This window comes from Lygodium microphyllum, chromosome 6, assembly GCF_053477565.2.
Source record: "Lygodium microphyllum isolate KBCC chromosome 6, Lygodium_microphyllum_v1.1.10, whole genome shotgun sequence".
NCBI lineage: Eukaryota > Viridiplantae > Streptophyta > Polypodiopsida > Schizaeales > Lygodiaceae > Lygodium > Lygodium microphyllum.
The window spans coordinates 154,815,800-154,887,888 of record NC_141140.1 but is presented as its reverse complement, the minus strand read 5'-3'; positions in this window follow the sequence as shown (position 1 = coordinate 154,887,888).

Below are 72,089 nucleotides of genomic sequence, written 5' to 3'. Positions count from 1 at the left end.
AGTGGGTAGACTTGGTGGAAAAGAGGAAGAACTTGCGCTTTCTCCTGCACCTAACGGACTATGTGGAGTAGTTGGGTTACTAAAACCATTGCCTCTTATACGTATCGGGCTACTCCTTTGAGGAGAATAACGACTTACGATCTCTAACCGCCGTCTAGCCCTCTCAGCATGTTCTGCTTTTTATATTTCGGCTTGACGGTCCTTGTCAGTGGACATAAACCAACTTTCTTTTGGTCCCTAGAAACCCTAGATTCAAGAACCACCACTTATTGGCGGCTCCCGGAAGATGCACCATTGATGGGACCTGAAATGGGCCGGTACTGGCTATAGCACTAGCCGGACCTCATGCTCATGACACACAAACACCCTCACAGCCTCGCAGACCATGAGCATCAATCTAATGCTAGAGGACAAACTGCCCTAAAGCTTAATTCATGCGTTTATAGTTTATAGGCCAACGTTTCCCTTAAACTCCTCAGAGGGAGAACCCATACTTATTGGCAATATCACGATCACACACATATGGAGGCAACCTCACGGTAGAAACACCATGGCCCCACTGCAGCTCTCCTATATCGCAGGGATTGGCCTTTTGATGCGCTGCTGAACATATAACACAAACGAACACAAACTCCTCTCTTTTATATTTCTCGTATTTCCAGGAGATATACCATGCTTCCTCACTTAACAGTCCCTTAGGAAACCAACCCTCTATCCTACGGCAAGGGATAACCTCACACTCTCAATCGTGGGTCAAAGTCCTAAGAAAACAATTGCTATACAGTTTAGGAGATTTTCCTTTGATACCATGAACCATGCATAGTGCAAAATGTGAATGGTTTCGTACACAAACAAAAGAAAATCAGCATTGTGCATCGTGCGAAACTAATCTTTCCATGATTTTCATACTAGCGTTTATGTATTGAAACGAGGAGAGACACCGAGCCTTACGCTCATGCTGCCTTTTCCCTTATTTTAAAACAACATCCTATAACCATGATGCAACACATAAATCAGATTTGAGATTGTACTTTGACGCTCAAACTCTCCTCTCACCCTACCGTTTAGTGTTTTGCATTCATTGATAGGTGAAAGAGTCGTTTTATGTGTATTTCTTTATAAAGAAAGCAATAAACACGGACAAAAACATAGAAACAAGGGTAAACCAAGGCTAGCCTCATGCTTTGCCATCATTATACATTGCACAAACATAGATATAATTTTTCATAATTTTTCTCAGCCCGTTTCCTATTTTTTCCTAATTTTAAACCCATTTTTCCCATTTTTTTGGGCATTTTCCCTTATTTTTCTTTAATAAATAATGACTGAAAATGAAAGTTGATTGTGGACAGTGGCCCTTAGGTTCATTAACAGCAAAAACTCAAATTTAGTGGTGTGACATATCAGATTTCTCATTTATATAGCAAAACCCCAATTTTACCCTTAAAATGCGTGGTTTTTAATGTATTTTGACACTGATTCCGGCTATGTAGCCTTATATTTTCTAATTTTAAGGTTGCAAACAGTTGAAACTCATGGAAAACAATATCATAAGGAACTTTCATCCCATATGAACAAGGTTTCATAAAGCAAATAGCATAAAAAGAGCAAATTTCTTTGAAAAAATAGCATTATCGCTTATTTTCGGGTTACGGTTTTTTGTTCTTGGTTGCGGGACTGATTTCCAGCATGCATTCAATGCTCGGCATGACCCCAAGAATCATCATCAGCCTCAAGGTCTAGATGCCATCCGGTACATTGCTGGACAATGCATTCTCACCCGGGCTTCTTCTTTCTTTACACACAAGAACCGCCTCTTAGAGGAGAGAGAGGGAGGAGAGAGAAAGAATAAAATAAGAATTCTCCATCTAGGCCATCATTGCTCGAGCGAAGGGCGGCAAAATGATCAGCAGGCGGAAGGGAATCAAGGCCCATGATCACTTGGGTGGGTTGTATGCAACCCCCATGATTGATCCATCAACATAGGAGCGCAAATTTCGGCGCATCCTGTCACTTTCTCCCTCCACGATTCATGCTTCTTTTTTTCATGAAAGTTTCATATGACATTAAAAGTTGGGGTCCCAAAGGTCACTAGCCCATTTCGCCCAAGTTTTGTCCACCCCTTCGCATCTTGACCGGTTTCTTGGCCATTTCCCCGTCCGGGCTCCAAATCGAGGTCTGAAAAATCCTGGGCGTCCGGCTTGATATCCCGCATTGGCTAGCAACTCCTGGCAACTCGCACGGCAGTCTGAAAAATTATCAAAAATCAACAAGTGTCGCTCGGGTGCCTTTTAAGAGTCGTATTTCAATTGGTGCTTAAAATCGTCCTAGCTGGAGCCACCACCTTCGATGTTGAATATTTTTCCCCTAAATTCTGGATTTTTTGGCAAGTTTTAGGCACATCTTGAGCTCAAAACTCCACTCTCAATGCCAAAGATCCCCACCTATTGCCACCCCCAATATTGTATCACACATAGCACTTGTGGTACTCACCCTTGCCATCCCACAAGGGTCTCCACCAAGTGGTGGAAGGGAACTCCACTATTGTGATGGAGCTCCCTTACTGGTTGGTGACTCATGGGGGGTTCAAAGCACATGGAACTTGTGGTGCTCACCCTTGCTACCCACGAGGGTCACCACCAAGTGGTGGTGGGAGGGAACTCCACTACTATGACGGAGCTCCGTCGCTTGGTGGTGACCCATGGGGGTTCACAACATATGAAGATTACCACCAAGCAATAATAGGTCATGCTAACATGATGGTTATCTCCTCAACATAACTCTCCAAGATAACGTAGTCAATATTGACATTTTTAAAAGCCTAGAGATCACCACTTATCACCACACCTACAATATCAAGGGACCACATAATTACAACGTAATCATACGATCTAGTACCTATGTGGAGAATGAGGATTTTTACTTCTTTGACTATCTCATTTTATGTGATAGTTCTTGTAGTGCATATTACAATATTATAATCAACATTGACATTTAGAAAAGCCCAAAGATCACCACATATCACCACCGGTAATATTGCATCACCACAAGTTGCAAGAAGTTGAAGTTATGAGAAAAATGACTGAAATTAACTATGCCCATATTATAGATTGCATGGTTTGACCAGATAAGAAAAAGGTAAGGATGTGAGCTCATCAAACTCAAGCATACATTAAGGCAGCCTTCACGAGATTACAATACAATTGGGATGAGTCTGAATACTATAGTCCATCAAATGGAGGAGTGGGGCCCTTTTCAATTGCTTTAAGTTTGACTATAATATATCTTTATAGTTCTTCAAATGCATAGATAGGCATAGTGGTCGATGCTTGAGCTTTGTAGCCCACGCAAATGCTAGATACATTGACAAAATCCCATTTTAGGAGCTTTTTTAAGATGGGTTCCTTTTTCACAAAAAATGACTTCAACCCTCACAATTGGTGAAGGCATGCCAATATTTATCTTCATTTGTGAATCATGGTGATGGCTTCACTTCATTTTCTCTATAGAAATATGCTTCTCTTTTATTAGAGTTCATCAACTATTGTATCAACATTAGCTTCGAAATGCATTCCTTTGTTACCTATGAATTTAAATTAAGATAGCTCAATTTTTAGAAAAGGTTGTCACATAAGAATTCAAGCTCACCAATGTCATGCAAACTAAAAAAATACATTTTTGTGAATATTAAATAACAATGAGGTCAAAGTAAACCCTTACCTCACTACCCTAACCAAAACAAGAAGTTTCCAAACATTTGACAGTAATATAACTTCAAACAAACATACTATTGCACATAATTCCAAATCCAACCAAGTAAAGTCAATGTTTTTTCTAGCAAGTTCAAGTTAGCAAAAATAGAATGTTATTTCCACGAAGAAAATTCTTCTAACTTGAATAGATATACAAACATATATTAAGACAAGCTGTCAATAGCTCGATGGAAGTTCAACAAGAATATATACTCCATCCCTTTTAGTAATGGGGATATGTTGTATCTTTCCATCATGGCCTAAGCATATTGTCTAGAGTTTTCCTTATTGAGAAGCATGGATCTAGAGCATGGCTATGGAGGATGGAAGATAAAGCCAAGAATCACGAGGACATAGATATGACAAGTGATTGTTACACAAGTGAATTAGGTTCCGAGATTGAAGCTTGGACTCATAAACACAATCTTGTGTAAGTGGACAATAGCCCTTAAATGAAAGGACAAAAGTACTTATATGACATTGCATTCAAATGATAGGCAAGTACAATGCTTTATAGTCCTTATGATAGGTAGCACTTTCCACCACTGTGCTTATGGGATTCAATCCCTTCTCCTAGATTGCTTGCATTTCCCTTGCCCACTGGTTCATACAAAGAGGTTACACTGGGCGTGATTGCCTAAATTCTCAACACCCCTTCTCAATCACAACCAAAAAGGCACAAGGTGTGTAGAGGCTTTAGTGAGCAACCATCTGCAAAGTGTGGGCACACCACAAACATGGTAATCATCCAAAGGCTATCGCAAACAAAGCTAAGTGTGGGTACCAAAAACATGGTGGACATCTAGAGGCTATAATAGGGGCTTCATAAAGTATACACAAAGGCTGTAGTGCTAGGTTACATGAGGATTTTATAAGCTTATGAAAGGAACATTAGGGAAAGGTTATACAAGGTTTCAAAAACATTTATCAGAGTAGTGTAAATAGAAGGACTGGTGAGGCTTGTTCTTCTGATCTCGATAATCTTATTATTATTATTATTATTCTTCATCTACTTCTTCATGTCAATGGTATTCTTCTTTCTTCACAGTTGCAAGATAGGCATTTTGATGCCCCTTTTTGGCATGACACAAAAGTAAAAAGTACTAAATAGTACCAACAATATCTTAAAGATACCAAGGTATGGGGGGTCCTCCAAGCAATGGGGGATCTTGCAAAAAAGTTCATACGAGGGTCACCACCAAGAAGGGATAGGGGGGAGGTCCTCCACTACAGTGATGGGTCCCCATTCTTGGTGGTGGCCTATATGCACATGGGGGTCACCAAAAGCAATGCAAGTGACCCTCTATCATAGTGAGGGGCCTCCCTCACTTAGTTGGGACCCATAGGGAATTTGGTGCACATGAGGATCACCATCAAGTGACGTGGGCGTCCTTCACTGCAGTGAGGGTCCCACCTTGATTGATGGTGACCCATAATGCTTTTAGTATACATGAGGATCAACATTAAGCCTAATATACTAATATCTACCATTGGGTTTAAAAATGTGTAAAACTATTTCGGTGAAAGTGTGCAAAAAGGTTCAAAATGTTCTAAAACAATCTAGAATTTTCAAAAGGCTCCAAAAACAAATACAACACTAGGGCAATGGACTACAATAGCCACCAAAAGAAAAGGATAACATCAAAAGGTAAGGAAAAAGTACATGTTGAGCTTCCATCTCTTGGGCAAGAAGCTACGAATCCTTAGTCATTCCAAGTTGACAGAGCACGTGCTTTGACACATTCAGATCAGTGTCTAGTTCATTTTTCTCTTCAGCATCAGACATCCCTTGTTGATGTAGAAACTCTAGGTGTTGCTCAAACATGGAAATATAATCCTTACTTCTCTTAGCCAGCACATTGGAGCCCTCAACCCTCCGTAAGCTCTCCTTTTTTCATTGGAGAGATATCCTCATCTCATATAGCTTGCTCAACTTCTACGTGCAGCTTGTCGTCAGAATCCTCTTAGTAATGCCTTGCAAATGAAAGATGTAATCTACTTCAGAAGGTCTTGACTTGAAAACATTATCCTCTTCAATGCACATGTTGCTTGTATCCTATATGCAGTTGATCTTTATGTTCACTTGGCCACCTTGAAATATGCAGTTTGCCCTCCTCCAATTTTCCAACTTCTTTTCTAGCCCTCCAAACTTGCTTTTGCACATTTCTAGCATGGAAACCCCAAATTTTGCCCAAACAATATTATGCATGAAAGGGTCTTCTTTCACATCACTATACCTCTCAAATGCATATAGCACCTAGCAAACTTTGCCATGATCACCCCACACAATGGGGGGTCTAATATACCTTGTTCAAGAGCAGTCATTGTAGTTCTCGAGAAATTTAAGCTATAGATGGTTCAAGTATATCTTGGCATTCTTTTGATGTTGTAGCTTGAACACTAAGAGCCATTGTTTGTTGGGGAGATCTCAGTATCAATCAAGTCCCAAGCATCCCTTCTCTCAAGGGTCATGCCATACTCCTTGTGTAGTTTTTGTACTATAAAGAAAAATTTGCTGAGATGGGTACTCATCCCTTTTGTTTTTCCATGCAATTCACAACTATCTAATTAGTTGTTGCGTGGCGCCCGGAATTCATCATATAACTAACTATATGTGATCATGCAAGTGAGATATGACAGCTCACCCCTCATCCTTATTGTGCTGACATGTCTCACTAGTGAGAGGAGGTATTTTTGGTGGTATCACCAAACACATTTTTTGTCCTCTTTGGCATATCAGGGTAACAATTGTGGGACTTGCCTTTGGCAAGCGATTGCGTGTTGGCAGCCTCATAGAGACTGGGAAAAATGGAATCTTGGAAGCGCAAAGCTTCACATCTTCAGTTTGGCACAAAAGATGCTAGGAAGCAGAACCCTCCATGCAACAATCCTCACTAAGTAGGAAGAATAGATCACCGACAAGCAAGAAGAACAAACCTAAAAGAATAAGAACTATAGGAAGCCCAATCATCCCATGAACATTGATTAGTTTAATTGCATGTAATATTTCCACGCAATAAAAATTAGTTGGTTAGTTTGAAAGTTAGTCAGTCAATTAATAAGTTAGTAAGTAAACCAACTAAAACATCACTTGCCTTTACACCAGATTTCAAGTCTGTAGCCTTAACCTACTATGCATTATTTTATCTTGGTTTTATCTTCCTTTCTCCTAAGGCAAGGAGTCGCATGTCATTGATGTAAAGTCCACATAATCTCTCCCAGGTATGTATCATTTATGTGCATTTGCGAACTTTAAACAATATTGTCCTAGGTAAAGATTAATAAAAGACTCATCGATGCTCAATACTTTAAAGTCCCATATGCTGCTATGCTATATGCATGGATTCATTGCATAGCAACTAGGTGCAATTTAACTCCCTTGATACAAGCACTTCACAAACTCCATCTTTGAGTATTTGAGATGTGATTTATCCTTTTCAATGAACTATTCTAGCACAACAAAGTATGGAGCCTAACATATCTCATGTGAGAATCAAAGCAAGAATCTATCAATTTTAGAAATACATTACTTACGACTGGAACCGCAGTTGGATTGACAGTGATGCCTTACTCGCAAGATGCATTACTTCGAGCGAATCCAATCGTCCAAGAACTTAAATTGGGCAATTGTAGGCAAAGATGACATTCGAGATCAGGGTAAGAGATGCCATACGTGCGGAGAGATAGGGCACATCCATAGGAGATGTCCCTACCGTCAATGCTTCCATTGCAATGAGCTAGGACACATCCAAGCAGGCTGCCCTGATCTATGTCCAGAAGACATTGAGCCTCCAAGAAAACAAAGCTACACAAGTGTATTCTATGGATATATAGAGGAATCAGACGAAGACGAAGACCTAGAACTCACTACACCTTATTAGGATGACTAAAAAACCTAGAAGCTTAATCGACATGTAACACAATTGAGAATAAATCCTACTCTTGTACCTATGGTTAATTGGAATAATATGAGTGCACTACTTGAAACATTAAGAGTAGTGCAGTGGATGCATGGTGGGTCCTAACCCATAGGCCCTAAGCCCCATTAATGCTTGTCTTTCCTGGTTTCTCTTGAGATGAGGACATCTCGATTTCTCTAAGGGGAGGAGGATGCAATTTTTCCGTGCAATAAAATTTATTTGGTTAGTTTGAAATTTAGTTAGTCAATTAATAAGTTAGTAAGATTACTAACTAAAGACTAACTAAGGTAAAAACTAACTAACATTAATAACTAATAATTTTTATTTAATTAAAAATATATTAAAAAAATTGAGAGTCGTAAATTTGATATTTTTCTCGGATTGACAAGGACCGTAGCCACCCTTCATGAAAGTTACAATGTGAACAAGACTTATGAGCCATATTAATCAATAGTATTAATGTGTTTGGATGGTAAAAAAAAAGAGAGTATATTTTAGATATTATCCTAAAAAGATAGAACTGGATGTCATTTAAAAGAAAAGACAAGTGACATTTTAGTTAGTTTTGGATATTTTATAAATAAAATAAAATAAATAAAAGTGTTTGTCGAAATCGCGTGCGCCGCGATTGCAGTCTACATGCAGTAGACAACACTTCGAACAGAGAAAAGAAGGAGTGAACTGAGAGCTTTCCAATCAAGTGTCTTGGGGTTTTACTCCCCTTGTGGAGCCAATGGAACCATTAGATTCATGGTCTGAGCATCAGATCACTGATTCTTCAAAGAGACCCTCCACTCTTGTTCTCAACCACATCCCCTCCTCTCTAATTCATTATATATATGAGGCATGGGGAGGCATAAGGGGACATAAGGAGACCCAAGAGGTTGTGAGAGAGAGGTAGAGATAAGGATACCCCTCCAAGAGATTGTGAGAGAGAGCTTGAGAGAGAGAGAGAGAGAGAGAGAGAGAGAGAGAGAGAGAGAGAGAGAGAGAGAGAGAGAGAGAGAGAGAGAGAGAGAGAGAGAGAGAGAGAGAGAGAGAGAGGAGTTACCTCGAGAGGCTGCAAGGAAGAGAGTTAGCTCAATTTCCTCTATCTCGATTCTCAATTTAGCCATCTTCTCTTACACTCTCCCATCTTCAATCTATTCCGTCTCTTAATCTCTTGAGTCTACTTGCGGATGATGCTTCCAAGCGAAGAATGTCGCGTGTGGATGTCAATCCTTGAACCAGCAATGAAGCCTCAGGCGAAGGCATCACTGTCCATCTAACTGTGGTTTCGATCGTAAGTAATGTATTTTTAAATTGATAGATGCTTGCTTTGATTCTCGCATGAGATACGTTAGGCTCCATGCTATGATGCATGAGAATAGGTCATGTGAAGGGATAAGCCTCTTCTCACATATTTGAAAGATGGAGTTTGCAAAGTGCATGTATTAAGGAAAGTTAATTGCACTTAGTTACATATGGATTATTCATTGATAGAGAAATTGGTCAAGGGTTATGAATAGCATAATCGTAAAAAGAATAACATTAGTGGTCCATTGAGAAGAGAATCTAAGTGTCGCCACCCAGCACTCCCAGGGAATGTTTCGAGGTTTGTCGCCTAGGGTTTTCCGAGTCGACCTCGCAATGGAACGTTCACGGCCAAATCCACTAGGATTGACCTGAAATCTGGGTTCCTAGGGCCAAGGTCTCCTAACAGCATTCTAGCATCGGGTTTTGGACATCCTACTTTACGTAGAGATACCCAATCCGAAGCAGATCCATACCACTCTTGGTTCAAAGAGAATGGGAAACGAGAGGGATGCACCCTCAATCTCTCTACTTGTAGAGCATAGTCCCATTCCGGTCCCCTAAAACGGCATGAATCATGTTCTAACTTAACAATACCTAAATTTGAATGGCGATAAATCCTTATGAGAAGCCTCCCAGTACTCTGGGACCACCCTGCCACCGTAGGACGAACCTGTTGGGGATTCTGCTCACCTGCTTCCCTTGATAGCTTTAGTTTTCTAATTAGGTACCACATTTATGTGCGACATTTAAAATCAGCTTCATTAATTAAGCCTTTTAGGGCATAGGGTTTTTCACATAATTTACAGCACAGACACGAAAACAAAACAAGCAATCTTTTTGACAAACAAGTTCCTTAACTTATCTTTAAGTTAATCTTTGTCTCTTGCCCATACAGGAGGATTATGTATCCCTTTTGTCCAACAGAAATACCTCATCCAAATCACATGGCACCAAAATTTCCATCCTTTATTTAGAATAGGATCTTCCAACGCCCCAAACATTGGGCTCACGGGGATCTCCAACTCCGTTCTGGATAGGCAAGGGGTGTCCAGAGCTCCACCTGACCCACAAGCGGTCTAGGAGTGAGATGCTATTTCCGTGGTTGGCCTTTTCACCACTCGACCTTCAACCCATGAATGGAGCAATGCCCTCTCAAGGTAATTCCCGGTGTGATCTTGGAGATTATCCACCCGTGCAAATATACTTTCTTAATTAACCAATTAAGAGTCATGTATAATCAAGGCAATCAGCCCTAATATCATTTCTAGGAAAACAGTCCTTTATTCCCATGGCAACTTGTCATTACAAACCCCTATCATGCGTTTGCCATCAACACAAGTCTTGGAATATTTATCCAAATTAGAACGCAACAATAAATTGATTGAAAGAAAAAGATTTAGGGTGTTATCCAATCAACCAACAAATCTAATTGTAGTTTTCCCAAACAATACAAGAATAGATGCGATAATAATTCCATCACATGCACCATATCTCGAGCAACGATATCATCAGGGGAAGCTTATCTGGTGGAGCAAAGGATACAAAGTGATTGAGTAAGAAGACGAGACCTTTGTGTGGGAAATCAAAGTCTTCTGCCATCACTGTTTACAAATTTTGACAAGCATCCCTGTGGAGTTTAACGAAGAAGGTGGGATGGAGCTGTTAGTTCATCCTCTAAATAAGTTGAATTTTGACTATCATAATTACAAATAGAGGAGTTCGTGATGGCTGGCTGTGTAAACCCATGGTGGACGTACACATTATACTTTGATGGAGCGCCTAGGGGCCCGCATAAAAAAGGGCCGAGACCCATCTACCACTATTATCTTGGACCCATAGGTTGATCCAAGGACATGTTATGCATACGCCTCTTGCTATATATGAAGGAGGTATGGGTCACAACTTGATGCATTTAGTTTAGGGCTGAGAGCCCTATTTTTCCCCTTGGAATGGAGCATATTTTCGTATATTTGCCTTCTTTCAAGGAGGGATCTATATGAGCTGGTTTGTTTGCTTTCTTTAAATACCATATTGGGGAATATGGAAATTTTCCACATGGTCAAATCTTTGGATTTGTCATAACTTGAACACTATAACTCCAAATTGAGTGCTCTATAGCTCAATAGATTCTATTTTTCAAGCGCTTTCCAATGATAGATCAGATCATATGGTTTTGAGAAACTTATGGCCATGTTATCTGGGTGCCACCTTTTTAGTATTCAAAAAATGGAAATTGGGAGATTCCCAAACTCACTAATATTGTGTTTTTAGGCCAAGAGGGCCAGTTAGTTTGTAGTGAAATGTGCTATTTCGTTAGGCCAAGAGGACCCTATGTTTGTTTGGTGCAGGTAAGTTTAATGGTTTGGTGTTTTAGTGATTGCATCATATAGGTTGATCAAGTCGTTGGAAGGAGCCTTTGCTGTGGAGGAGCTTCTTGTGGCCATTCTAGGTGATTTCGTTCCCTTTTTTCAAGTCTTTTTTCCTTAAGCAATTAATGATATATGTGTCTGTGAGGGTTACTTTCTTTTGTTTGTTGGGGACCAGCAATCAAGGCATGGAGTCCCAGGTCTAGGTTCGGTATGTCTGTGGGAGGTCTGAGTAGTCATTGCCTCCTATAAAGGCATTATCAAGCACTGAAATACCTGTTTTAGATGGGCATTCTAGTGATCCTGTTCTGTTGACCTGTTAGGCGGCTGATCTAGGAGGTCATATTAGTGTGAGGTAGTTAAAGAAGCCTACTAAAAAAAATCCTACATGCAAAAGAAAATATATGAATATACGAAGGTGTGTAAAAAGGGATTCTAACCCCTCTCGCGAAGGCCTGGTAGGTTCCTGAGGACGAGTTAAACCTGGGGCCGATGCCTTGTCTTCCTAGGGGTGGCATCTAGTTGGAATCATAAGAATAAAAGACGGTTGGAGCGAAAATAAAAGTGAGCACTAGAAAAGTATTAAGTGTCGCCTTGTGAGGGCTCGGTAGGTTCTTGGGTACCGAGACAGGACCTGAGGCCGATCCCTTGTTCTCCTTGGGTCACTACGCTCACCTCCCTCCTTTTTACATGCTCGAGTATGGAAAATAGGAGGCTAAAGATCCAATGTGCTAAAAGATAATATTTGTTGATCAGGCTATAGGAGTCCTCACCTAGTAGGAGCTCCTAGTTGAGTTGTCCTTAGTTAGGTAGGTAGTTCAGACCACCACTTAGGATGACCTCTTTGCTTGTTCTTTTTAGCTTGGTTGTGTTGGAGCAGCTGGTTAGTGACTAGCATTGGGCTTTCTGTTAGATTATGATAGGCCTACTCGTCGTGGATTTCCTGCCTTGGTTTTGTCTAGGGATAGGGTGAGAGCTGTGATGTGTTTTGCTGTGTATCTATTTTGTATCAGCTTGATGCTTCCTTTGGTTGTTTTTGTGTAGATCTGTTTGTGGGATTCGATGGGCTGAGTCACCCTATGCCGTGGTCGCCAATGACGACATATGATTTTTGATGCCAAGAAGTACTTTAAAATAACAAAAAATTTTGAATTTCAGGGGAAAAACAAACTTCACCGAAGGTAGCAGCTGCAATCAGTACGATTTTAAGCGGTAAGTCCCTAAAGCGCTAGTGCTTATTTTCATGGAAAATCAAACGGTGGTGGATGGCCAAGTTGGAGTTTTCCTAGATGCAAAAAAATATCAGGAATCCAAAGCAAGTCTCGGATCTCCATTCCGAGGTCGTTTGATCCCCCATTTAATCCCTGCAAGGTTTGGGAATGTGAAGTGGCCACACGGCTAGACGGATCTCGATTCCGATGTCGTTTGCCCCCTCAAAACTAAAAAAACCACTTGCCAGAAGTGTGAAAGAAAAAGTCATGAACTAGATACTTTGGGTTGAAAAGCTTAAGCTTGCTTAAGCTTGGAAACAAACTCAAGAAATGAAACGCCATGGGGGGGTGTCAAGAATCACGTGGTCGGGGGACTTGCTTGAGGTGGTGCGCCAAACACACTGTGTATACACAAGAGGAAGCTCACTAAAGAACACAAGAAGAGAGATGGAGGCCAAAACGTTTTCTTGCTGGTTTTTTCTTCTTCTTCCACACACTATACAATGTACACAAAGTATAGATAAGATACAACATAAAGGAAAGTGGCCTACTAAGTCAAACAATGCATAACCAACTACACTAATCGATTGGCGCTATATCTTTGCCAACTGTAGGTAGGTGTAACAAACTAAATATAATAAGTGATAAGTCAATGGCCATGTGAGTATCATAATGACCACCAATGTGCTAAGTATAGACATGCGGATTCATCTAGCTAGACAGTCCATCATCAATGTTTGCACGTGTTGAGCTTGCCATCTCAACACTCCCCCTCAAGGTCAACTCCATCTCTGCACCCAATGCCTTTGTGAAAATGTCAGCTATTTGATCCTGTGTGCTGATATATACCAAGTCAATCTCTCCTGCAAGTACCTTCTCTCTCACAAAGTGGTAGTGTACCTCAATGTGTTTTTTCCTAGCATGAAACACTAGATTCCTAGCTAGCTGTATACTGCTCATGTTGTCACAATGAATGACAACCGGACCATCTCCTTGCATGTCCAAATCACCTAATAACTTTTGCAGCCATACCACCTCACATGCTGCCATATTAGCACCTCTATACTCAGCCTCTGTACTCGATAAAATAACTGTAGGTTACTTTTTGCTGCTCCATGTAACTGCTGCACTACCAAGGGAAAACATGAATCCACTTGTAGATCTTCTGTCTGACATGCTACCAGCCCAATCTGCATCTGTGTATCCAAGGACATGTACGTCCTCACCTGCCTCATAAAAAAGTCCATAATGTAAAGTGGACTTCACATACCTCAATATACGTCTAACTGCATCCAAATGAGGCTTTCTAGGCATCTGCATAAACTGGCAAACAAGGCCAACAACATAGCTTAAGTCTAGCCTTGTGATAGTCACGTAAATGAAACTCCCTACTATCCACTTGAACATAGTAGGGTCTTCTATCTCATCCCCAATATCAGCACTCAACTTCACATTTTGCTCCAATGGTACTGAAAGAGGCTTACATACTGTCATACCATACTTGGATAACATATCCAAGCCATATTGCCTTTGGGACAGCCATATACCATCATCGCATCTGATCACCTCAATACCAAGAAAGTATCTCAGCTCACCCAAATCTTTCATCTCAAACTTCTTTTTCAAGAAGTCCTTAACTTCAACAATCCCATTGTCACTGTCACCTATAATAATCAAGTCATCCACATAGATGACTATGATGACCAAACCTGCATCTCCCTTTCTCACATAAAGTGAGTGATCAACATCAAAAATACAAAATCCAATATTGACAATATACTCTCCAATCTTGTAAGACCATGCTTTAGGTGCTTGCTTCAGCCCATAGAGCGCCTTCTTGAACTTGTACACATATGTGGGATGCTCTAAATCCTCATAACCTACTGGATGCTCCATATACACTTCTTCTTGCAATTCACCATGCAAGAAGGAATTCTTAACATCCATTTGCTGTAAACTCCAACCTTTGGCTGTTGCCAAGGTAATCACACATCTAATAGTTGCCATCTTAGCAACTGGACTGAATGTCTCTTCATAATCTATGCTATATGTTTGAGCATAGCCTTTTGCAACCAGCCTAGCCTTATACCTGCTAACTGAACCGTCTGCATTATGCTTGACTTTGTAAACCCACTTACAGCCAATAGCTTTCTTACCCTTAGGTAAGGGTATCAAATCCCAAGTCTTATTGGCTTCTAATGCAGCCATCTCCTCATCCATTGCTGCATCCCAATGAGCATGACCAATAGCATCCTCAAAACAAGTGGGCTCAACATCCTCAACTAGTTTCACCATATAAGCATAATGGTAGCTGCATAACCTTCAAAACCAGATCTTTTAATAGGATATCTGACCCTGCTAGATCTGCGTATCACCAGATCACTCAGTGGAGCACTTCACTTTTAAGCTTGTTTCTGTTTCAACAGCTGCCTTAAAAGATTTGAAGTGCTCAAACACATCACTCTTTTCTTTCATGAAGTATACCCACAGCTTCCTTGAACAAACATCAATAAATGTGACAAAGTATTTGCTGCCACCAAGAGATACATTCTGTGTAGGCCCCCAAACATCTGTATGTACTACATCAAGTATATTTCTGCTCACTTCTCTATCATGCGAGAAGGGTTGTCTCACCTGCTTACCAAACTGGCATGCTTCACAGACTTTATGCAATTCTGCAACTCTAAAAGAAGGCAACCCTGTAACCAATCCTCTGGACTGCATTAATTTCAGCCTTTGCACATTTGCATGTGCAATATGTTTATGCCATATTTCAATATCTGCAACTACTCCTTTTCCTTTAGCATACATAGCAGCATCCATTGCAGGAATTCCAGCATCTAAAGTGAACATTCGGCCAACTCTACTTCCTTTTGCGACCAACCTGCACTTATCATTAAAGTCTTCTACAAAACAACCTTTTGCATTGAATCGGACCTGCAATCCCTGCTCTACCATTTGGCCAACAAACACTAGATTCTTTGTAATTGATGGCACATGTAATACATCTGTCAGACTCTTTGTCTGGCCACCATCATAAAGGACAAGGGAATCTTTCCAATGTGTGAAATTGGGTGGCATGAATCATCACTCATCTGTACATAACCTAGGTTTTGTAAGTCCTGCATCTCTCCAAACCATTCAACATGATTGGTCATATGATTAGATGCACCTGAATCGACATACCATACATCATCATGTGTTCCCTTTCCTGTAACTGCATTCATCATATGCTGCATAATAAACATATGCTCATTTTTGTCTTCATTCTGTCGTAAAGACGATGCATAGTTTCCTTGCTGCAATTAACCATTGCGAATATCATCCTTCTTTGCATAGCAATGGGCTACAATATGGCAGGTTTTGCCACAATAATGGCAAACAATAACAGAATTTCTAGAACCTCTATTCTGCCATCCACCTCTTTCTCTAGAGCTCCCCCTGCCTCTAAAGTTTCCTTTGTCTCCAGAAACCTGCATTTCACCAAACTGTTGATTGAACATGTTTTGCTGGTTACCACGTCCCCTTCCTGAACTCGAGTAAAATGCTTGGAATTGTTCACCATTTCTTTCAAATGAATCACCCTGCATATTGATCTCTTCAGTAATCATGAGAGAGATCAGCTCATCAAAATCTGGAAATGTCTTCCGTACATATACAGAAGTAACAAATGATTTCCATGCCTTCTCATTGTTAAGGCCACTCAGAGTGGATGAAACCAAATCATCATCATCCGGCATTGCATCAATCGCTGCTAAAGCATCTGCAATGCTCCTCATCTTCAACACATACTCATTGACAGACATTTTCCCTTTCTTCAAGGCATTTAACTCTTGGTTGAGTTGAATCTTTCGTGCCTTTGTATTTACTGAAAACATGCTCTCAAAAATTGTCCAAGCTGCATGTAAAGTTTCTGTATTCCTGATATGTCCCAGCATAGTATTATCAATGATTGCAGATAGCCAGTACATCACCTTTTTGTCTTTCGCATTCCACTCTTTCCATGCTTTTAACTCATCTGCAATCGGAGGGATACCCAGCTCTGGCTCCTTTTCTTTACCTGAAACAAATTCATAAAGGCCCTTTCCAATGAGGAAGTTCGTCACACAGAACTTCTATGAAGGGTAGTTGTTCTTGTCGAGTTTCTCAATAATGGGATTTCCACTGTTCTCTGCCATTATCACAAACAAGGATATAACACAACAAGCTAGTCTTCTGCAATCTTCCACAACACGTGCACAACAATACACTAAGCAACCTTTTTCATTGATTGCTCAATAGTACATGTAATCTGCAACATGTTTACAGATAAACCTTATGTTTGCTTCCTGCAAACACCTCAAAAAATTACTGATTGACAATTTGTAACATGTGCACCCACTTTCATTCAAAATAGCTGAAATCACAGTGTATCCTGAAACTATTGTCTGCAACCTTGCGGCTCTAAAACGGGGCTTGAAATGGCCTCAGACGCCCAAAATAATTGCAGGAAAGCCCTAAAGGACCGATCAGTAGAATATAGAGTGCTCTGCTCGCACACCAAATCTCACAGCAATCAGAGATTTTTGCTCAACCCTGCTCCCAGTGCCTCCACAAGCACTATCCAAGAGAGAGAGAGTGGAAGAATGGGAGAGCTTCTTACCTGTTGCTTGCTTGCTCGAACTTTCTTCTTCTCCTTCACTTTAGCCTTCGAAATAAGCCTCTCTCACTGGTGCGGCTCTGATACCATGTCAAGAATCGCGTGGTGGGGGGACTTTCTTGAGGTGCTATGCCAAACACACATTGTATAACTCAAGAACACAAGAAGAGAGATGGAGGCCAAAAAGTTTTCTTGCTGGTTTTTTCTTCTTCTTCCACACACTATACAATGTACACAAAGTACAAATAAGATACAACATAAAGGAAAGTGGCCTACTAAGTCAAACAATGTATAACTGACTACACTAATCGATTGGCGCTATATCTTTGCCAGCTGTAGGTAGGTGTAACAAACTAAATATAATAAGTGATAAGTTAGTGGCCATGTGAGTATCATAATGACCACCAACGTGCTAAGTGTAGATGTGTGGACTCATCTAGCCAGGTAGTCCATAATCAATGTCCGCACGTATTGAGCTTGCCATCTCAACAAGGGGGGTCTCAGTTTTTCGGCGCCTCCCAAATCCCCATTTTTTTGTGATTTCTGATAAGTTTGAGGCATGAGGAATCCTCTTGGGCCTGAGATGCCTCTATTCTTCACCCTCCATCACCATAAACAGATCAAGAATTGATGCATTGAGCAAAGAGATAAAAAACCAGTCTTTCTCTCTTCTCCCTCTCTCTCCTGAAAGAGGTAGTTCATGCCCATGAAGAAGAATGAAGACCGGTTGAAGGATACTCGTTCGGCATGAACTAGATTGCTCCAAGACCAAGAGGAGGCTGAGAGGAGATATTCAGCATTGAAGATTTGCTATTGGTCAGCAATCCATTGGCAACTCGAAAGAATTATTGAAAAACCCGCAACGTGCAAATAAGCGGTATGACTCTATTTTACAAAGGAAAATTACTTGTTTTTGATATTTGATTGAGCCAATGTTATTATTATGGAGTGAAAATTGATAGCAATGCGGTTCGCTGTTTGTTTTATGCTTCCATGATAAAAAAATTAGAAAACATAAAGTCAAAATGCTGAAAATATTTTTTAGAAACTCGTAAAACACGATTTTTATGAGAAAAATGGGATTTTTTAAAGTTTTCGGGTGGGATAAACCAATACACATGGGATAAAATGCCAAGAAAATCTTTATTTCTATTTTGCTAAGAATCAAGAGCCATAGATCTGAAAATATATCAAATTTTTATTGGAAAAATAGAGAAAAATAGTTAAAAATAGAAAAAATTGGGATTTTTGTGTTATAAAAATCAAGAAAAATATAATAAGTGGTTATGGATGTATGGAGGGGAAAAGCATGAGGTTTGACCTCATTTTGCCCTTTTTTTTGTCACAGCATGTGATTTATTACTTTTGATATGCTAAAATACATACAAAACAACCTCTATACACCTATGCAATGAAGCAAAATTTAAACGGTGAGGGGGAATAGGATTTTGTGCAACAGTTTGAAGGCTGAAATAATATAAATTTTGATTGGTTTATCTATGTATAGCATTTAGGAAACGGCCTATTTGGAAATAAGGAATCTAGTAGCATAAGGTTTACCTTGGTGCTAGATTCTTGCAACAAAGCATATATACATATTAGTTGGAATTCATGGAAAGAATGTTTTTGCACTAGCACATAGGCCGATTTTGAACCATAACCATTTGTGCACAATGATACATCCACTATTGCATTAATCATACATGTGGTATCAACTCCTGGAAATATATAGCAATTGTTTGAACTATAGTTGACCCACGCTTAAGAGGGTGAGATTTCCCTTGTCGTAGGTTAGTCGTTCGTTTCTTGGGGGAAACTATTAGTGAGAAAACATGGTATCTCTTGGATTTCACTAAAAAGAGAGGAGTCTTGTACAAAATTATTTATATGTAAATGCGACGCATCGAGGGGCCAATCCCCAAAATGTAGGAGAGCCACAGGTGGAGCGATAGCCATTAGCCGAATATTACTGCTTGAAGTATTAAGTCGACCTTAAACCCCGCACACCCCGTGAAATAAGGCACCCCAAAGTAATCTCCCACATCGTAAAAAGTTGACAGTTAAATGCTTACCTCGTGCGCGTGTTAATAAACCCCAACCGTGTTGTGCAAATAAGGCCGAGGCTAAAACTTGCAAGCCGCATGGGAACACCCTTTACGAGGAAAAATGGATTAATGGATAACTTTAGTGCAATTTTTTTAAATAATAAACCCCTCCCCCTTAGCCGATGCATGGCAGGGGAGAGGAGTGTGAGAGGGGGTGAGTTAAGAAGAGTTGAGAGGAGTTGGGGAGGGGATCATGCCTCCCTCTATGTGTGTGGATCTCCCCCCCCCTCCCCCCCCTACACACTATATGAACCCCCCCTGTGTTGAGATATCGAGCTCCACTCGTGATACGCTAGGGTGACCGTTGTGTATTTATGTCACCGACTTGTCAGTGCAGACGCGGTTGGTACACCGCCCATGAATAATAGCTACATGATAGCTATCCTTATCTACTCTAGTTCGTGGCTCAGTTAGTATGCCACCTTAGTTAGTTGAGTTTGGTTTGAGACCCATATATAGGGTTCTTCTATTTCTTTGTACTTGAGTTCTTTTGGCTTACACAACTAAGAAGAGGAAAAACTGTTTTCAGCCTCCACCTGTGTGTGAAATCTCCCATTGTGCAAGCAAGAAAGCTACAAGTGAGACTCCTTCCTTCTCTCCCACAATCTTGACATGGTATCTTGCATCCTACATCCATTCTGCATGACCTATCATGTGGTTTGATGCACCTGAGTCAACATACCACACATCGTTGCTTTCTTCTGCACTTGTCACAGAATTGGTCATGTGCTGCACCATAAATAAATGCTCATTTCTGTCATCACCCTATTTACTAGAAGATGCATAATTCCCTTGTTGCAATTTTCCATTCATGATGTCATTCAGCTTTTTATAGCAGTCTTTAGCCATATGACCCATTTTACCACAGTAGTAGCATTCAACATTGATGTTTGCACGTGGGAGCAGATCTCTGCAGGTAGCACAGCCGGAAAGTGCAGGAGTGCATTGTCTCAGGTTGAGACACCCTTCGCGGTGAAGCAAGAGGGCAGTATATGCTACAGGTAAGGGCTTTAGCCCTTGGCGACCTTGTTTTTTTGATTTGAGGCCATTTCGGGGCCTATTTTGGAGGCGGAAGTTTTCTGCACGCACTCAGGAAGAGGCCCAGTTTTATGCTGTGCAGCCACTATTCTACAGGTCGGTGAAAAGCTACTGTAGAAATTGCATTGTATGCTTGTGCACAAAGACATTGGGAGTTACAGAATCATCCCTGTTGCCTGTTGATGCAAAATCGTCACTAGGAAGTGACTGTGTGGTCAAATACCACTCTCGTCAGTTTTGCAGATTTGCCTTTGTGAGGCTGAAGCTGTGTTCTTTGCAGTGACAGAATTTTTTGCAGTGTTCTGTAATGGCGTCTGATTCTCTCTCACAGATTGTCACTGAAAAGCTTGACAAGAACAACTTCCAAGCATGGAAGTTTAGAATGACGAATTTCCTTATGGGAAAAGGATATTGGGAATTTGTTGCAGGAAATGAAGAATAACCAGTTCTTCCTGATGTTTCCAATCAACAGCAAATGCAGGCATTTAAAGCATGGCATGAGAGAGCCAGGAAAGTTATGTACTGGCTGTCTATCAGTATTTCAGACTCTATGATTGTGCATATTCAAGATGCAAGTACGCTAAAGGAGGCATGGGATACTTTGTCAAAAATGTATAGCACAAATACGCAAGCCAGGAAAATGCAGCTCAAGCAAGAGTTGCACAATGTGCAAAGAGAAAGTATGAGCATCAATGACTACCACATGAAGGTGAAGAAGATTGCAGATGCACTTGCTTCCATTGGGTCGCCAGTGGAAGATGATGATTTAGTTTCAGTGACCTTGAATGGTCTAGGAAAGGACTATGCACAGTTCCGAACATCCATTTCCGTCCGTGAAAGATTTCTTGATTTTGAGGAGTTGATTGCTCTTCTAATTTCTGAGGAGCAGAGAAATGGTGGTGCATCTTCTTTAGGAGGAACTTCAAAAGAAGCTGTCTTCTACTCAAATGCTGGAAGAGGTAGAGGCAGAGGTAGAGGAGGCCGATATGGAGGCCGTGGTAGAAATTAGAATATGCAGCAAACTCAAGAAAACCAGTCCTATGGAGGAGGACGTGGTAACTCTAGAGGCAGGGGGAGCCAAAGAGGTCGTGGTGGATGGCAAAGAGGCCAAAATGCAAACAGTAATGTTGAAGGCTACTACTGTGGTAAAATGGGTCATATGGCTAAAGACTGCTATAAAAAGCAGAATGACATCATGAATGGAAAACTGCAGCAAGGGAATTATGCATCTTCTAGTAGACAGGGTGATGACAGAAATGAGCATTTGTTTATGGTGCAGCACATGAACAATTCTGTGACAAGTGCAGAAGAAAGCAATGATGTATGGTATGTTGACTCAGGTGCATCAAACCACATGACAGGTCATGCAGAATGGATGAAGGATGCAAGAAAAATGGAAAAACCAGGATTTGTGGAGACTAGTGATGATACTGCACATCCTATTGTGCAGATTGGAAAAATTCCTTTGTCTATGCAGGATGGGAAAAAGAAATACCTGTCCGATGTATTTCATGTCCCGAATATCACCAAGAATCTGGTTTCTGTTGGTCAAATGGTTGAGCAGGGCTTGCATGTCAGATTTAATCCTCATGGATGCTTTGTTGAGGATATGAAAAATAAAGGTTGCTTGATAGCAAAAGGAAAGAAGAAGGGCAGAATGTTTACGTTGGATGCAGACATGCCTGAATTGAGTGCAGCAATGTTTGCACATAGGACTGGTGTAGTTGCAGATATTGATATCTGGCATAAACGCAGTGGTCATGTTAATGTACACCGACTTAAATCAATGCAGGCCCAAAATATTGTTGCAGGATTGCCCAAATTCAAGGTTGTAGAAATGCATAAGGTATGTGAAGCCTGTCAGTTTGGAAAGCAGGCAAGGAAACCATTTCCTAGACATGTTCAAGAGAGTGAGAAGCCATTGGAATTAATCCACTCTGATGTGTGGACTACTAAAGCTGCATCTCTTGGAGGCTGTCATTATTTTGTCACTTTTATTGATGACTATAGCAGAAAAGTTTGGGTGTATTTTATGAAAAAGAAAAGTGAAGTTTTTGGGCATTTCAAAACTCTTAAAGCTATGGCTGAAAAAGAAACAGGTCTGCAAATAAAATGCCTAAGGTCAGATGGAGGGGAAGAGTACCTCTCAAATGAGTTTGCAAGGTTCCTACAGGAGCATGGCATAAAGCAGCAATATTCATGCAGTCATACCCCACAACAAAATGGAATTGCAGAAAGGAAAAACAGGCATATTGGAGAGGTATCTCGTGCCATGCTCAATGAAAAAGACTTGCCAGATTTTTATTGGGCTGAAGCAGTTGCTACAGCTGTCTACATAATGAACAGGACTCCCACTGCAGCAATACATGGAATGACTCCAGAGGAGAGGTATACTGGTAGGAAACCAGATATTTCTCATTTGAAAATTTTTGGTTGCATTGCCTATGTACATGTGCCAGATGAGTTGAGATCCAAGTTGGATCCAAAAGCTGAGAAGTGCATCTTTATTGGTTACTCTCTGCAGCAAAAAGGGTATAGATGCTATAACCCTTCTACTCGTAAGTTTACAGTGAGCAGAGATGTTGTTTTTGATGAGATGAGTAGCTGGTATAAACCAGTAAATGTGATTGATGATGTAGATGCACAAAATGGTAATGCTGCACAGAATTCACAGCAGCAGTTACAAAATATTAGTGGACCTAGAGCGTCCTCTAGCAGTGGTTCACATTCTTCGCCATGGACAGGCAGATTGAGATCAGGAGAATATTCTCAAAGTAATGCAGATAGTGGTATTCAGGTATCACGAAAAGGAAAAGAGAAGGTTGATCAGCCCATGTTTGATGTGAATGCAGGTCACTCTTATGTGGATGGTGAATCCAGTGGCTCAGAACAGAGCATTGATGATGAGTTGGGTATTCCTTCTATTGTTACACCTGGAGTAAGGAAGACCAGGGATGTTTTGAGAGCACCTGGGAGTGAACCTACTTTGTGCAGGTCTACAAGAGCTAGGTATCCTGTGGATAGACTGAAATATGATGGATTTACAGCCATTCACTATGTATATATGGTCAAAGTGATACAGGAACCAGAACCCACTTCTTTTGAGCAAGCCATGGGAAAAGAAAAATGGGAGAAAGCCATGGATGAAGAAATGGATGCCTTGGAAGCAAATGCTACATGGGAATTGGTACCTTTGCCTAAAGGTAAAAATGTAATTCACTATAAGTGGGTTTATAAGGTGAAGCACAATGCAGATGGTTCTGTGAACAGATACAAGGCAAGATTAGTAGTCAAGGGGTATGCACAAACATATGGCATTGACTATGAAGAAACATTCAGTCCGGTTGCAAGGATGGCAACCGTAAGAGCAGTCATTGCTATGGCTGCATCAGAGGGATGGTCTTTACATCAGATGGATGTAAAGAATGCCTTCTTGCATGGTGATTTGCAAGAAGAGGTCTATATGGAGCAGCCACCAGGTTATGTGCATGGTGTTCATCCTGAGTTTGTTTGCAGGTTGAAGAAAGCCTTGTATGGCTTGAAGCAAGCACCTAGAGCATGGTCTGACAAGATAGGACAGTGTCTTGTCACTATTGGCTTTCAGATTTCCAAGGCAGATTTCTCACTTTATGTGAGAAAAATAGAGAAAGGTATTATGCTACTTGTCATTTATGTTGATGATTTGATTATGACAGGTGATAGTGATGAAGATATCCTTCATGTGAAAATGCTATTGAATCAGAAGTTTGAGATGAAGGATTTGGGAGAGCTGCATTTTTTCTTGGGCATTGAGGTGATTAGATCACCAAGTGGGATACAGCTCTTGCAGAGGCAGTATGGATTGGACATGCTGTCCAAATATGGGATGATAGGCTGTAAGCCTATTTCAGTTCCTTTGGAGCAGAATGTGAAGCTGAGCACAGATGCAGGTGGGCTTCTAGAAGACCCTACTATGTACAGACGCATAGTAGGAAGTTTGATTTATATGACTATTACCAGGCCAGATTTGAGCTAAGCTGTTGGATTGGTAAGTCAGTTTATGCAGGCTCCAAGGAAACCACATTTGGATGCGGCTAGATGCATACTCAGGTATGTGAAGTCTACATTGCAGTATGGACTACTTTATGAGACTGGGGTTCAGATAAAGTTGCATGGATACACTGATGCTGATTGGGCTGGTAGTATTTCTGATAGACGATCTACCAGTGGATATGTGTTCTCTTTTGGGAGTGCTGCAGTCACTTGGAGCAGCAAGAAACGGCCTACAGTTGCCTTATCCAGCATAGAGGCTGAGTACAGGGGTGCAGCAATGGCTGCATGTGAGGTAGCTTGGTTGCATAAGCTACTTTATGATATGCATCAACCTACAGATGGGCCAGTTGTCATTTATTGTGACAACATGAGTAGTATACACTTGGCAAATAACCCAGTCTATCATGCTAGAACAAAGCACATTGAGGTGCATTATCACTATGTGCGGGAGAGGGTTTTACTAGGTGTTATTGATCTAGTTTATGTCAGCACAGAGGATCAGGTAGCTGACATATTTACGAAGGCATTGGGTGCAGAGAAGCTGCGCAAGTTCAGAGACCTGCTTGGTGTGCAGGAATTGGGATTGAGCTCGAGGGGGAGTGTTGAGATATCGAGCTCCACTCGTGATACGCCAGGGTGACCGTTGTGTATTTATGTCACCGACTTGTCTGTGCAGACGCGGTTGGTACACCGCCTATGAATAATAGCTACATGATAGCTATCCTTATCTAATCTAGTTCGTGGCTCAGTTAGTATGCCACCTTAGTTAGTTGAGTTTGGTTTGAGACCCATATATAAGGTTCTTCTATTTCTTTGTACTTGAGTTCTTTTGGCTTACACAACTAAGAAGAGGAAAAACTGTTTTCAGCCTCCACCTGTGTGTGTTTTCCCCCATTGTGCAAGCAAGAAAGCTACAAGTGAGACTCCTTCCTTCTCTCCCACAATCTTGACACCCTGGAGCTTGGAGCTTTGGGGGGAGAGGAACGAAGAAATCGGATGTTGTGCTATAGCTCGCCATCGTCGCCGCCATGAAGTCCGCCAGGCTGTCGCTACCCATCCCATCGCCATCATCGTCATAATTTCCCTCCCCTTCGTCGCATCAATCTCCTCCTCCCCAATCATTTCCCCTCCATGTCATTCTGTTGAGAAGCAGAAGCTTCTAGCAAGGCTTTCATAAGCCTTGTACACGCGTGCTTCCCCGGGAATTTAAACCCAAGCCTCCAAGGCCCCTGATCCTGCGTAGGAGAGGAACATCGCGGACTATGAGTCTTCAGGACGCGCGAGTAACCCAAGGGGAGCTGCTGCGACAAAAAAATACATTGCATAAATGGCCCCAAAACAAAAGATGCAAGGTGCACACACGGGAGCCTCCAACCCAAGTTTACACATCGACATCACTGCAAGTCCTCATATCCACATTCTTAGAAGTTTAATTCCACATAAAAGGAATGCATTGGGCACGTTTAATTTTTATGGGAAAGTTATGAAGGCAAATTACTCATTCGTCTTACGAGTTTTAGTTGCATGTTGCTCTTTGCTTGCATTTCCAAAGTGACAATCCTAAACGCATATTTCATAGGTTAAAAGGATGAAATTTTGTTTAAATGCATCCTTGTCTTCCTCGCAAGAAAGAACAAGCGCATAATGCATTTAGGCAATGATTTCCTAGATATGATTCGTAGGAAATAATTGTTAACATCCGTTAGAATATTGTCCAAAGAATTGCATTGCATGAAAAGGAAACCATGAACTTACATGTTGCATGCGAGGATGCTTGCAATTTTTAAATCAGGTTAAGTGCCGCTGAATGGATTAAGTCAACAATAGTCTTATGACATTTGTCATGCATGAACTTCTTTATCGAAGTTGTTTTAGGAAAAGATGCATTTCATATTAAAATCATGAATTCAATGCATTGGACAAAGGGTTATAGATATAATTCTTGTTGAAACTCAACGTAGGTTTTTATATGAGTTAGTCGTGAATTTGTCTATCATTATAGATTAGGCAAGGAAAAGAAATGGCCATTGCAAACCTTATAGTTGCATAGAAGTAAAAGTCTATGATTTGCATACTTGCATGTAATGTTGTATCTTGAATTTATTTATTTGCACCTTGTAGGAAAAGTATTTGCATCCTTCTAAGCAAAGATCATTCTTGTCTCAAGACAATTAGATTGTTCACTTGTAATGACATAACCCTCAAGGGATTCGTAAAAGCATAACTAGTTGGTACAACAAACACCTCAAAGTGCTAGCTAGGGTTTATTCATGTTAAAGATTCTGCCTAGTATCGCACTTGGGATGCCAACTCAAGACTTTCAATCCCAAAGGTCCTACCCATGTTCATGGAACATTAGGGTTAGCTAAACGCCCATGCAACAATAATCTAGGGTTTTACCCTAAGGATCGAATGACCTAATACTAGACTTCCGATTGAGTTTAGAAACCCTAGGGTCAAATGTTGTGGGCCTAGTAAGGTTAGGGTTGGGTTGGGTCAAGAGGACTCCCAAACTCTACATCTTGAACAAACGAATTTCTTGACCAAGGAACGTCGTTTGATAGGAGAAATGATCCCCCAAGTTAGGTGTGTCACTTGTTCGTGCAACAAGTTGCAACGTTGCATGGCTTTGTGTTTGAATCACAAGATAGATTTGCCAGTCCTTGGAACAAGGTTGGAAGGTTCTAGTGCAAGTCTAATTTGCAAGAGGATGAGTAGTCATCCTATTACATTACCCTTCTGTAAGGCTAAGTTGCCAAGTTAGGGTAACTATGAATTGCCTAGCAAGCAATTGACAAATCAAGTTAGAGCAAAGAGGTCACCAGGATTTACTATCTTAACTTAAGGAACGTAAGTTGTTTGCTAATTTGGGTTGACAGGGTATAAACCTTAACCCAAGGATAAAAGGGTAAACAAACAAACCCTTGGGGATCTTGCCAAGTCGCAATTGATCCCGGATCAAATGCTGGATGCATTCGGAGAGAAGGATTCACACCTTAGCAGTCGGCCGAGTAAATGACCACTGGATTGATTGTGTTTGTATAAGTTAGGAGCACTGTTTGTACTTTCTTTGCTCAAGGAACTAAATATGGAAAGATAATTAATGCTTCAGGTTGAAGGCCTGGAGGGAGAGGTAGCATCGGTTACCCCCAACTGTCTGCCTGACCCTAACCAAGGGGGTTGTTAGCCACGCCGGGTACGTGGACCGAACCCATCACGAGAGGTCTCTCCGTGAGTGCTACCTGGAGAAGGAGGACGCTTGGGTGCCAGGGGGGCTCTGGCCGTAAATCCCTTGCCTCCGGGTCCTGCATAAGAGGTCGATGTGACTCGGGATTGGATCTCGAGGCCCGCATAGTAGTCTACGGGCAGAAACTTGGATTAGTAATCCCTGAGGACTGCTCGATTAGCCTTCAGGAAGATTATGGATTGCCTTTGGGTGGATTATGGATTAGCCTTCGGGCAGATTACAGATTAGCCTACGGGCTGGATTATATAATGTATTCCAAAGACTGATAAATAAGATCAAATGTTGAAAAGGAACTTGTTTGACATTGTTTTTCTACGTCAGTGCTTAAGTTACGTGAAGGAACCGATGAATAATTGGCTAATTAAGGAAACTATTTTTGTGTGTCAAACTAAATGTGATAGGTAATTAGACAACTAAAGCAACCCTGAGGAAAGTGCGGTGGATGTGGCCATGAGTTCGTCCTACGGATGGGTGGTCCCGGTTGGCCAGGAAAGTTTCTCAAAGAATTTTACAACAAGGTGACGATGACTTAGAATCTAGGATACTAGAGTCCCGATTTATGCTATTTTAGGGGAACGAAATGGGACTATGCCTCATGGACAGAGAGGTCGAGCTTTGCATCCCTCTCATTTCCCATTCTTCTTGAACCAAGTGTAGCATGAATCCGCTTTGACCCTGATGTTTCTGTGTAAAGTAGTTCGTCTGGGGTTCGACACTAGCTACCGTTCTAGGAATTTGACTACTAGGAAACCGTGATTCAGGTCGGTCCTAAGTGGGAGCAGCGGGAATGCTTTCGCTACGTGGCAGACTCGGGAAGACCTAGATCGCAAACCCCGTGACATTCCATGGGAGTGCCGGGTGGCGCTTTCTGGACTCTCTTCTCGATGGGCTGCTAAGATGTGTCCTAGGAGTGAACAGATGGACACGTTACAGTTGGTATCAGAGCGAACCAACGAGAAACTAATTTTTACAAGGAAAACTTAATGAGGAGAAGTAGAGAAAATGTTGCTGTTAAGAACATTTCCTTACTTACTTATCAATATTGACTTGCAGAGTCACGAAGCATGGAGCAGATTATTGGTGTTTCACGTTATGTTTATGACCGCGATGCATGCCTTAGATTATCAAGGAGGATCGATATGATGAATATCCTAGACCGCATCTACAATCCTTCACCCCTGTACATGGAACGGAGATGGACGGGTGATTCATGAATTTATTACATAGTTGCCCACCGATTTGCGTACCTTTGAACCAACTTAAAGAGAATCAAGTGGTTGGAGGACTTAAAGATCGTGAAGCTGTTCATCTTTGTTGAGGCTCACGCAAATGCAACCCTACATGTCGGCGGTCGAAAGGTCAAGCAGAACATGTATGTATACGAGGAAGTGACTCGAATAATCCCTGCTGACAGGATCAAGGTGTTGGGACGTTACAAGAAGAACGGGTACCAAAGAAAAGGATACCCTAATCTTCCAATGACCTATCGATTCCTAAAAATCCATGACCCCAATCCATACTATTACTCAGTTTCCATAGCTGAATGTAACACAATTTTATTCTCCCTGAATTAATGTATCAGCTTGCTCTACCTTCCAAGAATAATTGTACTCAAAAGAACTATGCCCAAATGAATAAAATAGATTTTTTAAATCAATGATTGTCTTGATTGTGAGTGTTGGGAAAGAAATTAAGTGATTTGGTCACTTGGCTAAAAGCTGAATTGGGCATGTAATGTAATGTGACAAACATTTAGTGAGTTTTTAACTTAAAGAATTTCAATGTCCAGGCACAACCTCAAGTGCCGATTCCTAGTCCGACCCCTACATCAAGTATGGCCATGATTTAGGAGAAGAAGTTTCTTCTCAAGCAAATCAAGCCACCAGAATTTGATGGCAAGGGAAGGATCGTCCAAACTGATGCCGAGATTTGGATCGAATCCATGGAGGATTACTTCGAAGTAGCAGGTACTGCACCCACTAACGAGGCGATGCTCGCCAAGCTAAAGCTTACTGGCAAAGCAAGACTTTGGTGGAAGCAATGGTGTAGAGACCAAGGGATCTCGGAAGGGTCAGTTACTTGGGAGAAGCTAAAAAGAGCTGTGTGAGGAAGATATCTACCACCTGCCTATCACATGCAGAAGATGAACGAGTTCTATGAGCTAAAGCAGCTTGGTCTATCTCTTGATGCATACTATTCAAAGTTCGTCTCTCTTTTGAAGTATGCGCCACAAATGGATATGACACAACAGGTATCAAAGTTTTGTGCTAGATTAAACCCACCCATAAACACCCGCCTCGAATCAATGCACCCGACAGACCTTCAAGATGCCCTCATTTGAGCTGCGCCCATAATACAGGAGGTGCAGACCAGGCCAATAAATAACAAGACTTGGTCTTACAAGAATCAGAACAAAGGAGTGTATAGGTCCCAGGCAAAGAGAGTGCAAGTCTAAATTCAGGGACAAAGGAAGAAAGCTAGAACCAACACTGTAAATAATTTTGTTCCTACCCAAGGAAATAGCCGCAATCTCTGTTGCTTCCATTGCAATGAGCCTGGTCATTTCAAAAGACAATGTCCCAAGCTTAACGGAGGTCAACGTCAAGGACCATCTCAAGGAACCGTCCGTGGCCAAGGAGTCGCCGTTAGGGCTAGAAGAAGAACTGACAGTGTTGCCAACAGGGAGATGTGCGATGAAGAAGACCTGACCATGGAAGCAGACTTTGAGAGGGCAACAGTCCATGCCGCCCTTCACAAGAAAGGCTCAAATCGCCAATTTTTGGTGATTTAGACTCCATCGGATTATTAAGGTAAAAGCTTCAAAACCTTGATTGATTGTGGCAGTACACATTCCTTTATCTCACCAGTCTGTGCAAGAAGTTTAGGAATAGCCACAACAGTTGCACCTATCTTGCTTGTGGAATTAGCAAATGGTCGTGAGGTTACTTGTACCAGGAAAACTGCTAAGGTGGAATTCCTATTGGGAGGAAAGTCAACTTCGGTCAGATTCAGGGTTATGAACCTAGGTATCCATGAGTGTTTGCTTGGAATGGATTGGCTTAAACTAATGATGCCCACATTCACTGTGGAAAGGGCCAAGTTTCCTTTCGAAACTCTGAAGGGAAACTGGTCACAACTCAAGGAGTGGCTGGGAAGCAAAAAATTCAACTGTCCAAAGCATCTCAGATAATAAAAGGAGTTAGAAATGTTGAGATATCGAGCTCCACTCGTGATATGCCAGGGTGACCGTTGTGCATTTATGTCACCGACGTGTCAATTGCAGATGTGGTTGGTACATCGCCCATGAATAATAGCTACATGATAGCTATCCTTATCTACTCTAGTTCGTGGCTCAGTTAGTATGCCACCTTAGTTAGTTGAGTTTGGTTTGAGACCCATATATAGGGTTCTTCTATTTCTTTGTATGAGAGTTCTTTTTGGCTTACACAACTAAGAAGAGGAAAACTATTTTCAGCCTCCACCTCTGTGTGTATTCCCCCATTGTGCAAGCAAGAAAGCTACAAGTGAGACTCCTTCCTTCTCTCCCACAATCTTGACATGGTATCAGAGCCTTGTTCGTGGTAAGGAGCTCAAGAAAGCAAGCCAAGCTCGCAGTGTTCTGGTAAGAGGAGCAGTGTTGCTTTCATTTTTTCTGTTTTGGGAGTAGATCTCTACAGGCAGCACATCCAAAAATTGCAAGAGTGCATTTTCTCAGGTTGAGACGCCCTTCGCGATGAAGCAAGAGGGCAGTATATGCTGCGGGAGAGGAGGCTTTAGCCCTTGGCGACCCTGTTTTTTTGATTTGAGGCCATTTTGGGGCCTGTTTTGGAGGCGGAAGTTTTCTGCACGCACTCAGGAAAAGGCCCAGTTTTATGCTGTGTAACCACTGTTCTACAGGTTGGTGAAAAGTTACTGTAGAAATTGCATCGTATGCTTGTGCGCAGAGACATTGGGAGTTACAGAATCATCCTTGTTGCCTGTTGATGCAAAATCATCACTAGGAAGTGACTGTGTGGTCAAATACCACTTTCGTCAGTTTTGCAGATTTGCTCTTGTGAGGCTGAAGCTGTGTTCTTTGTAGTGACAGAATTTTTTGCAGTGTTCTGTAATGGCGTCTAATTCTCTTTCACAGATTGTCACTGAAAAGCTTGACAAGAACAACTTCCAAGCATGGAAGTTCAGAATGACGAGTTTCCTTATGGGAAAAGGATATTGGGAATTTGTTGCAGGAAATGAAGAAGAACCAGTTCTTCCTGATGTTCCCAATCAACAGCAAATGCATGCATTTAAAGCATGGCATGAGAGAGCCAGGAAAGTTATGTATTGGCTATCTATCAGCATTTCAGACTCTATGATTGTGCATATTCAGGATGCAAGTACGCCAAAGGAGGCATGGGATACTTTGTAAAAAATGTATAGCACAAATACGCAAGCCAGGAAAATGCAGCTCAAGCAAGAGTTGCATAATGTGCAAAGAGAAAATATGAGCATCAATGACTACCACATGAAGGTGAAGAAGATTGCAGGTGCACTTACTTCCATTGGGTCGCCAGTGGAAGATGATGATTTAGTTTTAGTGACCTTGAATGGTCTAGGAAATGATTATGCACAGTTCCGAATATCCATTTCCATCCGTGAAAGATTTCGTGATTTTGAGGAGTTGATTGCTCTTCTAATTTCTGAGGAGCAAAGAAATGGTGGTGCATCTTCTTCAGGAGGAACTTCAAAAGAAGCTCTCTTCTACTCAAATGCTGGAAGAGGTAGAGGTAGAGGTAGAGGAGGCCGATCTAGAGGCCATGGTAGAAATCAGAATATGCAGCAAACTCAAGAAAACCAGTCCTATGGAGGAGGACGTGGTAACTCTAGAGGCAGGGGGAGCCAAAGAGGTTGTGGTGGATGGCAAAGAGGCCAAAATGCAAACAGCAATGTTGAAGGCTACTACTATGGTAAAATGGGTCATATGGCTAAAGACTGCTATAAAAAGCAGAATGACATCATGAATGGGAAATTGCAACAAGGAAATTATGCATCTTCTAGTAGACAGGGTGATGACATAAATGAGCATTTGTTTATGGTGCAGCACATGAACAATTTTGTGACAAGTGCAGAAGAAAGCAACGATGTGCGGTATGTTGACTCAGGTGCATCAAACCACATGACAGGTCATGCAGAATGGATGGAGGATGCAAGGAAAATGGAAAAACCAGGATTTGTGGAGATTGGTGATGATACTACACATCCTATTGTGCAGATTGGAAAAATTCCTTTGTCTATGCAGGATGGGAAAAAGAAATACCTGTCCAATGTATTTCATGTCCTGAATATCACCAAGAATCTGGTTTTTGTTGGTCAAATGGTTGAGTAGGGCTTGCAGGTCAGATTTAATCCTCATGGATGCTTTGTTGAGGATATGAAAAATAAAGGTCACTTGATAGCAAAAGGAAAGAAGAAGGGTAGAATGTTTACGTTGGATGCAGGCATGTCTCAATTGAGTGCAGCAATATTTGCACATGGGACAGGTGTAGTTGCAGATATTGATATCTGGCATAAACGCATTGGTCATGTTAATGTACATCAACTTAAATCAATGCAGGCCCAAAATATTCTTGCAGGATTGCCTAAATTCAAGATTGCAGAAATGCATAAGATATGTGAAGCCTGTCAATTTGGAAAACAGGCAAGGAAACCATTTCCTAGACATGTTCAAGAGAGTCAAAAGCCATTAGAATTAATCCACTTTGATGTGTGGACTACTAAAGCTGCATCTCTTGGAGGTTGTCATTATTTTGTCACTTTTATTGATGACTATAGCAGAAAAGTTTGGGTGTATTTTATGAAAAAGAAAAGTGAAGTTTTTGGGCATTTCAAAACTCTTAAAGCTATGGTTGAAAAAGAAACAGGCCTGCAAATAAAATGCCTAAGGTCAGATGGAGGGGGAGAGTACCTCTCAAATGAGTTTGCAAGGTTCCTGCAGGAGCATGGCATAAAGCAGCAATATTCATGCAGTCATACCCCACAACAAAATGGAGTTGCAGAAAGGAAAAACAGGCATATTGGAGAGGTATCTCGTGCCATGCTCAACGAGAAAGACTTACCAGATTTTTATTGGGCTGAAGCAGTTGCTACGGCAGTCTATATAATGAACAGGACTCCCACTGCAGCAATACATGGGATGACTCCAGAGGAGAGGTATACTGGTAGGAAACCAGATATTTCTGATTTGAAAATTTTTGGTTGCATTGCCTATGTACATGTGCCAGATGAGCTGAGATCCAAGTTGGATCCAAAAGCTGAGAAGTGCATCTTTATTGGTTACTCTCTGCAGCAAAAAGGGTATAGATGCTATAACCCTTCTACTCGTAAGTTTACAGTGAGCAGAGATGTTGTTTTTGATGAGATGAGTAGCTGGTATAAACCTGTAAATGTGATTGATGATGTAGATGCACAAAATGGTAATGCTGCACAGAATTCACAGCAGCAGTTACAAAATATTAGTGGACCTGGAGTGTTCTCTAGCAGTGGTTCACATTCTTCGCCATGGACAGGCAGATTGAGATCAGGAGAATCTTCTCAAAGCAATGCAGATAGTGGTATTCAGGTATCACGAAAAGGAAAAGAGAAGGTAGATCAGCCCATGTTTGATGCGAATGCAGGTCACTCTTATGTGGATGGTGAATCCAGTGGCTCAGAACAGAGCATTGATGATGAGTTGGGTATTCCTTCTATTGTTACATCTGGAGTAAGGAAGACCAGGGATGTTTTGAGAGAACCTAGGAGTGAACCTACTTTGCGCAAGTCGACCAGAGCTAGGTATCCTGTGGATAGGCTGAAATATGATGGATTTACAGCCATTCACTATGCCTATATGGTCAAAGTGATACAGGAACCAGAGCCCACTTCTTTTGAGCAAGCCATGGGAAAAGAAAGATGGGAGAAAGCCATGGATGAAGAAATGGATGCCTTGGAAGCAAATGCTACATGGGAATTGGTACCTTTGCCTAACGGTAAGAATGCAATTAGCTGTAAGTGGGTTTATAAGGTGAAGCACAATGCAGATGGTTCTGTGAACAGATACAAGGCAAGATTAGTAGTCAAGGGTATGCACAAACATATGGTATTGATTATGAAGAAACATTCAGTCCGGTTGTAAGGATGGCAACCGTAAGAGCACTCATTGCTATGGCTGCATCAAAGGAATGGTCTTTACATCAGATGGATGTAAAGAATGCCTTCTTGCATGGTGATTTGCAAGAAGAGGTATATATGGAGCAGCCACCAGGTTATGTGCATGGTGTTCATCCTGAGTTTGTTTGCAGGTTGAAGAAAGCATTGTATGGCTTGAAGCAAGCACCTAGAGCATGGTCTGACAAGATAGGACAGTATCTTGTCACTATTGGCTTTCAGATTTCCAAGGCAGATTTCTCACTTTATGTGAGAAAAACAGAGAAAGGTATTATGCTGCTTGTCATTTATGTTGATGATTTGATTATCACGGGTGACAGTGATGAAGATATCCTTCATGTGAAAATGCTATTGAAGCAGAAGTTTGAGATGAAGGATTTGGGAGAGTTGCGTTATTTCTTGGGCATTGAGGTGATTAGATCACCAAGTGGGATATGGCTCTTACAGAGGCAGTATGGATTGGACATGCTGTCCAAATATGGGATGATAGGCTGTAAGCCTATTTCAGTTCCTTTGGAGCAGAATGTGAAGCTGAGTGCAAATGCAGGTGAGCTTCTGGAAGACCCTACTATGTACAGACGCATAGTAGGAAGCTTGATTTATATGACTATTACCAGGCCAGATTTGAGCTATGCTATTGGACTGGTAAGTTAGTTTATGCAGGCTCCAAGGAAACTGCATTTGGATGCGGCTAGATGCATACTCAGGTATGTGAAGTCCACATTGCAGTATGGACTACTTTATGAGACTGGGGTTCATATACAGTTGCATGGATACACTGATGCTGATTGGGCTGGTAGTATTTCTGATAGACGATCTACCAGTGGATATGTATTCTCTTTTGGGAGTGCTATAGTCACTTGGAGCAGCAAGAAACAGCCTACAGTTGCCTTGTCGAGCACAGAGGCTGAGTACAGGGGCGCAGCAATGGTTGCATGTGAGGTAGCTTGGTTGCATAAGCTACTTTATGATATGCATCAGCCTACAGATGGGCCAGTTGTCATTTATTGTGACAACATGAGTAGTATACACTTGGCAAATAACCCAGTCTATCATGCTAGAACAAAGCACATTGAGGTGCATTATCACTATGGGTGGGAGAGCGTTTTACTAGGTCTTATTGATCTAGTTTATGTCAGCACAGAGGATCAGGTAGCTGACATATTCATGAAGGCATTGGGCGCAGAGAAGTTGCGCAAGTTCAGAGACCTGTGTGGTGTGTAGGAATTGGGATTGAGCTCGAGGGGGAGTGTTGAGATATCGAGCTCCACTCATGATATGCCAGGGTGACCGTTGTGCATTTATGTCACCGACGTGTCAATTGCAGATGCGGTTGGTACACCGCCCATGAATAATAGCTACATGACAGCTATCCTTATCTACTCTAGTTCGTGGCTCAGTTAGTATGCCACCTTAGTTAGTTGAGTTTGGTTTGAGACCCATATATAGGGTTCTTCTATTTCTTTGTATGAGAGTTCTTTTTGGCTTACACAACTAAGAAGAGGAAAACTATTTCCAGCCTCCACCTCTGTGTGTATTCTCCCATTGTGCAAGCAAGAAAGCTACAAGTGAGACTCCTTCCTTCTCTCCCACAATCTTGACAAGAAAGGGGCTACCTGTCTATTTGATTAAGCTAAATAAGCTAGATCAAAATAAGGAGTCTAGGGAAGAACCTTCGTGGCTAAAGGAATATGCAGACGTATTTCTTGAAGAGCTGACAGAACTTCCACCTCGAAGGGAAGTTGATCATGAAATCAAGCTAGTGCAAGGAGCTGCATCAATCTCAAAGAGGCCATACAGAATGTCCATTCTGGAAGGGAAGCAATTGAGCTGAAGGAGAAACTTAGGCAAGTGTTAGACCAAGGCTACATCTATCCTAGCAGTTCACCATGGGGAGCTCCAGTGCTATTCCAGAAGAAGAAGGATGGAACACTTCGGCTATGTATTGATTACAGAGGGTTGAATCAATCAACCATTAAAAACAAATATCCCATTCCAAGAATAGATGAACTTCTTGACCATCTTTAAGGTGCGAAGATCTTCTCCAAGATTGATCTCAGATCTTGATATTATCAGATAAGAATCAAGGAAGAGGATATGCCAAAGACGGCATTCAGCACAAGATATGGACACTTTGAGTTCCTAGTCATGTCATTCGGGCTGACAAATGCTTCTCCACCTTCAACAGCTTGATGTAGGATATCTTTAGGCCATATCTTGATGATTTCGTACTCATCTTCTTTGGCAATACCCTAGTCTACTCCAAACAAGAAGAAGTTCATGAACCCCAGCTTCGCATTGTCCTTGAGACAATGAGGGCACACAAGCTTTATGCCAAGAAGAAGAAGTGTGCATTTTTCAAGCGACAGATTGAATATCTAGGATTCATTGTATTGGCGGAAGGAATTTCAGTGGATCCGGCCAAGGTCAGAGACGTTCTAGAATGGCCAACACCAACAACTGTCAAAGAAATACGTAGCTTTCTTGGATTGACAGGATGGTACAGGGTCTTTATAAAAAACTATGCCTTGATTGCAGTGCCTCTAATGGATCTACTGAAGAAGCAAACATCAATTGTATGGTCAACTGCTGAACAATCTAGCTTTGATAAACTAAAGCAAAGCTTGGTATCAGTACCTATCTTGAAACTTCCGGACCTTGGTAAGAAGTTTGAAGTGATAACCGATGCGAGCATACTTGCCTTAGGATGTGTGCTTATGCAAGAGGGTCATCATGTAGCATAGTCTTCAAGGAAGCTGAAGAGCCATGAGAGGAATTATGCTACCCATGATCTGCAGCTGTTAGCTGTCATCCATGCTCTCAAGCTTTGGAGACACTACTTGCTGGGTAACAAGTTTGCCCTAATGATGGATCATAAAAGTCTCAAATGGATCTTTACCCATAATGGACTCAACCTGAGGCAACGTCGATGGATTGAAGTCTTGGAGGAGTATGATTTTGAAATCAAATACCAGCTTGGAAAGGAGAATGTAGTTGTTGATGTGCTCAGTTGCAAGGCATTTCTAAATTCTCTGATTTTGCAAGATCCATCAACGGCCAGATCTCTAGCCACAAAGGTATCCATGCCAAACAACCCAATTCTTGAGCTAGCTAGAGAAGAGGCATGCCATGATCCAACCTATCAGAAATTGATAAGGGAGATCCCCATCAAGGATCAAGACCCGAAGCTACAGGCAAAGTATCTATAATTCTCTATCAATAGTGGACTTATCTACTATAGAACGAGATTATGTATACCGACAAACCAGTCACTCAAGCAAAAGATACTTTGGGAAGCTCATGACTCCCCTTTTTCAGGACATCCTGGCTATGCCAAGACCCTCAATGTAGTCAGAAAGAGCTATTATTGGGAGAGGCTTAAAGGTGACGTTCTCAAATATGTCACTGAGTGTTTGTCTTGTCAACGCATTAAGGCCAAACATATCAAAATGCCAGGGAAGTTGCAACCACTTGACATTCCCCAAATGAAATAGAAATTCATCAGTATGGACTTTGTTGTTGGCCTGCCCCAATTTTAGGGAGGATACAACTCCATTATGGTTGTGGTGGATATGCTCACCTGTCAAGATTGTGGGAGAGAAGGAAGGAGTCTCACTTGTAGCTTTCTTACTTGCATAATGGGGGAATACACACAAGGATGGAGGCTGAAAATAGTTTTCCTCTTCTTAGTTGTGTAAGCCAAAAGAACTCAAGTACAAAGAAATAGAAGAAACCTATATATGGGTCTCAAACCAAACTCAACTAACTAAGGTGGCATACTAACTGAGCCACGAACTAGAGTAGATAAGGATAGCTATCATGTAGCTATTATTCATGGGCGGTGTACCAACCGCGTCTGCAACTGACAAGTCGGTGACATAAATACACAACGGTCACCCTGGCATATCACGAGTGGAGCTCGATATCTCAACACTCCCCCTCGAGCTCAATCCCAATTCCTGCACACCAAGCAGGTCTCTGAACTTGCGCAGCTTCTCTGTGCCCAATGCCTTCGTGAATATGTCAGCTACCCGATCCTCTGTGCTGACATAAACTAGATCAATAAGACCTAGTAAAACCCTCTCTCGCACATAGTGATAATGCACCTCAATGTGCTTTGTTCTAGCATGATAGACTGGGTTATTTGCCAAGTGTATACTACTCATGTTGTCACAATAAATGACAACTGGCCCATCTGTAGACTGATGCATATCATAAAGTAGCTTATGCAACCAAGCTACCTCACATGCAGCCATTGCTGCACCCCTGTACTCAGCCTTTGTGCTCAACAAGGCAACTGTAGGCTGTTTCTTGCTGCTCCAAGTGACTGCAGCACTCCCAAAAGAGAACACATATCCACTGGTAGATCGTCTATCAGAAATACTACCAGCCCAATCAGCATCAGTGTATCCATGCAACTGTATCTTTAGCTATAAGTGGAGTGGTGGTCAACACTTCCCTTGAAAATGTCCTAATATTAAATGTGACATATGCAAGAAGTTGGGCCATTTAGCCAACACTTGCTACACCAAGATTAGTTTCCTTCAACAAGGAAGTAGATAGCCAGGTCCTACCAATTGCTGAGGACAAGAAAATAATCTTTAGTAAGATGAGGGACCAATGATGATTTTGTAAAGAGAAAAGGCCATTGTGGAAGAACTGCTTGCTTCTTGTAGCGTTGGTGTAAGTTTGATTGAAGCAATGTGCATTAATTCCATTGATGCTTCTAATTTACAACAAGCAATTAGGGGAGATAAAGATAATGTAAATCTTATTGAGAAAACCCTGAAACAAGATGATAAGGGCAAGAAAATCCTTAGCCCTGATGTACAAGGTGGTCCTTTGAAGGTTGTTGATGGCAAACCAAACCTAAATAAGGAGCCAACAAAGAAGAAAGTGAAGGCCAAGAATGAGACTCCGAAGCCTATGAAGTGACTAAGAGAGTGGATGGTTTCGTAGAATATTAGAACTATTGCTAATGTTCAAGAATTTGATACACTAGCAAGTTCTCCTTGTGAGCTCAAACCCAATGTTAACCTCCTACAACTAATTAAACTATTCTTAGCATTGAGTAAGGAGTTTAGGAAGATCCTTGGCAGTAGATATATTGTCAAACCCTTGGGTATAGCCTGTGTTGGTGATGGCTAGTTTGAGCATGTTAAAAGACATAGCCCAAGGGGGTGCCATCTTATGTTGACAGTGTATTGATGGGCCATGCCATTATGGATACAAGATCCTCAATTAATATTATGAACTCAGAATTGATGGAGAGGTTAGGATTGAAAAAATATACCTCCACAATTCTAAGGATGGCTGATGACAGTTTAAGACAACCAAAAGTTTGTATTACTAAAGTCTATGTAAACATTGCTAACATCAATCGTGTACTTTAGGGTCATTAGATTTTAAAGATGGCCAAGCTACCAAGTGCTATGTAGACTTTATAGTTATAATGAATTGAGGGGTATTTCCCCCAATTTATCTAGGCATACTATTTCCCTAAAAGAGGAAAGTCGACCTATTTGGCAAAAAATGAGGTGTCACCTTATTATCTCTATAAGCATACTAAAATGCCCTTGCACATTTATGCTATGTTGATTTGAAACCTATAAGAGAGATCAAGCTAGTTGATGGTTAAGCTAATCCCCCTATTTGGAGCACCATATCTGGGACAAAGGTACTATCAAGGGAGGCTTGTTTGGTCAAGAAAAGGGTATATTGTTATTTAGCAAGAAGGTTGGATTTTTGTTTGGGAAATTAAAGTCTTCTATCAACATTGCTCAAGTATTCTAACAAGTATCCCTCTTGGTTTCAATGAAGAAGGTGGGATGGAGAATGTGGTTCACCCTCTAAATATTTTGAACTTCGATTATCATAGTTATGAATAGAGGCATTGATGATGGCCAACTATGTAAACAATTTATGGACCTATACATCGTATTTTGATGGAGCGTCCAGGTGTCCCAATAAGAAAGGAAGCATTAGGGTAGTCATTAGAGATCCCCGACATAGAATCATGATGAAATTAGCTACCTACTATCTTGGGGTAGGATTTACTAACAATATGGCAGAATATAAAGCCCTAATAATTGGATTGAACATTGCCAAGAGATGTAGTATTTGCCAATTATTAGTTAAGGGAAAAGAAGCAAAGAAAGGGATCATGGCACCATTGCGAGGTCACCAAAAACAAAATCGAGGAAATTTTCTCAATTGTGGCATAGTGATAGCATAAGAAAACTCAAGGTCTCCCAGTGGTGGGTGAACGAAAGGATCTACTCTAGCTACTGTTGTGCAAACTACCTCCCAACTCTACAAAGGATATGCATTATGAGAGTATACCTTTGGCATATTTGGTTGGATGGAAATGCTTTGGTCTTTTTAGGACATCACAAACCTTTGTGGCATCTAATATTTGATTATACTTTGCAGGGATTATACCCATTTTTAGTTTTGTCTATTAGTTCTTTTCCACAAATTTGGAGGGGGTTTCATATCTCCTTTTATGCCTTTAAAGAAACCCATGTAACATAGAGTTGGAATTAAAATGGAATATGAAATTTGAAAGAAGCAAAGCTCATAGGAAGACATAGCTACCCATGTGATTAGATTCCCAAACGTCCATGTGATGTGACAGGGCTTCAAGGCTCTCATGGATCAAACACAGCTAACCATGCAATGTAACGTGCCCGCCTATCGGTTGTCCAAGCATGTTTTAGCGGTCCATCAAGAAACGAATCTAAGCGTCGCCACCCGACACTCCCAAGGAATGTTCCATGCAGCGACGCTTCGATTCATTTCTCAATGGAGCGCTGAAACGTGCTTGGACAGCCGATAAGCACATACGTTACAGTTGGTATCAGAGCGAAACTTCATAATGATGCATGATTGATTAATGTATGGTTTGTAGACATATCCTAAACAGAATAACCTAAGTGGTGTGGCTTGATTGCCAGGCACCTTTTGCACCCACGAATGCTGACATGCGAGAGAAGAAATTCATTCTCAAGCAAATTAAGGCACCTGAGTTTGATGGAGAAGGGTTAGACGTCGCAGCAGAGGTGAAGATATGGATTGAGTAGATGGATGATTATTTCTCTACTTCGGAAACTACCTCCATGAATCAAGCAATGATATCCAAACTTACCCTAGTTGGCCAGGCTCGGTTATGGTTGAAGCAATGGTGCAAAGATAAAGTATTTTTGAAGTCGTTGTCACTTGGGCTCAGCTGAAAGATACTGTATGTGGACGATACCTTCCGCCAACCTACTAGACTTTGAAGATGAATGAATTCTTCAAGCTCAAGCAACTGGAATTAACCCTAGAAGCTTACTACTCAAAGTTGTAACCCTACTAAAATATGCACCACGTATGGATATTGCACAGCAAGTATCCAAGTTTTGCCATGGCCTAAACACTCCTCTAAACCACTGTCTTGAAGCAATGTGTCCAATGGACTTGCAAGATGCATTACTCCAAGCAAATCCAATCCTCCAAGAACTTAAATCGAGAGATTGTAGAAAAGATGACTCCCGAGATTAGGGTAAAAGATGCCATACATGCGGAGAGATAGGGCACATCTGTAGGAGATGTCCCTACTGTCAATGCTTCCATTGTAATGAGCTAGGACACATCCAAGCAAACTACCCTGATCTAAGTCCAAAAGACATTGAGCCGCTAAGAAAACAAAGCTACACAAGTGCAGTCTATGGATATATAGAGGAATCAGATGAAGACAAAGACCTAGAACCTAGAAAACCTCTTCAGGATGATTAGAAATCCTAAAAATTTTGTCGACATGAAATACAACTTGTATTGGAATAAACTTTACTCTTGTAACTATAGATAACCTGAGTAATATGAGTTGCATCTATTTGAGCCTAGAACTTGTAAATGATTAGAGATACTCTAGCGAGGAATGGCAACTATAACTTGCAATGAATTTTTCTCAAGTGTTCTTCTTAACTAATATAGATTGGGTCTTGCCAGAATGATGAAGTTTGGGAGTACTCTTTAATACTACAAGCAAAGCCGATTGACCATGGACCTCAGTCTAGGTCTAAAAAGAGGACAATTCAGAAACAAAGTTTTCGCGATAAAGGACCACTTTAGTCTACTGAAAGGATCCTAGGACAATTTTTTCTAAAGAAGAAAATCTTGCCAAGGACGACCAGAAATCTTGTGACTCCAAGTAATAAAGCTCCGCATTGTTTTTACTGCAGGGAGTTAGGTCATTTCAAAAGGGAATGTCCAAAGCACCCTAAACACCGATGCTTTGAGTGCCACAACGTTGGACGTCACTACGTCAATTGTCCCAACAAAACTCAAAGAGAACTTGAGCTTACAAGAAATGAAGTTGTACAAGCTCCAGTGATCCAGAATATACCATGTACTTAGGAAAGACCTAAAAGATATCCATGAGATGTAACTACAATAAATTTTCTCTTGTAATCAAGACTCGAATATATCAAATACAATAGGTTGTTTCAAAAGACGCATGGGCAGAAACTTGGATTAGTAATCCCTGAGGATTGCTGGATTAGCCTTCGGGCGGATTATGGATTGCCTTTGGGCAGATATGGATTAGCCTTTGGGTAGATTATGGATTAGCCTACGGGATGGATTATATAATGTATTCCAAATATTGATAAATAAGATCAAATGTTGAAAAGGAACTTGTTTGACATTGTTTTTCTATGTCAGTGCTTAAGTTACGTGAAGGAACCGGTGAATAATTGGCTAATTAAGGAAACTGTTTTTGCGTGTCAAACTAAATGTGATAGGTAATTAGAGAACTAAAGCAACCCTAAGGAAAGTGCGGTGGATGTGGCCATGGATCCGTCCTACGAATTGGTGGTCCAGGTTGGTTGAGAACTTTTCTCAAAGAAGTTTACAGGAAGGTGACGATGACTTAGAATCTAGGATACTAGAGTCTCGATTTATGCTGTTTTAGGGGAATGGAATGGGACTATGCCTTATGGGCAGAGAGGTCGAGCTTTTCATCCCTCTCGTTTCCCATTCTCCTTGAACTAAGTGCAGCATGAATCCGCTTCGACCCTGTCATTTTTACGTAAAGTAGTTCGGACGCTAGCTATCGTTCTAGGAATTTGACTACTAGGAAACCGTGATTCAAGTCGGTCCTAAGTGGGAGTGGCCGGAATGCTTACGCTATGTGGTAGACTCGGGAAGACCTAGATCGCAAACCCCGTGACATTACATGGAAGTGTTGGGCGGTACTTTTTGGACTCTCTTCCCGATGGGCTGCTAAGACATGTCCTACAAGTGAACAGATGGACACGTTACAGAGGTGCTTTCTTTGTGTGTGGTACATGGCATTTATTCCCAATATGTGTGGGATACTCCCTTTGAGGGATTTTGGGAAAGGTGCCGTTGGACTCTTATCTAGCTAAAAACACAATATTAGAAGTATCTAGTGTGTATTTAGTTACTACAGACACTCCTAGACCGTGAGGCCGTGTGTGTGGTGGGGTTGTCGGTTGTGTATGAGGTTCGTGGCTAGTGCCATAGCTAGTGCCGTCCCATCAAAGAGGTATATCCCTTTCCATGACCTATTCTCATACATCATAGCATGGACCTAATGTATCTCATGCAAGAATCAAAGCAAGCATCTATCAATTTAGAAATACATTACTTACGACTAGAACCGTAGTTGGATTGACAGTGATGTCTTTGCCCGATGCTTCGTTGCTAGTTATAGGATTGCCATCCGCACATGACATTCTTCGCTTGGAGGCTATCATCCGCAAGTATACTCAAAAGATTAAGAGGGCATAATAGATTCGAGATGGGAGAGTGTAAGAGAAGATGGCTAAGTCGAGGATCGAGATAGAGGGAATTGTGCAGCCTCTTGGGGCAACTCTTATTTCTCTCTCTCTCTCTCAAGCTCTCTCTCTCAATCTCTTGGAGGGGTATCCTTCTCTCTACCTCTCTCTCGCAGCCTCTCGGGGCTCTCCTTATTCTCTTTTGTGCCTCCCCATGCCTGAGGGGATAAGGCTGAGAATAAGAGTTCTTCGTGGAGGGACTCATTGAAAACTTAGTGATCAGATGCTTAACTCATAAATTTGATGGTTGTTTTGTATCCAAAAGGGGGGTAAAACTCCAAGACACTTGGTTAGAAAGCTCTCAGTTCACTCCTTTTCTCTGTTTGAAGTGTTTTCTACTGCATGTAGACTTCGATTGCGGCACGCGCGATTTCGCCAATCACTTTTCTTTATTTTTTTCTTTTTGTAAAATCTCCAAAACCAACTAAAACATCGCTTGTCTTTACTTTTAAATGACATCCAGTTCTATCTTTTTAGGATAATATCTAAAATATACTAGTTTTGCCTAAAATCTAATATTTTTTTGACCATCCAAACTACACACATTAATACTAGTGATTAATATAGCTCATAAGTCTTGTTCACATTGTAACTTTCGTGAAGGGTGACTATGGTCCTTGTCAATCCGATATAAATATTGGATTTACGACTTTTGATTTTAAAAAATATATATTTTAAATAAAAATAATTGATTATTAACATTAGTTAGTTTTTACCTTGGTTAGTTTTTAGTTGGTAACCTTACTAACTTATTAATTGACTAACTAACTTTCGAACTAACCAACTAATTTTTATTGTGTGGAAATATTACATTCTCCTCCCTTTAGAGAGATCAAGATGTCCTCATCTCAAGAGAAATAGGGGGTATCATTTTGGAACACGTGGGTTATGGGCCCACCACGCTTTCATTGTGCTACTCTGATCACTCACAGGCATGCATCCAGCATTCGATTCGGGATCGATTGCAACTTGGCAAGATCCCCAAGGGTTTGTTTGTTTACCCTTTTATCCTTGGGTTAGGGTTTATACCCTGTCAACCCAAATTAGCAAACACCTTAGGTTCCTTAAGTTAAGATAGTAAATCATGGCAACCTCGTCGCTCTAACTTGATTTGTCAATTGCTTGCTAGGCAATTCATAGTTACCCTAACTTGGCAACTTAGCCTTACAGAAGGGTAATGTAACAAGATGACTACTCATCCTCTTGCAAATTAGACTTGCACTAGAACCTTCCAACCTTGTTCCAAGGAGTGGCAAATCTATCTTGTGATTCAAACACAAAGCCATGCAACGTTGCAACTTGTTGCACGAACAAGTGACACACCTAACTTGGGGGATCATTTCTCCCATCAAACGACGTTCCTTGGTCAAGAAATATGTTTGGTCAAGATGTAGGGTTTGGGAGTCCTCTTGACCCAACCCAACCCTAACCGTACTAGGCCCACAACATTTGACCCTAGGGTTTCTAAACTCAATCAGAAGTCTAGTATTAGGTCATTCGATCCTTAGGGTAAAACCCTAGATCATTGTTGCATGGGCGTTTAGCTAACCCTAATGTTCCGTGAATGTGGGTAGGACCTTTGGGATTAAAAGTCTTGACTTGGCATCCCAAGTGCGATACTAGGCAGAATTTTCAACGTGACTAAACCCTAGCTAGCACTTTGAGGTGTTTGTTGTACCAACTAGTTATGCTTTTACGAATCCCTTGAGGGTTATGTCATTACAAGTGAACAATCTAATTGTCTTGCGACAAGAATGATCTTTGCTTAGAAGGATGCAAATACTTTTCCTAAAAGGTGCAAATAAATAAATTCAAGATACAACATTCCATGCAATGCGAATCATAGACTTTTACTTCTATGCAACTATAAGGTTTGCAATGACCATTTCTTTTCCTTGCCTAATCTATAATGATAGACAAATTCACGACTAACTCATATAAAAACCTACATTGAGTTTCAACAAGAATTATATCTATAACCCTTTGTCCGATGCATTGAATTCATGATTTTAATATGAAATGCATCTTTTCCTAAAACAACTTCAATAAAGAAGTTCATGCATGACGAATGTCATAAGATTATTGTATACTTAATCCATTCAGTGGCACTTAACCTGACTTAAAAGTTGCAAGCATCCTCGCATGTAACAAGTAAGTTCATGGTTTCCTTTTCATGCAATGCAATTCTTTGGACAATATTCTAACAGATGTTAACGATTATTTTCGACGAATCATATCTAGGAAATCATTGTCTAAATGCATTATGTGCTTGTTCTTTCTTGCGAGGAAGACAAGGATGCATTTAAACAAATTTTCATCCTTTTAACCTATGCAATATGCGTTTAGGATTGTCACTTTGGAAATGCAAGCAAAGAGCAACATGCAACTAAAACTCGTAAGACGAATGATTAATTTGCACTCATAACTTTTGCATGAAAATTAAACGTGCCCAATGCATTCCTTTTATGCGGAATCAAACTTCTAAGAACATGGGTATGAGGACTCGCAGTGATGTCCACATGTAAACTTGGGTTGGAGGCTCCCGCATGTGCACCTTGCGTCTTTTGTTTTGGGGCCATTTATGCAGTCTATTTTTTTATCGCAGCAGCTCCCCTTGGGTTACTCGCACGTCCTGAAGACTCGCAGTCCGCGATCTTCCTGTCCTTCGCAGGATCAGGGGCCTTGGAGGCTTGGGTTTAAATTCTTGGGGAAGCACGCATGTACAAGGCTTATGAAAGCCTTGTTAGAAGCTTCTAAAGAAGCTTCCAAGAAGCTTCTGCTTCTCAACAGAATGACGTGGAGGGGAAATGATTGGGGAGGAGCAGATTGATGACGAAGGGGGGAAATTATGACGATGATGGCGATGGGATGGGCGGCGGCAGCAGTGCGGCAGCAGGCAGCAGCTTGGCGGACTTCACGGCAGGGGTGATGGCGAGCTATAGCACGATGTCTGATTCCTTCCTTCCTCTCCCTCCCAAGCTCCAAGCTCCAGGGGACGGTTCATATAGTGTGTAAGGAGGGGGGGGAGATCCACACACGTGGAGGGAGGCATGATCCCCTCCCCAACTCCTTTCAACCCTTCTTAACTCACCCCCTCTCACACTCCTCTCCCCTGCCATGCATCGGCTGAGGGGGAGGGGTTTATTATTTAAAAAATTTGCACTAAAGTTATCCATTAACCCCTTTTTCCCTGTGAAGGGTGTTCCCGTGCAGCTTGTAGGTTTTAGCCTCGGCCTTATTTGCACAATACGGTTGGGGTTTATTAACCCGCACGCATGGTAAGCATTTAATTGTCAACTTTTTACGATGTGGGAGATTACTTTGGGGTGCCTTATTGAGCGGGGTGTGCGGGTTTAAGGTCGACTTAATATTTCGTGCGGAAATATTACATTCTCTCCCCCTTAGAGGAATCGAGATGTCCTCATCTCGAGAAGAACTGGGGGTATTGTCTGTTGAGGGTACTTTCATCCATCCAAGTGGCATCCTCTTCGGGATAATCTTTCCACTGGACGAGGTATTCTCTCAAGGTTCTGGATCTCAAATGCCTTTCCCTAACATCTAAGATCCTGTCAGGCCATAGCTCAAGGTCTCTTGGCTAGGCATTACAACTTGTTGATCATCAAGTATGTGTCTAGGGTTAGGCACATACTTTTTCAATAGGCTGATATGGAATACATTATGAAATTTTAGGTTTTTAGGGAGTTGCAGTCTATAAGCATTAGGCCCTAGGAATTTGAGAATCTTGTAGGGTCCACAATACCTTGGACTTAGCTTTTTGCATTCACCCAAGGATAGGGAACTCTTCTTTGGACGTACGAAAATGAAGACCATATCTCCTTCAGTGAAGGATCTATCTTAACATTTCAAGTCCGCGTAAGCCTTCTGTCTGTCCTTAGTGGCTTGGATGTCCTGTCTTATTGACTTGATTTAGTAATCCATATCTTCTAGCATCTGCTTTGAGGCTTTAACCCTCAAGGTTGGATCCGAAAAGTTTAAACGACTTCAACAATCATGTCCATACAATGCTTGAAAAGGGGTCATCTGAATGCTTTGTTGGTAGGAAGCATTGTAGGCACACTCAACCAGTGGCAAATATTGAATCCACTTTTTGGGCTCACCGCAGCAATGTGCCCTTAGCATATCCTCAATAACTTGGTTGACTCGCTCTATTTGACCATCGGTTTGGGGATGGTAAGCTATACTGAAACAGAGTTGAGTCCCAATGGCTTTAAAGATAGCCCTCCAGAAGTGTGATGTGAAGAGAGAGTCACGATCACTAATGATTCTTCTGGGTAACCCATGCTATTTGAATATCTCCTTGATGAACAACCTTGCAATGTTTGAGGCTTTATAGTTTGTCTTAACAGGAATAAGATGTGCAACCTTGGTGATGTTGAGATATCGAGCTCCACTCGTGATATGCCAGGGTGACCGTTGTGTATTTATGTCACCGACTTGTCAGTTGCAGACGCGGTTGGTACACCGCCCATGAATAATAGCTACATGATAGCTATCCTTATCTACTCTAGTTCGTGGCTCAGTTAGTATGCCACCTTAGTTAGTTGAGTTTGGTTTGAGACCCATATATAGGGTTCTTCTATTTCTTTGTACTTGAGTTCTTTTGGCTTACACAACTAAGAAGAGGAAAACTATTTTCAGCCTCCATCCTTGTGTGTATTCCCCCATTGTGCAAGCAAGAAAGCTACAAGTGAGACTCCTTCCTTCTCTCCCACAATCTTGACATGGTATCAGAGCCTTGTTCGTGGTAAGGAGCTCAAGAAAGCAAGCCAAGCTCGCGGTGTTCTGGTAAGAGGAGCAGTGTTGCTTTCATTTTTTGTTTTGGGAGTAGATCTCTGCAGGCAGCACAGTCGAAAATTGCAAGAGTGCATTGTCTCAGGTTGAGACGCCCTTCGCAGTGAAGCAAGAGGGCAGTATATGCTGCGGGCGAGGGCTTTAGCCCTCAACGACCTTGTTTTTTTGATTTTAGGCCATTTCGGGGCCTATTTTGGAGGCAGAAGTTTTCTGCACGCACTCAGGAAACGGCCCAGTTTTATGTTGTGTAGCCACTGTTCTACAGGTCGGTGAAAAGTTACTATAGAAATTGCATCGTATGCTTGTGCACAGAGACATTGGGAGTTACAGAATCATCCCTGTTGCCAGTTGATGCAAAATCGTCACTAGGAAGTGACTGTGTGGTCAAATACCACTTTCACCAGTTTTGCAGTTTTTCCCTTGTGAGGGTGAAGCTGTGTTTTTTGTAGTGACAATTTTTTTTGCAGTGTTCTGTAATGGCATCTGATTCTCTTTCACAGATTGTCACTGAAAAGCTTGACAAGAACAACTTCCAAGCATGGAAGTTTAGAATGACGAATTTTCTTATGGGAAAAGGATATTGGGAATTTGTTGCAGAAAATGAAGAAGAACCAGTTCTTCCTGATGATCCCAATCAACAGCAAATGCAGGCATTTAAAGCATGGCATGAGAGAGCCAGGAAAGTTATGTACTGGCTGTCTATCAGCATTTCAGACTCTATGATTGTGCATATTCAAGATGCAAGTACGCCAAAGGAGGCATGGGATACTTTGTCAAAAATGTATAGCACAAATACGCAAGCCAAGAAAATGCAGCTTAAGCAAGAGTTGCACAATGTGCAAAGAGAAAGTATGAGCATCAATGACTACCACATGAAGGTGAAGAAGATTGCAGATGCACTTGCTTCCATTGGGTCGCCAGTGGAAGATGATGATTTAGTTTTAGTGACCTTGAATGGTCTAGGAAAGGATTATGCACAGTTTCGAACATCCATTTCCATCCGTGAAAGATTTTCTGATTTTGAGGAGTTGATTGCTCTTCTAATTTCTGAGGAGCAGAGAAATGGTGGTGCATCTTCTTCAGGAGGAACTTCAAAAGAAGCTCTCTTCTACTTAAATGCTGGAAGAGGTAGAGGCAGAGGTAGAGGAGGCCGATTTGGAGGCCGTGGCAGAAATCAGAATATGCAACAAACTCAAGAAAACCAGTCCTATGGAGGAGGACGTGGTAACTCTAGAGGCAGGGGGAGCCAAAGAGGTCGTGGTGGATGGCAAAGAGGCCAAAATGCAAACAGTAATGTTGAATGCTACTACTGTGGTAAAATGGGTCATATGGCTAAAGACTGCTATAAAAAGCAGAATGACATCATGAATGGAAAACTGCAACGAGGGAATTATGCATCTTCTAGTAGACAGGGTGATGACAGAAATGAGCACTTGTTTATGGTGCAGCACATGAACAATTCTGTGACAAGTGTAGAAGAAAGCAATGATGTATGGTATGTTGACTCAAGTGCATCAAACCACATGACAGGTCATGCAGAATGGATGAAGGATGCAAGGAAAATGGAAAAACCAGGATTTGTGGAGACTGGTGATGATACTGCACATCCTATTGTGCAGATTGGAAAAATTCTTTTGTCTATGCAGGATGGAAAAAAGAAATACCTGTCCGATGTATTTCATGTCCCGAATATCACCAAGAATCTGGTTTCTGTTGGTCAAATGGTTGAGCAAGGTTTGCAGGTCAGATTTAATCCTCATGGATGCTTTGTTGAGGATATGAAAAATAAAGGTCGCTTGATAGCAAAAGGAAAGAAGAAGGGCAGAATGTTTACGTTGGATGCAGACATGTCTGAATTGAGTGCAGCAATGTTTGCTCATGGGACTGGTGTAGTTGCAGATATTGATATCTGGCATAAACGCATTGGTCATGTTAATGTACAGCGACTTAAATCAATGCAGGCCCAAAATATTGTTGCAGGATTGCCAAAATTCAAGGTTGCAGAAATGCATAAGGTATGTGAAGCCTGTCAGTTTGGAAAACAGGCAAGGAAACCATTTCCTAGACATGTTCAAGAGAGTGAGAAGCCATTGGAATTAATCCACTCTGATGTGTGGACTACTAAAGCTGCATCTCTTGGAGGCTGTCATTATTTTGTCACTTTTATTGATGACTATAGCAGAAAATTTTGGGTGTATTTTATGAAAAAGAAAAGTGAAGTTTTTGGGCATTTCAAAACTCTTAAAGCTATGGTTGAAAAAGAAACAGGCCTGCAAATAAAATGCCTAAGGTCAGATGGAGGGGGAGAGTACCTCTCAAATGAGTTTGCAAGGTTCCTGCAGGAGCATGGCATAAAGCAGCAATATTCATGCAGTCATACCCCACAACAAAATGGAGTTGCAGAAAGGAAAAACAGGCATATTGGAGAGGTATCTCGTGCCATGCTCAACGAGAAAGACTTACCAGATTTTTATTGGGCTGAAGCAGTTGCTACGGCAGTCTATATAATGAACAGGACTCCCACTGCAGCAATACATGGGATGACTCCAGAGGAGAGGTATACTGGTAGGAAACCAGATATTTCTGATTTGAAAATTTTTGGTTGCATTGCCTATGTACATGTGCCAGATGAGCTGAGATCCAAGTTGGATCCAAAAGCTGAGAAGTGCATCTTTATTGGTTACTCTCTGCAGCAAAAAGGGTATAGATGCTATAACCCTTCTACTCGTAAGTTTACAGTGAGCAGAGATGTTGTTTTTGATGAGATGAGTAGCTGGTATAAACCTGTAAATGTGATTGATGATGTAGATGCACAAAATGGTAATGCTGCACAGAATTCACAGCAGCAGTCACAAAATATTAGTGGACCTGGAGTGTCCTCTAGCAGTGGTTCACATTCTTCGCCATGGACAGGCAGATTGAGATCAGGAGAATCTTCTCAAAGCAATGCAGATAGTGGTATGCAGGTATCACGAAAAGGAAAAGAGAAGGTTGATCAGCCCATGTTTGATGTGAATGCAGGTCACTCTTATGTGGATGGTGAATCCAGTGGCTCAGAACAGAGCATTGATGATGAGTTGGGTTTGCTTCTATTGTTACACCTGGAGTAAGGAAGACCAGGGATGTTTTGAGAGCACCTGAGAGTGAACCTTCTTTGCGCAGGTCTACCAGAGCTAGGTATCCTATGGATAGGCTGAAATATGATGGATTTACAGCCATTCATTATGCATATATGGTTAAAGTGATACAGGAACCAGAACCCACTTCTTTTGAGGAAGCCATGGGAAAAGAAAAATGGGAGAAAGCCATGGATGAAGAAATGGATGCCTTGGAAGCAAATGCTACATGGGAATTGATACCTTTGCCTAAAGGTAAAAATGCAATTGACTGTAAGTGGGTTTATAAGCTGAAGCACAATGCACATGGTTCTGTGAACAGATACAAGGCAAGATTAGTAGTCAAGGGGTATGCACAAACATATGGCATTGACTACGAAGAAACATTCAGTCCGGTTGCAAGGATGGCAACCGTAAGAGCAGTCATTGCTATGGCTGCATCAAAGGGATGGTCTTTACATCAGATGGATGTAAAGAATGCCTTCTTGCATGGTGATTTGCAAGAAGAGGTCTATATGGAGCAGCCACCAGGTTATGTGCATGCTGTTTATCCTGAGTTTGTTTGTAGGTTGAAGAAAGCCTTGTATGACTTGAAGCAAGCACCTAGAGCATGGTCTAACAAGATAGGACAGTATCTTGTCACTATTGGCTTTCAGATTTCCAAGGCAGATTTCTCACTTTATGTGAGAAAAACAGAGAAAGGTATTATGCTACTTGTCATTTATGTTAATGATTTGATTATGACAGGTGACAGTGATGAAGATATCCTTCATGTGAAAATGCTATTGAAGCAGAAGTTTGAGATGAAGGATTTGGGAGAGCTGCGTTATTTCTTGGGCATTGAGGTGATTAGATCACCAAGTGGGATACAGCTCTTGGACCCACCTCATCATGAGGCCTCCTAGAATCGATCAGATTTTGTTGATCCTTTAGGAAATTGATATCCATAGTGATTTGTTGATATTGTTTACTAATCATGTTGGTATAATATTTCATCATATTCCTAACTTCCTCGACAATATTTAATGTAGAGGATTTGACATTACGAGTAATCTCCACATTAGGTTTTATGACCTAGAAAGAGGTGGGTGGTGGCTGCACAGACCCTTGGTTTACAAGGAGACATTTCCTACTACTCATAGACTTCATGGATCTTGGTGGGGCAACATTCGATGACCTTACATGTGTGGATAATTGAAGCAACCCTTGATTTAAAGTCCATTGACCTTGACCTATGATATTACTGGGTGGTGGTAGTATTGAGTAATATCTAGTGAGTATTGCATTTGACAATATCCCATCATTGAGAAAGATTTCCCTCTTATTTCATAGAAAACTTGAATCCTTGACTCAACTCCCTCTGCTCTACTTCTATTAAAGTCGCATTTAGATTGTTTAGTGTAGTGTTACTCAAGTATAGTTGGATCGTTAAATCCAATTGTCTTTTGAAGAATTGCAATTGAGAGACATGGAGTAATTGGATAGTATTACCTAAACACCAAAAGACTTCACGTAGCTTTTGAGCATACACTTTTACACTCTCATTGAAATCTTATCGAGTCTCATTTAGGACATGTATCCAATATTGGGTCTCCTTTTTAGGAGAGAACTCTCTATTAAATGTAACATACAAAGCTTGCATAGTGAAAATCAAATGCGCTGTAAGTTGATAGTACCACTGGGTTACATTTTCCTTCAAAGTCATGTGCTAAAGAACATAAAATGATGCACTTCCTCATTGAATTGATAATTAAACACACGATTTTGAAAGCCTTTAATATGTAATTCTGCATTTTCTTTTGGAATTTCACTAAAGATAGGCAACAGGTACCCTAAAGTAGGTAGAGTTGGCTAGTGTGGTCAGTCCAATTCGTATAGGCTTAGGGGAGATAACTTCACTGCTGATAATGGCACCACTAGATGATGGTGTTGATCCACCACTTTGGTGGAACTGAGAAGGAGTCGGTCACCAGCTTTAGGTGTTAAAGGTAAGCTTCCACTCATGCATATACTAAGAGTACTCTTACTATTAGGGGTTATAAGGCCCCTAACTGATGGGACCTGAAATGGGCCGGCACTGGCTATGGCACTAGCCGGACCTCATGCTCATGACACATAAACACCCTCATGGCCTCGCGGACCAGGAGTGTCAATCTAATGCTAAAGGACAAACTACCCTAAAGCTTAACTCATGCGTTTATAGTTTTATCGTTTTGTAGTCCAACGTTTCCCTTTCTATAAACTCCTCAGAGGGAGCACCCATACATTTTGGCAATGCCACGATCACACACATGGAGGCAACCTCTCGGTAGAAACACCGTGGCCCCACTGCAGCTCTCCTACATTGCAGGGATTGGCCCCTTGATGCGCTGCTCAACATATAACACAAACGAACACCAACTCCTCTCTTTTATATTTCACGTATTTCAAGGAGATATACCATGGTCCCTTACTTAACAGTCCCTTAGGAAACCGACCCTCTATCCTATGGCAAGGGATAACCTCACACTCTTAATCGTGGGTCAAATTCCTAAGAAAACAATTGCTATGCAGTCCAGGAGATTTTCCTTTGATACCATGAACCATGCATAGTGCATAATGTGAATGGTTTAGTGCACAAACAAAAGAAAATCAGCATTGTGCATCGTGCGAAACCAATCTTTCCATGATTTCCATACTAACGTTTATATATCGAAACGAGGAGAGACACCGAGCCTTATGCTCATGCTGCCTCTTCCTTTTTTTTAAAAAAATAGCCTATAGGCATGATGCAACACATAGATCAGGTTTAAGATTGTACTTTGACGCTCAAATTCCCCCCTCACCCTACCGTTTAATGTTTTGCATTCGTTGAAGGTGAAAGAGTCATTTTATGTGTATTTCTTTATAGAGAAAGCAATAAACGCGGACAAAAATGTAGAAATGAGGGTAAACCAAGGCCAACCTCATGCTCTACCTTCATTATACATTGCACAAACACTTATGTAATTTTCTGGAATTTTCCTTTTATCGTTTCCTAGTTTTCCCCCATTTAAAACCCAATTTTCACCATTTTTTGGTATTTTCCTCTATTTTCTTCAATAAAAAATAACTAGAAATTAAAATTGATTGTGGGCTGTGGCCCTTAGGTTTTTTGATAGCAAAATTTCAGGGTTTTGTTGATGTTATATCTCATATTTCTCATTTATTTTGCAAAAAACCCCAATTTACCTCCTTAAACACGTGTTTTACGGGTTTTACACAATTAATTTCAACCATATCACTTATGATTTTCTGATTTTCTAAGGGTAAACTGATAAAACTCATAGGAAACAACATTATGATGCATAATCAGCCCATGGGAACAATATTTCATCAACCAAATAGCATAAAAACTCATTTTTTCTTCATAAAAATTGAATTACCTCTTAGGCTTCATGTCTCGGGATCTTGGTTTTGGTTACGGGACTGATTTCCAGTATGCATTTAATGCTTAGCAACTTCAAGGACAACACTCTTCATGTCTTCATCCATTCCAAAGCAATCCGGTCTCATCCAGACAAGCTTTCCTCCACCATTCTTCATTGTCTTCTTCCACACAAGAACAGCCCCTTAAGGGAGAGAGAGGGAGGAGAGAGAAAGAATAAAATCAGAGATCTTCATCTAGGCCATCATTGCGCGAGCGAGAGGCAGCGATATGATCAGCAGGCAGAGGGTAGTCAAGCCCCATAGTCACTTGGGTGGGGTGTATTGAACTTGGCATCTCCATCTCCAAGGATGGAGCAAAAAAATCGGGCGCATCCTGATGGTGCCTTCCTCGACTTTTTCTTCATCTCCCAAATGTCCACGATTTGATGCTACATTAAAAGTTTCCCAAGGCCCCAAAGGTCATGACCATTTGGCCAAAAAGAAGTCCACCCTTTCAAATCTTGCCCATTTCCTTGGCCATTTCCCCGTCCGGTGTCCAAATCGAGTGCTGTAAATTTCTACGCATCTGGCTTGACATCCTGCATTGGTTGGCAACACCTGACAACCTGCACGGTAGTCTAAAAAAGTATCAAAAATCAAGAAATGTTGCTCGGGCGCCTTTTAAGAGTCGTATTTCACTTGGTGCTTAAAATCGTCCCAGCTGGAGCCGCCGCCTTCGACGTTGAATATTTTTCCCTTGATATTCGTAATTTTTGGCTATTTTTAAGCACTTCTCGGCATCAAAACTCCGCTCTCACACTTGGTGCTTAAAATCGTCCTAGCTGGAGCGGGCACCTTTGACATTGAATATTTTTCCCTTGATATTCGTAATTTTTGGCTATTTTTAAGCACTTCTCGGCATCAAAACTCCGCTCTCATTGGCGACCACGGGATAGGGCGACTCAGCCCGTCGAATCCCACAGTAGATCTGCACAAAACAACCAAAGGAAGCATCAAGCTGATACAAAATAGATACATACTAAACACAGCACAATGCTCACCCTACTCCCTAACAAAACCAAGGTATGACATCCACAAGGAGTAGGCCTAGCATAATCTGATACAAGGTCCGAAGTTAGTCACTAACCAACTGCTCCGACATGGCCAAACTAAAAAGAATTATCAAAGAGGTTGCCCTAAGTGGGGTCTGAACTACCTACCTAACTAAGGACAACACAACCAGGAGCTTCTACTAGGCGAGGACTCCTATAGCTTTTTCCTTTTGGTAGGCTTCTCTAACTGCCTCACAACTAACAAGAACTCCTAGAATGGCTGCCTAGCAGGCTAGTAGAACAGGGTCACTAGGACTACCTTCTAAAACAGGTCTTTCGATGCCTGACAATGTCTTTACAAGAGGCAACGACTACTCAGGCCTCCCTAGACATACCCAACCTAAACCTGGGACTTCATGCCTTGGTCGCCGGTCCCCAATGAAGAAAAGAAAATCCCCTACAAGTACATAGACACATATGCATAAAAACCACAGTACTCGTAAAGGAGAGATATCACCTGGATAGGGCCACGAGAAGCTTCCACGCAACAAAGGCTCCTTCCAAGCTCTTTTTTCAAACCTGTCCAGCACAGAACTAAAACAAGAAACCATTAACCGCACCTGTACTAAACATACAACTGGCCCTCTTGGCCTAACGAAATAAAGCATTTCCTCTATAGAAACTGAGCGGCCCTCTTGGGCTAACGAATTTTGGACGTAATAGCCAAAGTAGCTAGCCTTCCTAGCTTAAAACTAAATAGGTCATTTTAATCCACGTAATACTGATGTCCTTGGCATATACATCACACCCTATCAGACTACCTAGGGTGCCAAGGATAGCATATAATAGGTCGACTAGCCCCATGCTATTCATGCAAGTTAGCTAAAAGCTTGATCTTGTATTTTTTGATCTTAGATTTTTTTTTTGTAGAGCTACAAGTCCAAGCCTTTCCACAAATAACTCATCAATAAGGCCCTATGAGATGAATGAACGGCCTCAGTGGGCTCACATGTCCTACATATATTGTAATCCGAATAAACTGGTTGTTCAAGCGGCTGAGTGGCTCCTTTGGCAGAAATAATCATAGCTTTGTACTCATTCGAACCTCCCCTATTTGGGTTTTCACATAAATCAGTGCTGCGACCCAAACTAGGTAGAGCTTCAAGCCTAGGCACATCACATGGGTGTATCCCAAGGCAGTGTATATTGTCAGATGTATATCCAGTCTTATCCTCTTGGGGGCTCAAAAAATATATCCGGATGGGATCCTTGGCCTTGCATCCGACACTCCTGCCACACTTTTGGAGATTTTGGGTCTCCTAACCCATCCCACATTTCCCTTAATATTCTTGCATTCCCTCAATTTGCTACACTGGTCTAACGAACTCAATGCAAACTTATCCCTATGGCCAATGGCCTCACGTCCTTATGACCTTTGTGAAGCACAGGTGGACTTTTAGCATTTTTCATCCTCTTTACAAAAGATGCCTTTACTTGTTTACGTCCATATTGCAAATTTTTCCCCATAAGAACCATGCTTTCATTGAAGGGAACAACATCCACCCGGAAGCATGATTCCAACACCAAAGGTCTCTCAAGAGCCTTACTAGCAACAAAATTAGAACCACACACAGAATGCTTATCAGCACTCATAGGCCCATTGATTCTATCCCTTCTGCCATCACAACTACCTCTCGTGGAAGTGTTGTAAGCCCTAATGGGACTTACATGGCTTGGAACCTTTTCACTGAGAGGCATGTCATTACTACTCATAGGGTAGCCATTTTTTGCTTTGAGATTTTGGCCACCAAGGTTCCCCTCATAGGTTGCCTTGGTATCAACAAGTGAGCTGTCTTCTTGCAGAAATGGTTGGAAGCTAGGATGCACTTGTACTGAGCAGGGAAAACTCCAAAAGTTTTCCCAACATCTCTGAATATGACCTTCATAATCAATGGCATGCAGTTTTACTTCCCTTAATGACTTAGGATTCGACAGTTCCACTTGGATTTGCATATTAATCTCTAAGCCATTCAGAAAGAGCTCACATAGCACATCATCTGGTAGTGCACTGGCTCTTCTTGGCCAAAGCCTAAGAGTACTATCAAAGGCTCTAGCATACTCTTTAATAGAAAGATAAGACTCCTATCTAAACTGCATAAGCTGCCCTAAGACCTGAATCATAGGGAGCTGCTTTTCATACTCATCTAGAAATCTATCACAAGACTCCTCAAATGATTTGATCGACCCTCTTGGGAGGCTCCAGTACCATTTCCTTGCCTCTCCCTTTAGGGTACTTGAGAATACAAGCATCCGATGTATATCATCGAACCCACTTGCAATGCAAGTTAGGTCATATTCTCTTAAATGAATCATCGGATCCTCATTTGGCAACCCATAAAACACTGGGAGATCCCTATAAAGAGGAGGACATTTAGTTCTCCCTTTTGGGATCAACATCGGGTCATTAAAATCTTCATATTCATCATGATCTGGGTCCAGCCTCTTAGGATCTTTAACCTCTTCCATCCCCACCCTTTTTGGTGTAGGGAGGTTAATACCCTCATTGACATCCCTTTCTGCTAACTCATTGAGTGGTCTAGGGAGTCCTATAAGTTTCAACATGTCATTTTGATCCCCTCTTAGAGGATCTTCCATACCTTTCCCTTTAAAAGGAAAGTCCAAAACGGGTTTATATAAGAGCTTTTGGTCCTTATCTAAAGCAGATTTATCATTACCACTTCTTAAAACTTGGGAACCGTGCCTTTTAAGCAACGGTTTTTCCTTGATAGCTAGGGCTTCTAACATCCTTGTGATGCCTACTATGTCGTCATGGTTGCCCATTACATGGGATGTTTCAACCACAAGCACATTCCATCGTATATCAACACTTTCCCATGGCATCATGGCTTTAGCATGATAACTTGTTGATGCCATAACTACCCTAGTTTCCAACATGCTTGTTTCATGCCCTCTAGGTTGATGGGTGGTTAAACATGATTTCTCTTGGGTAGAGACCACACCAAGGCGAACCTTGGCCCATGCCATCGTATTAGAGGATGGGGTAACCACTAATGGGCTACTCTTTTCATCACATAAATTATCTTCTGCAGAGGACTCATGCTCTACATAACTAACTAAGTCCATTAGTAAGTTTTGTATGGGGAAAGCCAAGTTTTTCCATCCTTGACAAACCCCATTTTATGGATAATTTAGGGTCCCTTGAAACTCCAGATTCGAAAACCGCCACTTATAGGCAGCTCTCGACAGACGCACCACTGATGGGACCTGAAATGGGCCGCACTGGCTATGGCACTAGCCGGACCTCATGCTCATGACACACAAACACCCTCACGGCCGCGCGGACCAGGAGCGTCAATCTAATGCTAAAGGACAAACTGCCCTAAAGCTTAATTCATGCGTTTATAGTTTTATCGTTTTGTAGTCCAACGTTTCCCTTTCTATAAACTCCTCAGAGGGAGAACCCATACATTTTGGCAATGCCACGATCACACACATGGAGGCAACCTCTCGGTAGAAACACCGCGGCCCCACTGCAGCTCTCCTACATCACAGGGATTGGCCCCTTGATGCGCTGCTCAACATATAACACAAACGAACACCAACTCCTCTCTTTTATATTTCACGTATTTCCAGGAGATATACCATGTTCCCTTACTTAATAGTCCCTTAGGAAACCGACCCTCTATCCTACGGCAAGGGATAACCTCACACTCTCAATCGTGGGTCAAATTCCTAAGAAAACAATTGCTATGCAGTCCAGGAGATTTTCCTTTGATACCATGAACCATGCATAGTGCATAATGTGAATGGTTTAGTGCACAAACAAAAGAAAATCAGCATTGTGCATCGTGCGAAACCAATCTTTCTATGATTTCCATACTAACGTTTATATATCGAAACGAGGAGAGACACCGAGCCTTACGCTCATACTGCCTCTTCCTTTATTTTAAAACAACAGCCTATAGGCATGATGCAACACATAGATCAGGTTTAAGATTGTACTTTGACGCTTAAACTCCCCTCTCACCCTACCGTTTAATGTTTTGCATTCGTTGATAGGTGAAAGAGTCATTTTATGTGTATTTCTTTATAGAGAAAGCAATAAACACGGACAAAAATGTAGAAATGAGGGTAAACCGAGACTAACCTCGTGCTCTACCTTCATTATACATTGCACAAACACTTATGTAATTTTCTGGAATTTTCCTTTTATCGTTTCCTAATATTCCCCCATTTAAAACCCATTTTTCACAAATTTTTGGTATTTTTCCTCTATTTTCTTCAATAAAAAATAACTAGAAATTAAAATTGATTGTGGGTTGTGGCCCTTAGGTTTTTTGACAACAAAATTTCAGGGTTTTGTTGATGTTATATCTCATATTTCTCGTTTATTTTGCAAAAAACCCCATTTTACCCCCTTAAATGCGTGTTTTACGGGTTTTACACCATTAATTTCAACCATATCACTTATGATTTTTTGATTTTCTAAGGGTAAACTGATAAAACTCATAGGAAACAACATTATGATGCATAATCAGCCCATGGGAACAATATTTCATCAACCAAATAGCATAAAAACTCATTTTTTCTTCATAAAAATTGAATTACCGCTTAGGCTTCATGTCTCGGGATCTCGATTTTGGTTATGGGACTGATTTCCAGCATGCATTTAATGCTCAACATCTTCAAAAACAACACTCTTCATGTCTTCATCCATCCGGAAGCAATCCGGCCTCATCCGGACAAGCTTTCCTCCACCATTCTTCATTGTCTTCTTCCACACAAGAATAGCCCCTTAAGGGAGAGAGAGGGAGGAGAGAGAAAGACTAAAATCAGAGATCTTCATCCAGGCCATCATTGCACGAGCAAGAGGCAGCGATATGATCAGCAGGCAGAGGGTAGTCAAGCCCCATAGTCACTTGGGTGGGGTGTATTGAACTTGGCATCTCCATCTCCAAGGATGGAGCGAAAAAATCGGGCGCATCCTGATGGCGCCTTCCTCCACATTTTCTTCATCTCCCAAATGTCCAGGATTTGATGCTACATTAAAAGTTGCCCAAGGCGCCAAAGGTCATGACCATTTGGCCAAAAAGAAGTCCACCCTTTCAAATCTTGCCCATTTCCTTGGCCATTTCCCTGTCTGGTGTCCAAATCGAAAGCTGCAAATTTCAGTACGTCCGGCTTGATATCCCGCATTGGCTAGAAACTGGCAGTCTGAAAAATTATCAAAAATCAACAAGTGTCGCTCGGGCGCCTTTTAAGAGTCGTATTTCACTTGGTGCTTAAAATCGTCCCAATTGGAGCCGCCGCCTTCGACGTTGAATATTTTTCCCTTGATATTCGTAATTTTTGGCTATTTTTAAGCACGTCTTGGCATTAAAACTCCGCTCTCACTAACTTTAAGGGATACTGTACTAGTACAGTCCAAAGAGTATTTGCAAATTTTTTTTGCGTGTTTTCTTAATCGAATATTGCTCTTGTTGAATTCAAGAGATCTCTAGTCTATGCTCATAATCTTGCCTTAATAGTTATTTCTCCACTTCTGAGTGAAGAGCCATAAACTTGAGAACTGAGTCTTAGGCCCTCATAGGAAGCCTAAAGACTCTTGGCAAATGCACCACTTATCGTGACTTAACATGAGCTTGACACTAGCTCTAATGGCTCTAGATGAGGGCTCCTAATAACCACATTAAACAACTCCACACAACCTTGTAGCCAAGAGCATATGGATATTATAAATAATTGTTCTAATCGTTGTGTTTGTAGATATGATTTTGGATTGTAGTCCAACTAGTTACCCCTCTAGACTCCAAGCAAAGGAGATTCCCACATGTAAGTAACTATCTTACCTTGAATCACATACATAAAGGGCATCACCCCCAGCTGACTATTGTGACCACTATGGCTCTCCTATACCCTAGGGAGGATTAGCCCTAGGATGCACATCTGAAACATATAACACATTGTAACATACTTCTCTCCTAATATTTATCATTCCAAATTTTTTTAAATAACCCTAGATAATCATTCCCCAAGAAATAAACTCTTTAACTTATAGCTAGGGATCCTCTTCCACTCCACATAGGTCAATGGATTTGCAAACAATTGCTATGCATCTAGGGGAATCATTCTGATACCATGTTTATATGCATATATAATGTGTTGTGCCACATGGTGTTCAAACAATTCTAACTAATAAAACAACCACATGACATGTGAAACCATTCTTTTTACGATTTATTCTAGCATAGTGTGGCATTGAAGAGATGGAACTGGCTAACCTATGCTTTCACTCCTTTACATATTTACTAAATCTTGAATACCTTGGTACAATGCACAAACATTTGGTTCTTCATTGAAAAGATGTAAAAATTTAGATTTATTTTATGTGTATACCTTGTATATATTGATTTTTATATAGAACCTACCCTTACCCAACCACTTTAATACAAAAGCAAGTGGAGACTAATGCTAAACCCCATGCCCTACTTCTCACTACACATTAGCCAATGTTTTCTTAATTTCCTCGATTTTTATGGGCTCAAAAATCTATTTTTCCTAAATTTTTAGTTTTTAAATAATATTTATTATTATCATAATTATCAATAAATCTACAATTTTAGTCATAAAATAGAAAAACATAGCCATGGTAACCAACACACATTATTTTGCTTCATATGCACAATTAGTTTTATTAATTTAATCAACTATCAACATATTTCTTAGCTTTATAAGTTTTATGTGACTTGAATAATAAATATTTATATTATAATGATTGTAAATTCTAAAATTTTGAAATTGCAATACTTAAACACACTATATATTACTTCCATATCAAATTTCAACCCATATACACCACAATTCGATGATGAAAATAGAAATAGAATAAAATTTTCTTTGAAACCAAGACTTATCATGAAATATTCTATAAGACCACTTAATTTTTTATGATTTTGTAGCTTCTTTGGTAGCCCACAGATGCTCCACCCATCAGTCGGCTAAGAGCCACCTTCATGCTCCTTTACACCATTTCTTGCATTGTACTACATTCTTGCACCCATTTCGCTTCATCCTCTTAGTCCATATGAATAATAATTATGGCAAGAGCGTATATAAGAAGCTGGGAAGAATAGTGGTTTAGTATGAAAATAATAGTAATACCATGTCACATTGACATAGGTATAAAAGGAAGGGATATGCAATTTTTTCCCATCTTTTGGCACATTAACACATTACTATCTTTCTTCTCATTACCTTGCTCATAGCTTCAATGGCGTCTTACTTCTTTTTGTCTTTCTCTTTCATATTCTAGTCTTTCTCTCTTCTCATCACTTTTTTTCTCTCTCTTCTGCACTTATTCTTCTCTCTCTTTTGCAGTCTTCTCTCTTCTCTTTCTCTTTCTCCAGTTCACTTCCTAACAAGTGGTATCAAAGCATTGGTCTTTGATCTATTTTTCTTCTATATCAGTCTAATTTTTCACCATGAAAACCAATTTCAGACAAGTACTATAGGTACAAGACATGGATAGTGACTAGCAGTGGCTTGTAGGACATCTACAGTTAGAAGAAGACTATAACTGGAGATCTTTGAGGATAGATATGGTAGTGGAAGGCTAAAATAGCAAGTCGTCAACTGTTGAGATATCGAGCTCCACTCTTGATATGCTAGGGTGATCGTTGTGCATTTATGTCACCGACTTGTCAGTTGCAGATACGGTTGGTACACCGCCCATGAATAATAGCTAGATGACAGCTATCCTTATCTACTCTAGTTCGTGGCTCAGTTAGTATGCCACCTTATTTAGTTGAGTTTGGTTTGAGACCCATATATAGGGTTCTTCTATTTCTATGTACTTGAGTTCTTTCTGGCTTACACAACTAAGAAGAAGAAAACTGTTTTTAGCCTCCACCTTTGTGTGTATTCCCCCATTGTGCAAGCAAGAAAGCTACAAGTGAGACTCCTTTCTTCTCTCCCACAATCTTGACATGGTATCAGAGCCTTGTTCGTGGTAAGGAGCTCAAGAAAGAAAACCAAGTTCGCGGTGTTCTCGTAAGAGGACCAGTGTTGGTTTCATTTTTTAGTTTTGGGAGCAAGTCTCTGCAGGTAACACAGCCGGAAAGTGCAAGAGTGCATTGTCTCAGATTGAGACGCCCTTCATGGTGTAGCAAGAGGGCAGTATATGCTGCAGGAGAGGAGGCTTTAGCCCTTGGTTGCTCTGTTTTTTTTTATTTGAGGCCATTTCGGGGCCTGTTTTGGAGGCGGAAGTTTTCTGCGCGCACTCAGGAAAAGACCCTGTTTTATGTTGTGCGACCACTATTCTACATGTCGGTGAAAAGTTACTATAGAAATTGCATCGTATGCCTGTGCGCAGAGACATTGGGAGTTACAGAATCATCCTTGTTGCCTGTTGATGCAAAATCGTCACTAGGAAGTGACTGTGTGGTCAAATACCACTTTTGTCAGTTTTGCAGATTTGCTCTTGTGAGGCTGAAGCTGTGTTCTTTGCAGTGTTAGAATTTTTTGTAGTGTTCTGTAATGGCGTCTAATTCTCTTTCACAGATTGTCACTGAAAAGCTTGACAAGAACAACTTCCAAGCATGGAAGTTCAGAATGACAAATTTCCTTATGGGAAAAGGATATTGGGAATTTGTTGCAGGAAATGAAGAAGAACCAGTTCTTCCTGATGTTCCCAATCAACAGCAAATGCAGGCATTTAAAGCATGGCATGAGAGAGCCAGGAAAGTTATGTACTGGCTGTCTATTAGCATTTCAGACTCTATGATTGTGCATATTCAAGATGCAAGTACGCCAAAGGAGGCATGGGATACTTTGTCAAAAATGTATAGCACAAATACGCAAGCCAGGAAAATGCAGCTCAAGCAAGAGTTGCACAATGTGCAAAGAGAAAGCATGAGCATCAATGACTACCACATGAAGGTGAAGAAGATTGCAGGTGCACTTGCTTCCATTGGGTCGCCAGTGGAAGATGATGATTTAGTTTTTGTGACCTTGAATGGTCTAGGAAAGGATTATGCACAGTTCCGAACATCCATTTTTGTCCGTGAAAGATTTCCTGATTTTGAGGAGTTGATTGCTCTTCTAATTTCTGAGGAGTAGAGAAATGGTGGTGCATCTTCTTCAGGAGAAACTTCAAAAGAAGCTATCTTCTACTCAAATGCTGGAAGAGGTAGAGGCAGAGGTAGAGGAGGCCGATCTAGAGGCCGTGGTAGAAATCATAATATACAACAAACTCAAGAAAACCAGTCCTATGGAGGAGGACGTGGTAACTCTAGAGGTAGGGGGAGCCAAAGAGGTCGTGGTGGATGGCAAAGAGGCCAAAATGCAAACAACAATGTTGAATGCTACTACTGTGGTAAAATGGGTCATATGGCTAAAGACTGCTATAAAAAGCAGAATGACATCATGAATGGAAAATTGCAACAAGGAAATTATGCATCTTCTAGTAGACAGGATGATGAGAGAAATGAGCATTTGTTTATGGTGCAGCAGATGACCAATTCTGTGACAAGTGCAGAAGAAAGCAATGATGTGTGGTATGTTGACTCAGGTGCATCAAACCACATGACAGGTCATGCAGAATGGATGCAGGATGCAAGGAAAATGGAAAAACCAGGATTTGTGGAGACTGGTGATGATATTGCACATCCTATTGTGCAGATTGGAAAAATTCATTTGTCTATGCAGGATGGGAAAAAGAAATACCTATTGGATATATTTCATGTCTCGAATATCACCAAGAACCTAGTTTCTGTTGGTCAAATGGTTGAGCAAGGCTTGCAGGTCAGATTTAATTCTCATGGATGCTTTGTTGAGGATATGAAAAATAAAGGTTGATTGATAGCAAAAGGAAAGAAGAAGGGTAGAGTGTTTACGTTGGATGCAGACATGCCTGAATTGAGTGTAGCAATGTTTGCACATGGGACCGGAGTAGTTGCAAATATTGATATCTGGCATAAGTGCATTGGTCATATTAATGTACGGCGACTTAAATCAATGCAAGCCCAAAATATTGTTGCAGGATTGCCTAAATTCAAGGTTGCAGAAATGCATAAGGTATGTGAAGCCTGTCAATTTGGAAAATAGGCAAGGAAACCATTTCCTAGACATGTTCAAGAGAGTAAGAAGCCATTGGAATTAATCCACTCTGATGTGTGGACTACTAAAGCTGCATCTCTTGGAGGCTGTCATTATTTTGTTACTTTTATTGATGACTATAGCAGAAAAGTTTAGGTGTATTTTATGAAAAAGAAAAGTGAAGGTTTTGGACATTTCAAAACTCTTAAAGCTATGGTTCAAAAAGAAATAGGCTTGCAAATAAAATGCCTAAGGTCAGATGGAGGGGGAGAGTACCTCTCAAATGAGTTTGCAAGGTTCTTGCAGGAGCATGGCATAAAGCAGCAATATTCATGTAGTCATACCCCACAACAAAATGGAATTACAGAAAGAAAAAACAGGCATATTGGAGAGGTATCTCGTGCCATGCTCAATGAAAAAGACTTGCCAGATTTTTACTGGGCTGAGGCAGTTGCTACATCAGTCTACATAATGAACATGACTCCCACTGCAGCAATACATGGCATGACTCCAGAGGAGAGGTGTATTGGTAGGAAACCAGATATTTCTCATTTGAAAATTTTTGGTTGCATTGCCTATGTTCATGTGCCAAATGAGTTGAGATCCAAGTTGGATCCAAAAGTTGAGAAGTGCATCTTTATTGGTTACTCTCTGCAGCAAAAAGGGTATAGATGCTATAACCCTTCTACTCGTAAGTTTACATTGAGCAGAGATGTTGTTTTTGATGAGACGAGTAGTTGGTATAAACCAGTAAATGTGATTGATAATGTAGGTGCACAAAATGGTAATGCTGCACAGAATTCACAGCAGCAGTCACAAGATATTAGTGGACCTGGAGCGTCCTCTAGCAGTGGTTCATATTCTTCGCAATGTACAGGCAGATTGAGATAAGGAGAATCTTCTCAAAGCAATGCAGATAGTGGTATGCAGGTATCACGAAAAGGAAAAGAGAAGGTAGATCATCCCATGTTTGATGTGAATGCCAGTGGCTCAGAACAAAGCATTGATGATGAGTTGGGTATTCCTTCTATTGTTACACCTAGAGTAAGGAAGACCAGGGATGTTTTGAGAGCACCTGGGAGTGAACCTACTTTGCGCAGATCTACCACAACTAGGTATCCTGTGGATAGGCTGAAATATGATGGATTTACAGCCATTTACTATGCCTATATGGTCAAAGTGATACAGGAACCAGAACCCACTTCTTTTGAGCAAGCCATGGGAAAAGAAAAATGGGAGAAAGCCATGGATGAAGAAATGGATGCCTTGGAAGCAAATGCTACATGGAAATTGGTACCTTTGCCTAAAGATAAGAATGCAATTGGTTGTAAGTGGGTTTATAAGGTGAAGCACAATGCAGATGGTTCTGTGAACAGATACAAGGCAAGATTAGTAGTCAAGGGGTATGCACAAACATATGGCATTGATTATGAAGAAACATTCAGTTCGGTTGCAAGGATGGCAACCGTAAGAGTAGTCATTGCTATGGCTGCATCAAAGGAATGGTCTTTACATCAGAAGTAAAGAATGCCTTCTTGCATGGTGATTTGCAAGAAGAGGTATATATGGAGCAACCACCAGGTTATGTGTATGCTGTTCATCTTGAGTTTGTTTGTAGGTTGGAGAAAGCCTTGTATGGCTTGAAGCAAGCACCTAGAGCATGGTCTAACAAGATAGGACAGTATCTTGTCACTATTGGCTTTCAGATTTCCAAGGCAGATTTCTCACTTTATGTGAGAAAAACAGAGAAAGGTATTATGCTACTTGTCATTTATGTTGATGATTTGATTATGACAGGTGACAGTGATGAAGATATCCTTCATGTGAAAATGCTATTGAAGCAGAAGTTTGAGATGAAGGATTTGGGAGAGCTGTGTTATTTCTTGGGCATTGAGGTGATTATATCACCAAGTGGGATACGGCTCTTGTAGAGGAAGTATGGATTGGACATGCTGTCCAAATATGGGATGACAGGCTGTAAGCCTATTTCAGTTCCTTTGGAGCAGAATGTGAAGCTGAGTGCAGATGCAGGTGAGCTTCTAGAAGACCCTACTATGTACAGATGCGTAGTAGGAAGTTTGATTTATATGACTATTACTAGGCCAAATTTGAGCTATGCTGTTGGATTGGTAAGTCAGTTTATGCAGGCTCCAAGGAAACCGCATTTGGATGCGGCTAGACACATACTCAGGTATGTGAAGTCCACATTGCAGTATGGACTACTTTATGAGACTGAGGCTCAGATACAGTTGTATGGATACACTGATGCTGATTGGGCTGGTAGTATTTCTGATAGACGATCTAACAGTGGATATGTGTTCTCTTTTGGGAGTGTTGCAGTCACTTGGAGTAGCAAGAAACAGCCTACAAGTGACTTGATACTGCATTCCATTATACTCAAGCTATAGTAGCACTCCATTATACTCAGCCTATAGTAGCACTCCATTCTTCATCCTCAAGCTTTACTAAAAACCCTAATTGTGCACTCCATGGACAACCATGAAAGCTTCAACTCAAGCTCTCATTTCTCTTCAATTTCTTGAAGATTCTCCATTATTTTAGCCCATGGAATTATTTTAGTAAGGATTCTAGAAAAAATTCAAGGATTGAGCATGAATAGCCAAATATTGAAGGTCAAGAGCTTCTGTGGAGTCAAAATTTGGGAAAAACGGGATTAATGAATCAATCTTAAGCAACTGATGCTTTAAGATTGCTTCCAAGCATTAAATACCTAAGCCTTGAAGATTAATTTAGCAACATTGGGCAACCAGAGGCTTCATCAAGCATTTGGGGATCAATCAAGTCTTCATTAACCATATCAAAGGTGCTCTTCTTCAATTCTTAATCTCTCTCATTCATCCATTTACTGAGCTTTATCCAATTGATTGAGAGATTAAAGAATTGTATAATTTCTATCAAATATCAATCGACCATTACTTAAATCAGTCATTCATGTAATGCAATGTTTGTTTGATGCATATTGGATCCAATCAGTGAATAAGAAGCTTTTAACTGAAAATTTCAGCATTGCACTTAGTCCGATTATTAAGCCCATTGATTGATAAAATTTCTTACTCTAATCCATTAATTTGTTGATGATTGTTCATTCATGGAAAAATATATCAAAACCCCATTATAAAAGGGTAAGTCAGTAGTGAGTCACTGCTTGGTAAGTCCCTCTTCCCATCCATTTTGCCAAAATTTCAATTCTCTTGCATTTCATGAAAAGCGCTGAATGGATATTTCTATAATGCATCTCATAATGATTGATTAGAGTAGTATGCCACTATCATGTTGATATTCTCACCAAGGAAAAGGTGGATGGCAGGGAAGATAGTGAGACAAAAGAGAGTGACTCTCCCTCACTATTAAAGATCCCGAAGGGGTGTAACCAACTAACCCAAGGGGAACTTTGCCACCTCCCAGTGATTTGGAGCCCTTGTAGGGAGCCTATCCTACCGTTTTATCCCTCAAATAGATACAAAAAGTGGAGAATTGAAGATTGAAGTGCTTTCAAAGACTCAAGTACCTTCAAGAGCAAAATAAGGTAAACAGGGGATTTACAGGACATTACAGGTATATATAAGTCATTACAGATACCAACTTCATACAGGTAGCGTAGGGTGTCCATAGGTCCTAATCATCGTTCTACAGGGTTTGGTAGGGCCACTTGGGACCACCATTTTACTCTTACAGGTGGAAACAAGGTATTTACAGGTTGAAATAAGGTGCAGGCCTAGACAATTTAGACTCAAAGATTGAATTGCAAAATTTTCTGTCCTAAATATGTTATGACATGCTATAGCTCATCTTGAAGAGAGCATCGTTGGATTTGATTTGAATCAAAAAAAATTTGGAATCAGAGTTTTCTAGCTCAAGTTATGGCCAATTTTTTGATAGGGGGTACTGTAGGATTGCACTACTATGGTAGGTTATAAAGGCAAGAATAAGGCCCAGGATGAGTATGCATTGCAGATCAGAGATTCCCACTAGATAATACACCTCAAGAGGGCCCTGAAGAGTCTCAAGTGCATGGAGAAATCAGTGCACTGAATAATACCACGTGTGAACATGAGAATAGGCATGGAGAAATCAGTGCACTGAATAATACCACATGTGAACATGAGAATAGGCATGCCCAAAACATATAGAGTTGTTATCTAAAGTGGAGCAGGTGGTATTTTTTACTAGTCAAACAAAGTCTTCCATTGGGAAGTTGGTGGATTCGACTACCTAAACAAAGGCTTCAATTGACAAGTTAGTAGAATCTAATGCTCAAATAATGGCTCAATTCTCCCAATGAATGCAATTGAAAATAGGAACTAAGGAAGCTAAGGAGAAAGCTCATTCAAACAGTAAACCTTCAGTCCCATGTCAGCCACCTAACCAAAATGGTCAAGGTCATGGCATCATTGGATGAAGGGGTATTCCAAATAGTCAATATGAAGTAGATGAGACTTCACAAACGCTTTCTGACTATTTGGATAGTTTGAATGGTGCTGATTTCCAATCTTTTGGATTGAATATCCAACTTCCTAGAGGCCAGGCCCTCTACCAAAAAAAAGGTTTCATACTAGTTCTCAGCCACCTATTAGGAGAGTCCCATCTTATTTCGGGGATTCCATGCCTAATACTCATGAGCAATCTATTTGGGGATAGCAACCCTTTCATGAAAGAGAGTTGAAGGATAAGACCATTTTGGCAAAGTACAATGGTCAATCATCTTCACCATCTGATCTAGAGGAATGGATTTCAAATTTGGAATCTTACATTGATATATTCCCTAGAAATGATGATATGAAGATTTATTTTGCATCCTTGCATTTGGAGGGATTTGGGCATACTTGGTGAAGATACATTAAGAAGGAGAACATACTTGTAGAGAATTGGGATGCATTCAAGACAATTATGTCTGAGGTCTCTATCTCTCCTCTTGAAAAAGAGAAATTGACACTGAGATGGTATGGATTAGAGCA